At 37.0% G+C, this 68037-nt stretch overlaps 1 protein-coding gene and 1 pseudogene across 1 annotated transcript; one reads left to right on the forward strand and one right to left on the reverse strand.

The window, feature by feature from the left end:
- Window positions 1-4573: 4573 nt before the first annotated feature.
- LOC103265404 (protein arginine N-methyltransferase 3-like) lies at window positions 4574-50838 on the forward strand (the record flags this gene model as incomplete). The annotated part of the gene is made up of 5 exons (XM_008063072.1): window positions 4574-4761; window positions 7097-7183; window positions 35274-35324; window positions 35520-35607; window positions 49869-50838. Coding segments are annotated over 5 exons (524 nt in total), but the record flags the coding sequence as incomplete, so codon positions are not given.
- Window positions 50839-54419: 3581 nt separating this feature from the next.
- Window positions 54420-54751, reverse strand: LOC110596076 (annotated as a pseudogene).
- Between the last annotated feature and the right edge of the window lie 13286 nt (window positions 54752-68037).

Here is a 68037-nt window from a genome sequence, read left to right on the forward strand (position 1 = left end):
TCACCATGTGAGCAGTTCCAGTGACAAATGAATTCTGGGCAGTGAATCGAGAAGGACACAGATGTCAAAGCCATGAATTTATAAATGGTCTGTTAAGAGGGTGCTTTTGTCCAATCAGCGCTTTGTTAATTTCACCTACAGGAAGGAATAATTATTCAATTATAGCTTCTATCTAACAAAAATCAAATGAAAAATGTGTCAGAATGTGAAGGTGAAGGGTTAGTCAGGATTCTGGCAGGTGGTCCAAGATTTTAGCCAACTGTGAGGAGGTGGATATAGAACCAAATTGACCTATAACACTGATTACAAATCCTTATGAATATTCATAGGTCATACTAAACTGAAAGATATAATTTTATTTCAAAATTCTAACAATGCAAAACCATGATTTTCTATATTTTTGTGAAATATAATTAACTTGAAAAATATACCTCAACACTAGAAAAAGTATAATCATGTTTTTCTTTTGCTTGTTTCTTCTAATTACCAACGGTTTCAGAACTGTTTTATTACTTTGTTATAATTTTTCCTTATGAAAAAGTTGTCTTTATTTCTTAGTGGTATTACTAATACATAATATTACTTAATGTAGAACCAGAGATAAGCAAGTTTTTTCTATAAAGGGCAAGATAGCAAATATTTTCAGTTCAGTCCCAACTATTCAACTCTGCCTCTGTAGTTCAGTGTAGCCATAGACAATATGTAAACGAACAATCATGGCAGTGTTCCAATTAAACTTTATATACAGAAACCAGCAACAGGCTAGATTTGACCATGGACCATAATTTGTCAACCCTGAGATTGATGGCATTTAAAAACTCCAGTAAGATTTTTTTTTAATATTCTAAAATAATAGAACTTTATAACTTGTGTTAAGTAACTTGAATGTCTTCACTGCACAACTCTGGAGAATATTTTGTTCCCATAAACTACAGTGTGAATGACACTTCCTGAAGCAGTTCAGTTTGGTGGCCCTGATAATATTCCTCATCCATTTCTCCTAATTTATATCAAAAGTAGCTAACCTGCTGCCTGTTTTGTAGATAAAGTTTTATTAGAACACAGCCATGCTCATTTATTTACATATTGCCTGTGGCTGCTTTGTCTCTATCAACAGCATAAAGTGGTAGTTTCAACAAAAACCATATGGCCCACAAAACCTGAAATAGTAACTTCATAAAAAATGTTTGCTGACCCTTGACCATACCCCTTTTTGTTCTTCTTTAATGATTAAATTATAGGGCATAATGTAGGAAACCTTCTATGATTATCATTAAGCCCAACAAAGGATGTATCAAGAAGTTAGCCACATATCTAAAGGAGCTTCAGAATTCTTTTTTTTTTTTTTTTTTTTTCTTTCTTCATCTTAGGGATCTGGTTCAGGAAACTAAACATACTTCCTTATAGCTGACCTTCCTGCTGAGTTAGCATTTTCAATAACAAATCAGTTTCTTTGAGGAATTTGTTATCAATCAGGAATTTAAACTGAATTAAGAGGCTTTACTTGTTAGTGGAGGAAGGGGAGCATTTATACAACACTGGACTTCTGGTCCAGTGCAGCTAGCCTACCTTCCTCACATGCCTATCAGGGAAGACTTGAGAAACTTCTTATCAGTAACAACACTAGGTATTTTTTCTGGGTTTCTCACACATTAGGTTTGGAAGCAGTAGCTAGTAGATCTTATCATGTCCTGGGCCTTAGTTGAAGGATAATTTATTGCTGCTGTCTTTGAGTAATAAAATTTCCAAGGTCATAGATAGAAACGTCAGGGAGAAGAGAGGGTAATTTCTCTACTGTTTACATCTGAAGGTTAGTTAATAATCACGGGATTGTTTTTGACTGACGTTTTATGTTGTAAAATTCTTTACTTGTTATTAGTAGAGCATTTCTTCCTGATTCACTCTTTTTTTTTTTTTAAGTTGGAGTCACTCTGTTACCCAGGCTGGAGCATAGTGACATACTTGCGGCCACCACAGCTTCTACCTGCTGGGCTCAGACGATACTTGTGCCTCAGCCTTCCAAGTAACTGGAACCACAGGCACACACCACCATACCCAGCTAATTTTTTGGTTTATTGTAGAGTTGAGGTCTTGCCAAGTTGCCCAGGGTGGTCTCGAACCCCTGGACTCAGGCAGGCAATCCTCTGGGCTCAGGCTATCCTCTCGCCTCTGCCTCTCAAAGTCCTGGCACTACAGTTATTCTTAACTCATAAAACACCCTCTGGGTTCTCTTCTTACTTCTGTAGCCGCAGCTTCTCGGTCCCCATTTTTTTCTTCTACACGTCCCTTCACTTCTAGTACTCACGAGGAGCTATCCTCCCTGGGTCTTATGAACTCCTGTTCCTTTGTTTCCATTTGTGTGTTCTGGTGTCCAAATTTGTATGTTGAACCCAGATAATCTTTTTTGAATTTTAGACCTGTGTATTCAACTGCTTATTATATATTTTTATCTGTTTGTCCCATAAGCAGTAACCTCTCATTTTCCTTGTCTTTCTTTTCCTTCCTTCCTCCTTTTCCTTTTCTTTTCTTTTCTTTTTTTTTTTTTAATTTTGAATTGGTGGTCTCACTTTTTTTTTTCTCTCTAGAGACAAGGTCTCGCCAAGTTGCCCAGGCTGATCTCGAACCCCTGGGCTCAGGCAATCCTCTTGCCTCCACTTCCCAAAGTACTGGGATTACAGGCGTGAGCCACTGTGCCTGGCTAGTGGTCTCACTCTTTTGCCCAGACTGGAGTGCTACAGTAGCCAGTCAAAGCTCATTGGAGCCTCTACCTTCTGGACTCAGGCGCTATCCCTTTGCCTTATCCTTCCAAGTAGCTGGGACTACAGGTCCGTGCCATCAGACCCAGCTAATGTTTTTAAAAATTATTAGTATTATTATTGTAGAGGCAAGGTTTTGTTATGGTGCCTAGGCTGGTTTCAAACTCCTGGGCTCAATCAAGCAATCCTCCCTCCTTGGTCTCCCAAAGTGCTGGGATTACAGGTGTGAGCCACCATGCCTGGCCTCATATTCCTTTGGAATCTACCCACATCTATTCCCTATTATAATGGTTAGTAACAAAATCTGTGCAGTTACTAAAGCTAAACATTATTGACTTTCTTCTTTACCTCCACAGCCAATGAGTCTCAAAGTCCTGTGAGTTCTACCTCACATATCTCTTGAAAACCTCTCCTCCTGTCCTTCCTGCAGCCATCCCCCACTTCAGATCACCTGGATTATTGCAACTATCTCTTAGTTTTTATCTGATTTAGTCTTGCCACCTTCTCCCATTCATTCTCCACATTATATTTAGATGGTTTTTCTAAAACCAAAATCTATCCATGTTGCTACCCTCTGTAAAATTTTTCTCTGGATTATCATTATTCTTAGAATAAAGTCCATCTTACTAATTTGCTGTACTCAGCCACATGTTCTCTGGTTCCTACTCAACTTTCTAGGCTTTATCTCACTGTTTCCTTCTAGATTGTATGTGAGCCATCCCATCGTTTAATTGTGATCGTTTATGTGCACTGGTCCTAGAATACATTTTCCCTCCCCACTCCAAACTTACTTGAGTTTCAGTTCTTTCTTCTTTCGTTTATTTTTTTATTTTTGTTTTTGAGTCAGGGTTGCACTCTGTTACCCAGGCTGGAGTGCATGTGGCACAATCATGACTCTCCACAGCGTTGACCTGGGCTCAGACAATCCTACCACCTGAGCCTCGTGAGTAACTGGAACTACAGGCATATGTCCCCACACCTGGCTAATTTTTTTATTTTTCTGTAGAGGTGTTGACCTGGTGCTTAGGCCTGGTTTTAACACCTGGGCTGAAGCAATTCTCCTACCTTGGCTTCCCAGAGTGCTGGGATTACGGTGTGAGCCACTGTGCCCTGCCAGTTCTTAAATACCTATTGGCCTGCTCCCCTGCTCCAGCCAAGTCTGAATTAGCTGTTTTTGGTGTGAGCTCCCATAGCACCTTATGTGTTTGTTCCCTTTCTTAATATTTATCACTTCATAATAATTGTACATGTATTTGTTAAAGTTGTCTAACTGTAAGTTTCTTGAGGGTAGGGACATGTATCTACAGTCTCTAAATTAGACTGGCACACACTTGGTGCTCATAAATATTTCTTTTTTATATTAAATAAGAAAGAGTAATAGAAACTAGCCTTCTATACACTATAAAAATCTGTTCTGTGATGCTACTTATCCTTTTAACTGATTTCTTTTTGCATGTTTTTAGATGAATATATGAAGTAAAGATCCACTACTCTTTTAATAGTTGGCACACTTCATTGATACATTCATTTCAGGATCATTGAATTATATGATCCTGTTTTAATATGGACTTCATCATTGGAATCCTTACTTTAAACTTATCATCAGGACAATGGGTATCTTTTTTTTTTTTTTTAAAGAGGCTACAAGATGGATAGTCGTTTTCCCTGATATATACCTTCATTATTCTCTCATTACTGGTGATCCATTGCTTGTAACTCGTACTGGTGGATTTGGTATTTATACTTAGCGTTTAAAAAATTATATTGTGCTATAAAGGGAGATAATGGTTAATTGTTGGTATATTTATTGATTACAGTCTACCCTGACATTTGTACTATCAGCCTTGTAGCCGTGAGTGATGTCAATAAACATGCTGATAGAATTGCTTTTTGGGATGATGTCTATGGCTTCAAGATGTCCTGCATGAAGAAAGCTGTTATTCCAGAAGCTGTTGTGGAAGTTTTAGATCCAAACACTCTTATTTCAGAACCTTGTGGTATTAAGGTAGGTGCTTTACCAATTTTTCTTTATAACAGTACCATTGCCATTTTTCTTAGCTCAGGGTTTGAAAATATATATTGATTTTATATGTTGGCCTTCAGAACAGTAGTCTTCTGATTTTAATAAGTCTAAAACAATTTGAAGTCATAATATTTACCAGTTGACTGTATCATCCCTTTAGAATCACTTCTCTTTATATATTAAAACTCCTTTTACTCAGTTTTATAATCCTTCAGCTCTAACTCTGAAGTGATTGAATTGTTTACATTTACTTTGGCTTAATTAAAGTAAAAAGCCCTGCTGTAGTTTCATTTCTGCTTCATCACCTTCTCCTAACCTTCTTTTAGCTTCTTATTTACAGCCAAATTATTCATTCATGTTGTATAGTTCACACAATTTAACCTCTCCAATTCAAACTGTGTATTTGCCCATGAAGCCAAAGCCATACTGTGTTCAGATTTCTCAGTTAATTCATTTCATGTTTTATTATCTTATTTTTACCATATTAATCTCTGATCTCATTGTGAATTTTTCTGTATTGAATTTACATGGGTCAGCTAATAACTCTGCAGCAAAAAAAATCATTCTGCCTTTCTTAAAAACTCCTTAATTGGTCTGTTTCAGCTATATAATCTAATAAATATGCAGTTGTGTACAGTTCAGTGTTAGGTTCAGGTTATTGTCTTTTTTTTTTTAGTCACATTGTTACTTTCATATGGCATTAATAATTGATCTCAGCCAGGTACGGTGGCTATAATCCTAGCACTTTGGGAGGCTGAAGAGAGAGGATTACCTGAGCCCAGAGGTTCAAGACCAACCTGGGCAACTTGGTGAGACCTCGTCTCTACAAATAAATCAAAGAAAATTGACTGGGCATGGTGCGCACACCTGTGATTCCAGCTACTTGGAAGATTGAAGTGGAAGGATCACTTGAGCCCAGCAGGTCGAGGTTGTGGTGGCCGTGAGCATGTCACTGCACTTCAGACTGGGCAACAATGAGATCTGACTCAAAAAAAAATTTTTGATCTCTGTACAAAATAGATATTTAGTAAATGTTTATTAATTTTCTTAAGTGGATAAAATATTAAGAATTAGCATAGAATAATAAATGTGAAGTTTTTCAATAAGAGCAAGCTGATTAAAATTACATTCAGCTTTTAAGAAAAAAATACAGTCTTCTTGCTGATTATAAGGCTGTTCATTGCTCTGGTCCACTGATAGTAAGGAATTTAAGGTTCTGTGTCTCAGGGTAGGAGTATACAGTTAGAGCCAGCTCAGCCTTGATGCTGAACACAAAGAGGAAAGTTGGTGGGGGTGCTAATTTCTCTCTCTAGTGATCTGTTTGCTTAATGCCAAAAATTGCTCTGAATAAATAATTGAAATAGAAAATGTAGGACTGACAATGAAAGTTAGTCCTAAGTTTAGTCCTAGTTTGACATTAATTTTTTACCTAAGTAAATACAGTTTGTTCTGTGTTCCCTAAACTTCCTGTAAATAAAACTTAACCACATTGTACTTTAAAAATTTTTTCTCGAGCTGTTCAAACAGAGGAGTGCCTCAGGTGTGTAGTTATATGAATTGCACTCACTGGGTTATAACCTACTCATGACAGGTCATAACAGCTTTCCAGCTCACTTCTGGTCAGACTGCTGTAGTTGAAAGGTGATTCTGTCCCTTCTTCAGAGTGAAATGAAGAAGGATTTTTAACCAGGACAGACGGAATGAGAAAATAAAGATATTTCACTATTTTTTTCCCGGGGTAGGATCTTCATAGTTTTGCATTGTTACGGTTTTTTCCTAATAACTAACAAACCCATCTTTATATGCAATTACAGACATGAATTTTTAAAAAAACTTTCTCTTTTCATTAGACTGCATTTTCAAGTTGGCATTTCCAATAAATATATTGTTATCACGCATAATTCATAGCAAGTGGCAGGTATCTCCTAGGTGATTTGCAAAATTATGTTAAGTAGAACACAGAAAAACACTTTTTTTATTTGGAAGTGTTTTAGTATGATTCAGGAAAACTTTAGCACATTAGAGCTATGATTTGATATATACTATTGCTTACAAAGAGTCTAAGTTAAAAAAATTTTATTTAAAGAAAAATTAACCAAAGGACAGTACTAGTGCCCCCTTTAAACTTAGAAATAATCCTAAAAGTTGTGTGTAAATGATTAAAGTTTATGAAACATTGGTTTACAATAATCCTTTCTGCATTAAAAAAAAGAAAGAAAGAATGTTTATCTGGGGTTTGAGGGAGGTTTTTTTTGTTTTGTTTTGTTTTGTTACTATTTTTACTAAATGTTTTCTTCCATTCTTTTTGAATGGATAGCATATAGATTGCCATACAACATCTATCTCAGATTTGGAATTTTCTACAGATTTTGCTCTGAAAATCACAAAGACATCCATGTGCACGGTAAGCTGATTCATTCTTTCAGAAATTTCACTAGCAGTGCATCTGATTGGCAAGCTAATGAATTAATTACCAGACTTGTGATAAATGAAAACGACTATTGGCTCTGACAGTCTGTCATTGCCTCTGCTAGGCCGTTGAACAGATCTGGTTAATAGGTCAGTAGACTTCAAAAAAGTTAGTTTAGTTCAGTAGAAAAAGTATTAGGAAATCCTGTTTACATAATGGTTTTCCTTTATGGAGTCTTCATTACTCCCCATCACATAGTTAAGAGCACTCAGCTTTGTCTTCAAAGACAAAAGTTCATATCCTACTTTTCCCAATAATTCCTGACACACAGTTTAACTGGAAGTAATATATGTTTATTTGGCATAACATTTTATATCCAGATATGCAAAATAATTAAGACACTGATATTGTTACTTTTTTTTTCTTTTTTTTTTTTTTTTAAGTTGGAGTCTCATTTCACTCCATCACCCAGGCTGGAGTGCAATGGCACTCTCCCAGACACCACAGCCTCAGCCTGCTGGGCTCAGGCAATCCTTCACCTCAGCCTTCCAAGTAGCCAGAACTATAGGTGCATGCTACCAAGCCCAGTTAATTTTTTTATTTATTGTAGAGATGAGGTCTCACCATGTTGCCCAGACTGGTCTGGAACCATGGACTCAGGCAGTCCTCTCACCTTGGCCTCCCAAAGTGCTGGGATTATAGGCTTGAGTCACCTCACCCAGTTGATATTGTTACCTTTAAATAATCCACCTGGTATATTGGGAAAAGTGAATGTTAGAAAAGTTGGGCAGATTTGGTTTTATATTTGGTTCTTCCACTTGTTTCTTTGTTCATGTTACTTTGTTCAAGACTATTCAACTGCATTAAGAAAAACTGAGGTAATTCTTTCTATTTTTATGCCTAGTTACACAAATTAATGAGATAATATATGTGAAAACACCTATTAATAACCAGAAATGTTTATTAAAATGTATAAATTTTTTCTCAAATAGTTTCTAAATGATAATGTTTACATTTACCAGAAGACTCAGATTGTTAATAAAATATAGGCCTTTACTTAAAGTATGAACTTATAAAGGTGATATTAACATGAGTATGTATATTTTAAATATTTTATATTTATACTTTATATATTTACTTTTTAAATGAAATAATTATATTGTTTTTTAAATTTAATCATGTTCTTGAAAGTTAAAATTTTTATTAAAAATTATATTGTCAGAAACTGTAAAACAGATTATGGTCATATTAACATTGACTCTTCAGCCTGATTCTTTTAAACATTTTGTTCAAATTGACATACAAAAAACTTTATGACTTCTTTAAAATTGTTTCAGTTCATTTTGATTAAATAATTATTTTACATTCAGTGAGTTTAGCAGTTTGCTTTGATGTTTTAAGGGATTCTTTTTGCAGTTGGTTTTATAATTTTTAAAAGTGAAATATCTAGATTTCCTATTTGTGACTTTGGAGCACCCATTATATTCATTTATTCGATTAATGAAAATAGAAATTTTGTTCTCTTTATTTCCCATGAATTTTGTGATTCTACTTTTTAATAGTTGAAATGATTTTATCAACTGAAATTAGGGGCTGAAGGCCTTTTACTCCAAACTTCCTCTGTTTTGATACTAGTAATTATTGAGAGTTGAAAGAAGACCATCTTGGTAAATGAAAATTGACAAATCTATAGGAGACTTTTTAGATAGAAATCATTTGTCATGTCACCAGTATGATCAAATATTGTTTCAAGGGCCAGACATGGTAACTCACACCTGTAATCATTGCTTGAGGCCAGGAGTTCAAGATTACAGTAAGCTATGGTCACACCACTGTGTGACCATAAAAATATTTCAAATAAATTTCCAGTTACTGTCACGTAATTCAGAACAGAGCAGATGTAAAACTCTAGTGAAGATGTCAAAAAACTATCCTGTGCATATTTTTGAACTTTATATAGATGAGTTTATTTAACTTTCATTGAAATTTTCTTTATTTTCTGGTTTATTGGTCAGGGGTTTGAGTGTCAGACAACAGAATTTAGATCAGCTTATTTAAATGGAAAGGGACTTATTAAAGAGAATAAGATAATTTCTAGATACACTGGGAGAGCTAAAGAAGCAGGCTGTATTTTTGAACTTTTAGAAATGACTCCTGAGCCACACCTTAGAACTAGCCACAAAGCTGCCTGTATTGTAAAGAGAAAGATGGTTCTGCCACTGTAGGCTCTGTTAGCCCTAATAACCCTGGCCCACTCAGTAAGTGTTAGCCAACACTGACAACCCCCTGACTACCATCCTGGGCCCTGGCCATCTGCCAACTCATGCTGGACATTACCTCCTTCCAAATCTTCACTAGGCATAGCTGCTTGGCCAAACTTAGCTCATGTGGAACCCTAACTGTCGGTAAATTTTGGAAAGTAGTTTTAGCAATAATTTAACGCTACAGAAAGAGTTTCCTAACACATATAGAGAATTATTTTCTATTTCCTGTTATTTGGGACAGAGTACAAGAAGCTTTGTGTTAAAAGACCTTCAATGGTCCTTTATTCTGTATATGTAAAAGAATAAAATGAAAAGAAATAAAACAAGTAAAGTCTATTTAATCTAAAGATTTAATCAAAGTTTTGGTACTGAAGAATAATATAAGTACAAATAGGTACTTGCTGTATCTGTCCTTGTATAATCAAATAATTTCCTAAGAAAAATGAATTATACACTGGTATATTATCTTACATTTTTATTCTCAGCTTGCATGGATGGTTATTATGTTAAAGTTTGTCTCGAAATGAGGTGGGGCTGGTGTTTTGGAGGAAGGTGGCAAGAGGTTGGGGTGGACTAACATGTGTCTGGTTAGTGCTGAGTAACAGATTTCTTGAATTCACCTCAAGAGGAATGTATTGTGGCAAGTCATATTTATTGAAAGTACTGAAGATAAAGATATTAGTATTTAGCATTTACTATCAATTAAATCTGATATCTGACATTGTTCTGTCAAATAATTAGTTGATATAAATTGTCTTCCTGTGATGATATATTTTGTTTATTTTTGGCCAATAGTATAGCAGTTGTCAGGAAGGAAAGGGAAAGAGGATGTGTGTAATCAAAATGCACTCTTCCTTAGAGACTGACAGATTTCTGTGATGAGTCACATTTAGAAGATGATCACATCACTCATCCTCTTTGCAGCAGATAGAAAGTAGATCTTTGAAGTTTTCTTCATCCTCTCAGAGTAAGCTTGTAGTTGTTTGATGAGGAGTCTATTTTTCTTGCAAACCTCCTTTCCTTCCCAGCATACTTACTTGAACATGAACCTGACATGACTAAGATTTTATGGACTACTGCTTTTATTCAGTTTTCATTGTTTTTGAGTCCCAGCTATCTACCTGTATACACTCCAGCTCTTTTTGCTCTTTGGGGTGGTGCCAACTCCTTGCTCCTTACCCTCTCCCCTCATGACTCTAGAGCTGTTTATTATGCAGGCATAGTTTCTAAGGTTAATTTCAAATGGATAGATTAGTCTCCCTGCTAACGTGGAAATAATCCATAACAAAGGTATTAAAAAGGATGAGTGCCTAATTGAAACTTTGTTTCCCCTTTTTAATGTCACAGGAATTAGTGAAGATACTGGAAAAAAAAATTATTTAGAGCCTGGTAAGGAAATGGATAAAGTAACTTTGGGGAGTAATGGTAAGAGATTTGGCTTTTTTAGATAGGCAGGGGAAAGTATCTGGGTTTGTACTGCTAAGTATAAACCTTCAGATTCATTTACTGCTTCTTTTCTTTTTGAGTTGAAACTTGAATATATAGCTACAAATTAAGATGGAGGATTTCTCCATTCAGTTAAGCCCATTTTAAATATATGCATAACCATTTATTTCTTAATGAGATTCTACATTTGTGGCCTAATTAAGAAATTAAGGGAAATTGGATTTTTCAAAGTAACAAGCTGCTAAGAATGCCCCTTTTGCATTTAACATCAGTGGCATGTGTGCCATGCTGATAGTGCTTTTGGATCGTTCCTTAAGGTTGTTAGAACCTTTCATGGAAAACATCTTTCCTTCTGCAGTGTCCCCTCACCATACACATGCATACGCCCTCATATACCACAGAAGAAATTTGATAGCATTTTTAATTTAATATTTTGCATTAACAAACTTTATTTTATGTTAGAATTTAACTTGATATCATATTTATGTACAAATGTCTTGAGTCTTGGTTACCTGTGATGGCTGAAGGATAACTTTTCAGTCACTACCAGTAACACATATAGAGCAATTTTCTGAGCCTCTTTTGTACTTTATTGTAGGATACTATTGACAGTTTTAATAAAATTGTCTTTGCTTTTATGATGGAGTATGAAGGTTTAGTTAGTACCTGACATTTAATCTGTCATGTCAGCCTGCTTAACCTTGCCATAAATGAACAATAAAATATTCTTTTTATGGAAAGTTTATAGTTCAAAAGCAAAAGGGTTAAAGCTATAAAATTTAGAAGTATCATGTTTTGTCTTGTGAGTTCTAGTTTATTTTTAATGTCATTTGTATAACTGTAGTGTTCTTTGCTCTGTGTACCAGTGGCATCTATATTGGAACTGTCTCTAAGCTCCTGATAGGTATAGAAAAGCATCCCCTTTGGTCATCCTAGGTATACATTAAGTGACTTTTAATAGTACTGTTTATATAACTAATTAGTTGTTTACCTTAGAAATGAAAATATGTAAGATGGTCTTATATTATATGCTCATACGTAAATAATACACACTGAATATCTCTTACTCAAAATACTTAGGGCGGTAAGTGTTTCAGATTTTGAATTTTTTCAGATTTTGAATCATTTAAATTACTGGTTGAGCATCCCTATTCCAAAAATATGAAATCCCAAATACGCCAATTTGTATTTCCTTTGAGCATCGTGTTAGTACTCAGAAAGTTTTAGATTTTTAAACATTTTGGATTTTAGATTTTCAAATTACAGATACTCAGTTTATATCTTTGATATATAAAGATTTTCATTTGATATATTAACTTTTAAAGTAATCATTTTTATATCTTAATTTTGGCATATTTTTAAAAAAATTATCTGTTAGCATGTATTGGAATAATGATTGGTACAGCTATTTTCATTTTGCGCAGACTTTCCTTAGTATGTTTTTTAAATGTTATTTAACAGAGTTGTTTTTCCTAGGCATTTTCCTTTTACTACAGTTGTTAAAGTTGAACTTATGAATTAAATAACAACAGACTTTTTTTTATATAGTCATGCATTGCTTCACAAGGGGAATATGTTGGAAGAAATATGTCCTTCGGCAATTTTGTCGTTGTGTAAACATCATAGAGGGTGCTTATATAAGCTTAGATAGTGCAGCCTGCTACACACGTAGACTTTATGGTGGAGCCTAATGTTCCTAGGCTACAGACCTGCACAGCATGTAACTTCAGTGAATGCTGCAGGCAGTTGTAACACAGTGGTAAGTATATGTGTATCTAAACATAGAAAAGGGACCGTAATTTTGTCCTCCTTTATGGCTGTGTAATATTCTATCGTGTATGTGTACCACATATTATTATGAACTTCACAGCAACTTGGATGGACTTAGAGTCTGTAATACTTAGTGACCTATCAGAGAAACAAAGAACTGAGTATCACATGTTCTCACTCATAAGTGGACCTTGAACAATTTTCGTAATACTATAAGAAAAGGATTGACAGTAGTGGGAATCTGCTGGGAGAGGGTGAGGGCTCACCTTATCAACAAGGGTACCTGAATAATGAACACTTGTATACCTAACCCTGAATTGTACCCCACATCTTTAAAATTAAAAAACAAAACAAAACAATAACAAAAAAGAAACGGTACCATAAAAATTCAGTGATATAATCTTATGGAACCACTGTTGATGTGTCATTGACCAAAACATTGTCATGTGGTACAGGACTCTATTTTTACTTAAAACCTCTTTAAAAAGTTCTTTATTTTGGATTTTATCAAACATTATAAATTTGAGTAGCGTTATATTAGAAGTCTTACTAATAGTCTTTTAAATCATAATTTTAAAAACTTTGTATTAATAAAAATGGATATTAACAGATATTTTTGTTTATTAAACAAATATTGCTGAAACAAATATTGCTGACTGCGTGCCAAATACTTGTCTATAAAGCGAGCACATAAAAACAAATAAAACATATTCTCTGCCCTGAAAAGTCATTTAAATGAGAGGAAGCAGGACCTGAGAACACTTCAGTGTGAATATAAAGATTTAAGTACAGACATACACACAGAGTCAGCTAGGACTGGGAGCACAAAGAAAGGTATTTTCTGGAGGAAAAATTATAGTTAATAAGTATATTCTATAGCCAAGATTCCTCGAGGAAGAAAAAACTTTACCCCTCTCCAAAAAATAATATTTCCAAAGATGAAAAGATTGAAGGAAAAGACTGAAGTATGGTAGTGATTTAATAAACTCAATTTTGGATAATTTCTGCTTACCTACTTTTTAATTCATTGATCACTTCTGCATTCTTTCTGTTGTTCACTATTAGTCAATAAATACTTTTTTTTTATGAGTTGGAGTCTCACTCCGTCACCCAGACTGGAGTGCAGTGGCCTCTCCCGGCCACCGCTTGGCTCCGGCGATCCTTCCACTTCAGCCTTCCAAGGAGCTGGAACTACAGGCGCGTGCTACCACACCTGGCTAATTTTTTTATTTATTGTGGAGATGAGGTCTCGCCAAGTTGCCCAGGCAGGTCTCGAACCCATGGGCTCAGGCAATTCACTCATCTCAGCCTCCAAAGTGCGGGATTACAGGCTGAGCCACTGAACCCGGCTAAGTAGAGGTTATATTTTTTATTTCTAGAATTTCTGTTTTCATTTTTAGAGTTATTTTAATCTCTTTAACCAGTTTGATATATTTTTATCTAAATACCTTGATATATTTATAACCATTCTTTTAAGACCTATTTGCTAATTTCCCAAGCCATCTGTGATTCTGTATCTATTCCTTTCTTCTTTTGATTAAGGTTCACATTTTCCAGTTCTCATACTTTATGATTTTATATTTTATGCTTGAGGTTGTGTAGAAGAATAATGCAGGCTAAAGTAGGTAACATTTTCCCTAAGAAGAGTATCCCATAGATTTCTAGGGAGAGTGAATGATTTGATCCCTTTTATCTAATCTGAAGCTGAGCTGGGTACCACTTCAGTTAATTTCCAATGTCCTAAGCATAGGATTAGTCTTTCTCTCTTGCCAAGTTGTAAGACCATCAAAATAAAATTGAGTTTATTGGCATTACAGTAAGGAAGACCACTACCCTAACAGTCTTAATAGCATCTCAGAGGATGGAAAACAGACTCAGGATATTTGGGACATTTTCAACATGGAGCAAGGTTGGAGGGGAGAGGAAGGGTCCTAACTGGAATTTGACATAGTTTCATGGCCTAGTAGTTGAAAATTGGCTGACACATTGAGGGGTGGGTTTCAAAGTGAATCTTAAAGAGTAAACACTGTAGTTGAGTCATCTGTTCTGAGTGTTCGTTGATAAGTATTATTGTTCAAGTAATAAATAGATTTTCTTTCTTTCTCTCTCTCTCTCTCTCTCTCTCTCTCTCTCTCTCTCTCTCTCTCTCTCTTTCTCTTTCTTTCTTTCTCTCTCTCCCTCTCTCTCTCTCTCTCTTTCTTTCTTTCTTTCTCTTTCTTTCTTTCTGTCTTGTTTTGTTTTGTTTTTTGAGTTGGAGTGGAGTCTCACTCCTTTGCCCAGGCTAGAGTGCAGTGTCACACACGCTAATGGCCACCCCAGCGTCGACCTGCTGGGCTCCGGCGATCGTTCCGCCTCAGCCTTCCGAGTAGCTGGAACTACAGACACTTGCTACCACACCCGGCTATCTTTTTTTTTTTTAATTGTAGAGACAGGTCTCACCAAGTTGCCTAAACTGGTCTCTAACCCACAGGCTCAGGCAGTCCACTCATCTCGGCCTCCCAAAGTGCTGGGATTACAGGCTGAGCCACCGAGAGCCCGACCAGATTTTCTTGAGTTATGAAACATCCTCTTATTTCTAAGCAAGAGTTTCTGAAATAACCGGGAATTGAATAGTAAAGTCATATTAGTAGTAGCAGTGAACTGTGTGGCTACAGATGATTTTAGCTTGGGAGAAACTTCCCTCTCTTCCTGGTTTTCAGCACAATACCAGCTTCACCCCTGAGAAGTAACATGCGGGAAAATTGGTTTGCAGAAAGGACCAGCTTTGCCCTCCTGGCGTCTCCAAATTCCAGTGCCCCATCGCATGCACTAGGCCTGGCTGTTAAAAGTTGGCTGGTTTCTCCTTATCCCAGGAAAGTTCTTGTGCCTATAACATTTTTGCTAACTTGCCCACCGAGTGTCCCCAGCATTGGGCAAATGCTCTGAGATGCTATTAAGATTGTCAAGGTAGTGGTCTTCCTTACTGTAATGCCAATAGACTCAATTTTATTTTGATGGTCTTAGAACTTGGCAAGAGGGAAGGACCTTCAATCCTTCGACTAAGAAGGACTCCTCCCCCTCTGGAAACAGGTTAGTCTTCTTTGCATCCAAGGATCTCCTGTAGTTTTAATGAAAAAATGATTGTTTCATTTACCTAATGTTTTATTTTTGTTATGTCAAAGTGAGGTCTTTGTTTTATTTTGTCTTTTGTTTTCTTCAGCCCTCTACATCCTAACTAGGAGAGGTCCCTGAATCTGGAAGATAAATCCAAACCTACATACCAGAGGTGCCAAAAATAAATGAATACACATTTTAAGAGATGTTATCTATGTATTCCTTTTAGTTCTCCATAATCAGAAGTATCTGGGTGCTGATGGTAACCACTGTGAGCACCTCTTGTAATTGCAGAAGTCAAACGTGATTTATATTCATCTACAATTTTAATACAGTTTCCCTTTCTTAAATTGGGTATACATTTCTTTGGCACCCTCTGTTTTTAGGATTTTTTAAAATTAGAGAAAGTGAATCATAGAAATAAAAATAAATCGGTTACCTCTTAATTCTTAATTTAATTCTTTTTTCTTTAATAGTATACTTTGGTAAATGATAGATATTTTAAAGGCACCAATATTTAGCTTTAGATAGAGTCAAAACAAGTCTTTCAGTTACTCACAGTTTTCTAGGGCTAATGCAGTTGCTATTAAAAGAAACTTCAAAACGTTTACAATTCAAACTTCAATAATCTCTTAGTCATATTCTTTGTTTTCATTTACTTTTTAATTAAGCTTTAAATTTTTCTAATGACTTAAGAAAAAAACTTTTAAGATGAGCCCATTTCTTTTTAATTGTGGTCTTTAAATCTTTTAAGGCTTCTGGAAAATCTGTGACAGTAGAAACCTACTAACTCTAAGCTCATTTCTAGGTATTAAACCAGCTCTTAGTACTTTTTGGTGTAAATTGACCTAATTTTGACCTTGCAAAGCTAATCAGCTAAAGAAACTAATTATTAAAACGCATCTGTGCTGCTTAGAAATAGTAAGATTTGTCTTGAACTTGCATCATAGATTTTAGTGGGACATCTGGTATATATTTTAATAGGCCTCATTAAGTAAATTTTATGTCTTGAGGGAGAACATTTCTAATTATGTGATTCCACCTCTGCAGTCAGTTTTAGGTTTCTCCTTGTGCAAATGACCATATGATCTAGAGCATGGTCCTGAACTTTCTATTCTTCTCTGAAACACGAACCTTTGTAGTTGGCTTTGATGGTGGTGAGAACACTTAAATTTCTCTGTTTTTTCTCAGGAAATGCTCTTCCAATAGTATTTGTGCTAAGAACTGGGAGGCATTGGGAATACAGCAGCAAACCCAAACAGTTAGTTCCCCTATTCACGAGGCATTAATGGAAGAGACAGATAATAAAATTTATCCTACTTCAAGGCCACCCTTGAGTGAAAAAAAACAAAACAATTCATCATATGAATATTATATAATACCAAAGAATTACTGAAAATTAGCTTATGTGTGATAAGAGCATTGTAGTTATCTAAGAAAATGTCCATATTTTTTTAGAGATGCACACTGAAGTACGGAGGGAAGAAATGACATAATGTGGGGCATTTGCTTTGAAAGGGTTCAGCAGGAAAAGGGAGCAAAGGGAGAATAGAGGAAGCAAGTGTGCCAAATATTACATTATATTCAGTATGGCTGTTGAATACAAGTGATAGGGACTCAGGTTCTACAATTGTGTATGTGGTTGAAATTTTTCTTATCGGGCCTTTTTAAAAGAATCTCAGTAATGACAGTATTCTGAGACATTCACAAGAATGATGAGGCAAGAGTACTGCAGTGAGATAAAGCTACTTCTGTACAACTTAGTGACCAGCTGTTAGCTACCAAACCTGTGTCTTAAAAAAAAATTTTATATATATGAGCTTGACTCTACACTACAACATGGATGAACTTCATGAACAGAAAGTCAGATACAGAAAAGTTCCAATACTTAAATTTAAATTTCAAAAACAGGCTAAGTTTATATTGTCTATCAGAATAATGGTTACCATATATTGGGGGACTTTATGATAGAGTTTTCTGGAGTTCTGGGAGTGGTTCATTTCTTAATGTGGGTAATGGTTATACACTTTGAAAAAGCTCACTGAGCTCTATCCCAGTGATTTGCTCACTTTTGTGTGTGTGTGTGTGTGTGTGTGTGTGTGTGTGTGTGTGTGTATAATATTTGTACAGTTTAAAAAAGTGATTCTCACATTAGCTAAAAGAAATATATATTTTTTTCGTGTTCATAATACTTCAGTTAAAAAGTTCACCAAGAACAAAAATACCTACCTAGTAGTCACTAGTTTGATGGGTGGGTATTAGGAGTTGAAAGAAACCTTGCATGACTGGAGCATGTAGACCATGGTGCTTAAACAGGTGGAGAGCACCTTGTACTATTTGGTCTCTTCCTTAGAACAATGGCAAATAATTGTGATTTTTTAAAAGCAGAATGTGGTGATTAGAAGGGCTCTTTGGAAAGATCATGGCTGGAATGTGGAGAACAAATAAATAGGAGACCAGAATGGAGGTGGGAGGGCAATGGGTAGGCTGTTCTAGTAGTTTAGGCAAGAATTGGCTGTGACATACATGAAGACAGTTTTAGTGGAGATGGAGAAAAGTGGACATACTCAAGAGTTACCAAGAGGTAAAATTGACAGGACCTGAGGATGGATTAGATAGTGGGAAATGAGGGCAAGAAATAACATTGATGATTCCAAGGTTTCTTACTCATACAATTTGAAGAATTATGGTACTATCCTTTTAAGACAAGAAGATTGGAAGAATCATATGAAGATTAGAAACTCAGTTATTAATACACTGAATTTTAACTGCCTTTGAGATATGCAAGTAGTGATATGTAGTAGGGAATTGAAATACGGTTCTATGACCTGTCAAATCAGATGTCACATATTGGGTTCAAATATATGAAAGTAGAAGAAAATTATTTTGTGGGAAGATAGTTTGCTTTTTTTTTAACTTGTAAATTTTCTGTATATTTCCACAAATATGGAGGGATATTTTTAAAATATCCTCCAAAATATGCTGACACTATTTTTCTTTTTTTAGTCAAGGTCTCACTTTGTCACCCAGGATGGAGTGCAGTGGCACTGTCACAGCTCACTGCGGCCTCGACCTGCTGGGCGCAGGCTCTCCTTCTGCCTCAGCCTTCTGAGTGTCTGTACCACCAGTACTCGGCTAATTTTTTTATTTTTTGTAGAAATGAGGTCTCACTATGTTGTCTAAGCTGGTTTCAAACTCCTGGGCTCAAGCAATCCTCATTTCTCAGCCTCCCAAAGTGTCAGGATTACAGGTGTGAGCCACCAGGCCCAGCTTGATGACACTGTTTAACAGAGTGTTTTAGGCAGTTATAAAATTATATAAATTGCTCTTGAACTAGGATGTATTTTTTACCCTATGCTATTTCTTGAGGATACCAGATTCCGAAAGCTTGGTTTGTTTTTTGTTTCTTTTTTTTTTTTAAGGCAAATCCAATGGAGTAGCATCATATGCAAATATAATTTATGTGAATTAACTATAAGCATTAAGGTAAAAAAAAAAAAAGAAAGAGTCTAAGAGAGAAATAATGGTCTGAATAGTGCAGATGATTCTGCCCTCCATTTTCTTTTTGAACATGTACCCCAAAATGAGCATGAGGTGGGAAACACCATCTGCCATTTCTTTAGTAACTATTAGCTTCCAAGTATTTATCTAGTATGAGCATCTTGCTAGACTGCATGTGATTCTTGCTTTTAAAAGTATGTGTTTTTAATAAGTCATCCACTTCATCTGGAGTCCAACCAAAGAAACAATAAATTGTGCCGTTGCTTGAAAAACGAGTTGTATTGAACTTACTGAGGGATGTCAATTTCCAATACAACACTTATTAAGGGGTTTTCCAAGGTAAGTTTGTCTAAGATTTTCCCATATGTAACTTATCCTCTGCAGAATATATGAGCACTGTGAAAGATTGCTTTGTTTTACTACTTTATATTCCAAGGGGATTCTATCTAGTTCTGATGTTTTTTTAATATTTGGTTGAAGTTCAGGCACACCCCATTATTGCTTTCAAAAATTCACTTTCATTTGATCCCCCTTTATCCCATTTTTCCAACCCCAGAAAGTCTAGAGCTTTCTAAACTGGACCCCAGAGGATTTAGCCTTTTTAAAAATCTATATGTCTTTAACACATTCTTTGTGTTTAGTTGCTTTTCTGTCTACTTTTATATTTGCCTTTGGGAAATATTACCGTGGAAAAAACTTAATAGAACTGACAAGACATTCATGTACTTGATCTATTTTGAAATTCATGCTGTAAATAATGCCTCTGAATCTACATTATTCTAAAGTTTCTAATTGAATTATATTATAAAAGGATTTGAACATCAAATTGCTCTAAAATCCAATTTGAGTGGAATCTTGAAATTCTTAAGCTACATTATGATCATTTAATTCCAGATAGGTATAGGTTCATGCCTGAAATCAGCAATGTTGAGGGTCAGAATAAGTTCTGAGAAAAATAATCACACTCAAGCCAGACTAAAATAACTACCCAAGCACTGCAATGACCACAAAATGGTGTATTTATCAAATAATCAATAATAGTGGAATTTTGATTAGAGATGTCAGGGGAGTTCTCCCTAGACTTATCACAGAGACTGCCAATTAGCATTATTAGATTGCGGTAATAAATGAGTTTGACCAGATATTTTCCTCTTTGAGTCAGGCAGTTATCCCTGGAGTAATGACCTATAAGGAAACAATCTTCCCAAGTTCAGATTTCTTTTGACTTGGGGACTTAGCCCTGGCAGTCACCATCAAGAATATTGGCATATATGTCTTCTAAAAATCTTAAAGCACCTAATGTTTCCAGATATCTGATGTATATGTATGTATTAATAGGAAGGGATTGGTCCTCATGGAACATTGAGGCAAGTATTGGAAAAATAATTTTGTGTTACATATACCAGATGGCTCAGAATGTACTCTATATTTACCAAAATGAGTCTAACTTTCTCTTTTCTAGAAGACTAAATGAGAAGAGAACCAACCTTGAAATGGAAAGGAGTTTTGTTTTTTTTCCTAATTAGTTCTCTTTAAGACAGATGAAAATAAAATCAGAGGAAAGTTTACATAATATAGTACATAGTTACAAGCTTCACCTTTAAACTTAATGGACCTGAGTTTACAAATATAACTTTAGATGAGTTATTTAACTTCTCTGAACTTCAGTTTTTGTGTGTGTTTTTTTTAAATCTCAGAAGTGAGGATAGCACAGATACCTACCTTGTAGGTGTTATTTTGAGTGCTAAATGAGATAATTTTTGCAAAATTTACCACTATACCTAGCACATAGTAAATGTTCAGTAAAGGATCCAAATAATATTTCCATTCACTTTTCTGTCTTGCTGCATTCTTATAGAAAGGGTTGTTTCTGTTTTAACTTATTGATTTGCTTATGAGAATTTCGGACTGTGGTTTCACAGAAGGGATTTGCTTATTTCACCAGGATTGAGCAAATCTAACTGATTTGGCTTAAGTAACACATTAATGACCAGTTTCTTTACAGGCAAGGGTATGCAAAGACCTGTCTGTACACCTGAATATCTAATAGAGAAATTAGATCTTCTTTCGAAATACTGCATATTACCTGCTCCTCAAAGTAAAACCACATTCCTTCTGCCTACAGTTTTGCAAAGGGTCATGTTTTTAATTTTATATCACTAAGACAGTGATGTAACTATTAAAGAATGTCTTTTCCTTTAGCAAAGGATATATCCTGGGTATCCCCAAAGGCTGCATAGTAGTGTTCAGTCTGATTTCTTTTTTCTCTTCTTTTTATTTAACATCCAACCCCATGGATATGGGATTGGCCACACTGAATCCTGGGGCCCCAGAGATGGAAGTCATTGTCTCAGCCAGCAGTGTCCAGAGATGCAACCCCAAAAAACCAAACAAAAACACTTGAAATTATAAAGCCAGAATTTATGATAACTAGTATAATTACCTTCTTTGAAAAATAGCACTTTCTAAATGAAAAACATAAACTACCAAATTTTTATTCCCCTTCCCCCCCCGATATTGGATACATTATAGAAGGGCTTGGGTAGAAAGGTGGTAGCCATCTTTTTACCTCACTTTTCAAAATAGGAAAAAACTATTTGTTTCTAGAAAGTAGAGTATATCACATCTTCTCTCTCTCTCTCTCCTTTTAACTGTTAAATAGTTTCTTTCAGTTTTCCATCTCTTAATTTCCACTCTTTTATTTCATTTTATTTTTTGTAGAGACAGGGTCTTGCTATGTTGCCCAGGCTGGTCTCAAACTCCTGGCCTTGAGTAAATTTCCTCCTTCAGCCTCCCGAAGTGCTGGGATTATTGGCATAAGCCATCATGCCCAGCCAATTTCTGTTTTTAAAGGGTTGTAAAGACAAGTAGCATTTGGCGAGGGCTTGATCACCTAACTACAGAAATTAGTTGTAATAGTTTTCAGTTTTAAACTTCTTCAACAGTCACAAAACTAATTTATTTTTTGTTCTGCCTTGATTTTTAAATTAAGTATATCTGCTGTTTTGCTCAGTTGAATGTGTATATTCTTAAAGTTAAAATCATAATGTTTACTATAGTATTTTCTGCCATTTAAGGAACTAGGAATGGAACATAGAGACTTTGCATGGATAGTTTTTAGGGAAGATTGAAAAGCAGCTTGAAAAATGGAATATAAGGAAACGGTAATCATTGATATCAAGCAGTGAGAAACTGATGATGTGTGAGGGAGCAGGAGGAGAACAAAATCTAGAGAAGCAGTGGGCTGCAGACTTTTTTAATGGCAAATACATGCAAAAAATACTTTTCAACACCTCTTCTCATTCAAACAACATGTACTGAATACTAATAGTATGTATTAGCTTCTGTGCTGGGCACTATGAATACAACAGAGAATCAAAATGTAGTTTCTAGACCCAAAGATATTTGTTTAGAAGGAAAGGCAAACATATAACCAGATAATATAAGCTGGTGTTCTATGATAGATTTTAGTAGCAGAGGCATATAAAAGATACCCTTGGCCTGGCACACTTTTTTCCCCTAATAATGCTGCTCATCTTTAAAGATTTACCTTAGTCATGGCTTCTTCCAGAAAGCCTTCCTAATAACATATGAACTATATTAGTGGGAGGTGATTATTTGTTGTGTGCACAGGTATTAGGGCATATTTCTCTGAAGTAGTTGACATCCTGATAACAGTTTTGAATAAAATCTAGAAAGTTATAAGTAAACCATCCTTGTTTCCTTTTCCCAAAGGTTGGGATGGGTTGAGCACATTATATCACTTTATCATCTTTATACTAGTTACTAGTTTACTCAATTAACAAATTTTTATTTATTTCCCATAGTCCCTGATTACCCCAGACTTTTTTGTGCCTTTGTAACTGCACAGTCATTTTCACTGTTCAGACTGCATGCACTGTGCTCAGGCAGTGAGGATACAGAGGTGGACACTGAAGCATTAAGACTGCCCTCAAGGGCCATTGCTGTTTGCCATTAAACAAAAAGCAGTATGAGTATGGCGAGTGTTACTACAGGGAATACAGGGATGTCTAATGGATATATTATAATCTACTGTGGGATTAAGGAAGGCTGCTCCAAGGAAGTAACATACAAAGTGAGACATACAAGTGAGGTATACAAAAACTGGGGGAGAGTGTTACAGGTGGGAGGGCCTTAGGTAGGAATAAACAATGCAGTGAATAATCTTCCTTCTGCAGTGGTGGAGTGTGTGAAAGTGTCCTTTTGCTAAGAACCACTACAAAAGCTAAAAAAAATTAAAATGCTGTCAAATGTTTGAAGTTATCAGAGAGGTAAGGTAGTGAAGCACTACCAAGTCAAGACTCAGAAAAGAAGGTAATGAGATTGACATTTGTCGCTGCTTTTGCCCTATTGGCATTTACCAATTTAGAGGAAGCAGCCAAAAGACTTGTGTATCCCTTTTAATATAACCTCACATGAGTGAGAATACAAAAATGGAACCCTTGGAATTTTTCAGCACTTTGCATTGGGACCCCCTACAGTCAAAAATAGGATAAAACAGAAGTAATTGAACCCTTGCATAAACTGCAGCCCAGCTTCAAGTCATCTGGGTAGCCCAGGTAATCACAAACCCCAATATTGGATTAAGATGATCTTGGTTTGCTTGTGCCCCCTAGGTTCATTGCAGGCACAAATAAAAATTATTTCTAGAAGATTACTATGATAGGTCTCGAATTATTTCTAAAGGTTGTTTTTCAAATATTAATGGTCAGAACATAATCAAGGGCAATCAATCACACAAAGACACCAAACAACACAAATCGAGAGCCAGTTGAAACAGTAGGCAATAAAAATAGAACTCCAGGTGCTCCAGGAATTTGTTATAGGAGACAGTGATTTCAAAAATGACTATGCTTATTAAGTTCAAGCAGAAAAGACATTGCAAATTTTAACAACAGGAAACATTTTTTAAAATGTAGCAGATTTGAAAAAGAACCAGACAGACTGAACTAAATAGGAGTCTTCATACATTAGTGGAGAGAAGATTGGTGAATTGGATTTCAGTTTGGAAGAAAATATTGTGAAATGAGCACCGAGAGATGCAAAGAGGAGGCAGAGGGAAGAACAAGAGCTATAGTGGACACAACAGAAGGTCTAGTGTGTGTTTAAATGAGAATCCCAAAGGAAAGGAGGATGAGAATGTTGCAAACAATACTTAAGGAGATGATGGCCGAGAATTTTCCCAAAACAGATGAAAAGCAGTAAGCAACGATTTAAGACACACAATATAACCTGAATAGTATAATTTTAAAATTTCATTCAATTCTTGGTATGTATCCAAGAGAAATAAAAACATACGTCCACAGAAATTTCATAGCAACATTATTTATAATAGCTAAAAAGTGGAAACAGTACAAATGTCCATCACCTGAAGAATGGGTAAATAAAATTTGAATATCCATACAATTGAATATCTTTCAGTCATAAAAAAAAAAAATGAAACCTTGCACATGGATAAACCTTAAAAACATTATGCTAAGTGAAAGCAGCCAGTCACAAAAGACCATATATTGCATGGTTTTATTTATATGAAATATCCAAAACAGTTAAATAAATAGACATCAACTGAATAAGAGGATAATAGATACAGGACTTCTTTTGGGGGAGATGAAAATGTTCTAAAATTAGATTTTAGTGATGGTTGCACAACTCTGATTATACTGAAGCACATTGAATTGCACACTTTATTTGCATGGGTAAATTTTTATAGTATGTAAATTATATCTAAGTTTAAAAGAGGGAAAATAAATCTACTCTTAGACACAACCTAGTAAAACTACAGAAACCAAGGAGAAACCCTTAAAAGAAGTCTGCAGGACTATGGGTTGGAGCTCTGGAATTACCCTTCCAAGATAAGTAAGTAGGTTGGTAGATGATTTCTCAACAGGAACAATGGAATTGAAAAAACAGAAGAAACTTTAATGATCACCACTGTGTTGAAAGAAAATAACTACCAGCCCCGAATTCTACCCAACTAAAATATCTTTTAAGAATGAAGCTAGCCAGTCTCGATGGTTCAGCCTGTAATCCCACGCTTTGGGAGGCTGAGGTGAGTGGGTTGCCTGAGCCCGCGGGTTCGAGACCCGCCTGGGCAACTTGGTAAGACCTCATCTCTACAATAAATCAAAAAACTAGCCGGGTGTGGTAGCGCGCGCCTGTAGTTCCAGCTACTTGGAAGGCTGAGGTGGAAGGATCGCCAGAGACCATCAGGTCGAGGCTGCGGTGGCCGGGAGCGGCCACTGCACTCCAGTCTGGGCCACAGAGTGAGACTCCAACTCAAAAAAAAAAAAAAAGAATGAAGCTGAGGACTTCCTCTCCCACTCTTGGAGCTTTTCTGTCCTCTCAATAAATCCTGCTTTCCCACCAAAAAAAAAGAATGAAGCTGAAATAAACATATTTTCAGATGAACAATATAGAGACAATTTTTGCTCAGAGGACATATGCTAAAAGAAGTACTGAAGGGTTTTCAGGCAAAACAAAAAGAAATATAAAGGTTAACAAAAGTGGTAAATATGTATATACCAGTAGTTCTACTCCTAGTTATATACCCAACACCCATGAGTACACATGTTCACTGAAACTATGCAAATGTCAGCGGTAGACTAGGTAAAGTGTGTAGTCACATATATCTTATAGTTGTGAAAATGACCGATCTACAACAATGTAGGTGAGTTCACAAACACAGTATTGGGGAAAATTAGCCACACACAAAGGATTGCATGATGTGTGATTCAATTTATATTGAAGTATAATAATTGGAAAAACTAATCTTTGCTCTTAGAAATTAGAGCAGTGGTTATTGGGGACAGAGGTGCCTAATATTAGCTGGGTACACAAGGGGACCTACTAGGGTGCTAAGATATTCTGTTAATCTGAATGTAGGTTTCACAGCTGTATTCAGTTTGAAAATTCACCATAATGTACACTTGCATGTACATTTCTTCATGTACATTATACATTAAACAGCTTTTAAAGTTGAAAATATCAATACATTTTAATTAATACTCATTATATAAAGCAATTTTTTATTTATAGCTAAGAAGAAATGTGTAGCAGTGAATATATATATAGGTGAGTTATCAATTTGTGAAATGTCAAAATTAAAGTATTTGTGTCTTAGACTCTGAAGGAGATGATCTTTTTTGTCCCCTAAATCACTTTAATATGCAGTATTGGAATTACAAGGGAGCAATCTAAATAAATTTAAAAGGAGTTTCCATTATTATCTGTGAATATTCTAAATAGATCAAAAATGAAATACATTGAGATTTTCAATAAAAGTATCTTTTCAAATATTTTTAGGCCTATATTGTTTAGTCTATTTCTCCATACCAGTCAATCTGGCAATATCCCTTGAGAAGTATATGGTACTTAATGTGTATTGTTCCCTGGAGGAATCATGAAAGAAAGAAAAGATATAAATTTTCTCTTGGGATAAAATAGAAAATTAATTGAAAAAGGAAGAGTCCATCATTTAAGGTTTGGTTACTACTAGGAAAAAAATCACAATACATAATTCTCATATTTGTTGCTTATGTCTCAGTTTAAACGCCTTTATCCCTAGCAGAGTCCATGCTCTGAAGGCAGCAGCTTGCATGGCTCATGTTTGTATTTTCATCTGGTCACTGTCTAACCGATGATTTAAGCTGCGATAGTCATTTTTATGCCTTGTCTGCTTACTCTTTCTTTTCTTGCTTCAGACTCATCATCAGTTGGCTTTTGAATTCCATATTATGATTTTAAAAGAAATACTTCAACAAAAAATGAATTGTATTTTTGTTGCTGCATGGATTACAAGCACTCTGTCTCCATGCTTGGATAAACTCCATCAAAAGCACATTATCCTCCTCCTTCTGTGGCCAGCTGCCTAATTGTATCTGCTGTAACCACACGCTGTTGGAACATGATACCAATGAAGAACAGAAATGATAAATTACTCCCTGCAGGTGATAGTGATAATGATAATTTTTAATTTCCTTCTTCTGTATAAGGTCTAGCCTGATCTTAACTTCATTGGCTACCATCCTATTGCATACAGGCATGATGTGTCTGTCTTCTTTAAAGAAATACTCATCTCACTAAAATACGTGAGAAAGTAATTCACTTTTATCCCACATCTTTGTTCTTCAAATGAGCATGTATTAAATGAAGGGTAATGTATTCACCTTTATACATATGGAATAAACAAGAAAAATGTGGCTTAAAACAAATTTTTAAATGATTCCATTTACACCTGCCATTAGTTTTCTTCCTTTTTGTGAAATTCACAAAGGAGAGATGAGTAGCTCATTCTAAAGCTGTTTTAATGCTTAGCCATATTTAAATTGCACAGTAAAGCTACATGTGTTAATTTCCTGTATGCTTCAAAGTAATTGTGGAAGGTCATCACCACGTTTCAAGAGTGACCAAACTACCCAGAAATTCACTATATGCATGGGTGTGTGTTTTTTTCTAATTCTGTTTTCTTCTGTTATCATTGTTGTGGTTTATCATCATCATCATCATCATCATCATCACCACCATCACCATCACCACCCATTCTCTCTTCTCTCAGTCTAAGAGACTTTTACTGACTATAGTACAATTCAGTGAAAGTTTATTTAATTTCTGACTGTGGTATAAGTCAGTGAAATTTTACTTATTTTATTTTGACTTTGCCTTTGCAGATTAGCCCAGCTCCAACAAATACTTGATTTTAATGCTTTTTATTCCTTAGCAGTTCTCATTGCCCCTAACAAGATATATGTGTGGGACAAAGGAGAAATTTATTTTGTGGTCAGCCTTCTAACCTATCTGATCTTTTTCAAGCACATGTCAAGCTCCAGTTATTTATTGCCACTGCCTACTTGTCATTATTTTCAGTTTCCTGTGGTTGTTGTTTATTCTTACATTTGAATAACTTCCACAGAGAGAATGTATAGTCATTGAAGTTAACGTTTAAAAGACCTAAAGATTGCCTGCCAGAGTAATGGTATCAAGGTGGTGAAACTATAATTGAAAAATAGTGGTGTGTTATATTTTCCAGACAAAATAGTTTTGTTCCCTAATCAACTGACATATTTGGTTATATCATCATTCCTTTTTTTTCCCCCTGGTTCTTTATTTTTAAATAGCTTTGCAGAAATAAAAGCACTAATCATAGTTTACTTGTTTTATATGACTACATTTCAAGTTTAAAGTTTTTTTCTTTTCTTAATCTCTTTTAATTATTGAGAGTCAGGGGCCTTCGTGTATAGTCTCAGCTACTGAGAAGACTGAAGTGGGAGGATCCCTTGAGCCCAGGAGTTTGAGCTCAGCCTGGGCAACATATCAAGTCTCTGTCTCCAAAAATAAATAAACACAATTAAAAATAAAAAGAATTATTTATACAGGGGGAAAAAGGGCCCTGTCTCTTTAAGAGGCACTCTAAATCTTATTTGCGTTTGAGGGTAGATACCCATTTTAAAACCAGAAACTCCCTTCGTTTTTGTTTTTTGTTTGTTTTTTCAGATCAAAGGTCTTCTGCTTCTCAGATCAAGAGTCTCAGTTATTTGATTACTGTCTGATGAGTAGATTATCTGCATACAGTTTTTGATCCCAGGTGAATTTCTTCCTAACATCTCATGCTTCTGCTTCCTGCTTCCTGCTTCCTGCGTGCCATGGAACTGATCTAGTATTACATAGAGTAACTCTCTCGAGGAATCAAAGACACTGTGAAGCATTTCAGATAGATGCAGTTTCACATTTTTTCTTTGTCATAGATTCTTTCCAAATGCTTATAACCAAAATTAACTATATTTATTGTCTTGGAGCTTATTAACTGTTTTGTTTGTGTTTTTTTGTTTTGTTTTTTTGATATGCAAAACTACCCAGTATTTCTTTCACTGTATTCTTTAGGGAACTGGAGGAGAGTAAGTTTGTAAGTTTCTTCTTTGATTTTTAACTGAAACTCATAAATAGGTTTGGGAATTGGAAGACATTTGTAAAAATCTTTATATTCTCAAATTTGTATGTATTTTTAAATTTTGTTATAAACTCATGGATCAACCTCTCATCTTTGTTAAGTCCTGTATTCTATAATTATAACTCTATAATGGTTCTACGTACTTATTGACAGTCAGATTTATTTTAGATTCATGGGTAGTACATGTGCAGGTTTGTTACATGGGTGTAATATTGCGTGGTGATGAGGTTTGGGTTTTTATTAAGCCCGTCACCCAAATGGTGAGCATGGTATCAATGGGTAGTTTTTCAACCCTTCCTTCCCTTTTAACAGTCCCCAGTGTTTAGTTCCCACTTGTAAGTGAGAACATGTATTAGGTTTTCTGTTTCTGTGTTATTCATCTAGAGTAATCGCCTCCAGCTGCATCCATGTTGCTGCAAAAGACATGATTTCATCCTTCTTCATGGCTGCATAGTATTCCATGGTGTATATGTACCACATGTTCTTTATCTAGCCCATCATTGATGGGCACCTAAGTAGATTCTATGTTTTTGACATTGTGAATAGTGCTGTGATAAACATATGAGTGCAGGTATCTTTTTTTTTAGAAAGCAGGATTTATTGAGAAGATGAAAAAAAGTTCCTACAATGGGAGAGGACCCGAGGGGTTGCCCTGAGTGCAGGTGTCTTTTTGGTAGAATGATTTATGCCCCTTTGGATATATACCCAGTAGTGGGATTGCCAGGTCAAATGACTAATCAAATTTTAGTTCTTTGAGAAATCTCCAAACTGCTTTTCATAGGGACTCAACTAGCTTACATTCCTGCAAACAGTATATGAGCATTCCCTTTTCTCTGCAACTTCACCAACATCAATAAGTTTTTTGACTTATTATAATAGCCGTTCTGACCAGTCTGTTTCTTACCAAAGTTAAAAACTTTGATGTTTCTCTTTGTATGTTCAGGCTGAGGTCACATTTTTTTTTTTTTTATGATGCCAGAAGAGCTGCTTTTAAACCCAAATGTATCACAAAAGCTTTTAATAACTCGTTCAGATTTTTCCTTCTCTTTCTTTTTTGATGGCATAGAATATAAGGAGTATATAAAATTTGTGTAATTTAAAGAACAATTATAAAGTGAAGCACACACACTCCCCCATGAAACCCACTTACTAAAATCTTTAAAAATCTTTATAATGTTTTTCATATAGTTTGGCAGTTTCTTATTACTGTGGCTATTCCATTTAGGTTTTGCTTTTTTATATACGTTCTCTTGGTTCTGTTTTGCTGATCTCTTCATTGAAGGAGGTTGTTTTTGTAGAATTATTACTTGGGGAAACTTGTCATTTTTTTTTTTCAGATTCATATAAGTCCTACTATGTTAGATACTGCCCTTAGCCATTGTGGTTACGGGAATGAGTGATGGGGGGTGAGGGGGAGGTTCACTAAGGGAACTGAGAACAAAGTAATAGTTGAATGTCTCTCCATCTAATGTTATAGATACAAGTTCAACTTAAGTACATTTTTGTTGGGAATATAAACATAGATAAGCACAAATAATATGTATACTGTAAATCCATCACCTACTGTTAATAGCTTTGGGGAATATCTTTCCAGGTATATACATAAACATTCACAGTTGCAAAATAGTTAGCGTGTGCCCATAACATACATACCATTTGTCAAGCTGCTTTTCACCTAATAGCATATATGACTGTTTTCCCAAATCAGTATATATTTATCTAAGGCTTACTTTTCATGGCTAAATGGTATTTAAAGAAACTATTTCTCTACTCACAACACTTCTGACACCAAACTTTGGGCTCTCTATACTAACTGCCAGTTCTTGAATTCTTTGGGATACCAATTGGGTGCCCAAGATTTTAATTCAGTTCTGATACTACTCAGTTTAGCACAGATTCCACAGGTTAAGGGCTCAGTCCCACAAGACTGTTCCCTGCTTCAGTACCAATACCATGTAGCAGGCCAGGTTACCCACACTCTGTGATTTGGCTACATATCAAGGTTACCATGACCCTCTCCTCAGGTTTAAATAATTTGCTATAATAGCTCATAGAACTCAAAGAAACACTTTACTTTTACCACTTTATTGTAAAAGAAATTATAAGGGATACAAATGAACAACCAGATGAAGAGGTACACATGGGGTAAGGTCTGAAAGAGTTTCTAACACAAGAGCCTCTGTCCTTTTAGAGTGGGAATGTGCTACCCTCCTGGCACATGGATACATTCACCAACCTGAAAGCTCTCCAGACCTAGTCATTTAGGGTTTTTATGGTGGTTTTGTTACATTGGCATGATTGAGTAAATCATTGGCCATTCATGATTAACTCAGTCTCCAGGCCCTTTCTCCTCCCCAGAGGAAAATTGTATCTGGTTGTCTTACCTTTTTTTTTTTTTTTTTCCTAAATATGCTAAACTTTTTTTTTACTTGCTTATTAATCATTTGTTTTTCTTTTTAAAATTTTCTGCTTTGTCTTTTTGGCATATTAATTGTTTTTAATTTGTAGTAGCTTCATATACAAAGGACAGTGACCCTGTGTTAAATATATTGCAAATACTTATTGTTTTGTTGTCCTTTAATTGATAGTAAAATTTTAAATTTCTCTTATCATAAGTTTCTGCCTTGTGTGTCATGCTTAAAATGCATTCTCCACTAATAGATTTTATAAACACCTTTATATTAATGTATTGGTGGAATCTCGTGTTCTTCACTCCCTCCTCACCCCCCTGCATTGATCTTCGCCATGTGTATACATTGGCAACCCCATCAGATAACATTGTAATTTTTCCTTAAACAATCATAAATATTTTAAAAGATTCAGAGAGGGAAAAGATTGTATTTTATATTTACCCAACTGTTTATCATTTCTGTAGTTTTTCTATCTGTCTTGATGTTCCAGGTTACCTTCTATTATGATATCCCATCAACCTAAAGGATTTTTTTTTTAAATAACTTCTAAAGGAAGTCTGTTGGCAGTGAATTCCTTTAGTTTTCCTTCACTTGAAAATGTCTTATGTTTTGCCTTCATTCATAAAGGATGTTTTCACTGGATATAGAATTATGAAAGGTTTTTTTCCTTCTCTAATATCTTTCTCTTTTCTATCTGGACCTCCAGTTACATGTTAGATCCACAGGTCCCTGAGATTCTGTGCATTTTATTGCAATGTTTTTCCCTTGCATCTTCAAATTGGATAATTTCTGTTGCTCTGTCATCAGATAAACTAAAATAACCGATAAACTGATTTTTTCCTCTGTCATCTCCATTCTGCTATTCAGCCCAGAGATTTCTTTGTTTCCATTACTATATTTTTCAGTCCTAAACTTTTCATTTGGTTCCTTTTTTGTGGTTTCAATTTCTCTGCTGAGAATTTCTGTCCTTTGATTCATCTAATTGTGTTTTCTGTTATTTCAGGGAGCATAATCAAAATTGCTGCTTTGAAGTTTTTGTCTGATAAAAGCAGCAGCAACTGGGTCATCTCAGAGGTGACATCTGTTGATTGTCTTTTCTCTTGAGAGTTGTTAGAGTTTTCTGATTCATTATATGTTGGGAAATTTGAGATTGTATACTGACTGTTATGTATGTTACATTGTGTAGACTCTGTGTCTTCTTAAAATCTTATTAAGGATGTTGATGGTGGCTGGGCATGGTGGCTCACACCGATAATCCCAGCACTTTGGGAGGCTGAGGTGAGAGAATTGCCTAAGCCCACAGGTTTGAGACCAGCCTGAGCAGCTTGGCAAGACCTCATCTCTACAATCAGAAAATTAGCCAGGCGTGCTGGCATGTGCCTGTAGGTTCCAGCTACTTGGAAGACTGAGGCGGAAGGATTGCCTGAGCCCAGCAAGTGGAGGCTGTGGTGGCCATGATCGTGCCACTGCACTCCAGCCTAGGTAACAGAGTGAAAACTCCAATTCAAAAAAAAAAAAAAAAGAATGTTGGTGTTTGGTGTTAGCAGGCAGTCAGCCCAATTGAGATCAGACCATAAGTTCTATCTCACAGTGTCTGGGCAGACAATGAGTGGGTCAAATCTTAGTTACATTTTCTAAGCCTTTGCTGTACTGTTTTGGGCCTCTCCTGCACATATATGGTTTAGGAATTAGTCTGAGACATTTTCCAAACTTCAGGTCAGTTCTTTAATTCTTTACTTATTGGTTTTGGTTTTTTTCATGTGTGTTTTATTCAAGGATCAATCCTGAGACTTGTGCTAGTGATTCAAATTTTAGTTCAGTTCTCTAAGCCTTTGCTATGTTGATCTGGGTCTAGCCTGAGCATGCATAGCTCAGGGAATAGGCTGAGACTTGTGAGTTCCTACATAGAATTAGGAGATCCTCTTTAACTCTCTCCTCTTCATATTTTTCCCATACTCTCCATTTTTTTCAAAATTGAAAATTGTTAGTTCCATCCAAATTCAGTCAGTCAGTGACTTAATAGATTATACTGACTACATATTAATAATAAGGCTAGCTGTATTTAAGAGACTGAAAGCTAAAAAATTTAATTTGGCTAAAATTTATTTGAATGTAGTGGATAAAGGGCACAGAAATATGAGTTATACTCGGGCCCTGCTGCTCTTGAATAATTTATAGTTTAATAAGGTGAACTATAATATAGTATGGTAAATAATATAATAGAATTATGTATGAACAGTAAACCTATTCACTAAAGCAAATATTTATTATGTACTGTGAGCCAGGCACTGCTCTGGACACTAAGAATATAGTAGTGAACAAAACAGGCATACAGAAATAAATTTTAAAAATCAGTTGAATTAGTCTATGGAGGAGTAGCTTAAGTATTGGAAAATCAACGGGAAAAAGTTATGGTGTAGGAATATTCTGATTAACTACATAGTTTTTAACGATAATCTGTAACTGAATGCTTCATTGCTTTATAATTCTGTTTGGCAGAATTATTAACACTATTTCAATTCTCTCCAGGTATCTAAAATGAAATGAACCTCAAGGTTAAATACTGAATTTGGTTTGGACCCAATCCATATTTACCCTGCATGATCAATAAAACTTCACATCTTAACAAAAGCAGCAGAGTACACAAATTAACTTTACAGTGATTTTTCAATAATCAATGTCCTGTTGTTAACACTTTATAAGCTTAATTTAATACCAACTTTAAAAATAAATTAAGTCAAGCTAGTCCCATTAGTGGGAGAAAAAAAAGAATGGTATCATTTAAATTTTAAATTAAAAAATCAAAATTATATATTCCTCTGAATATGTTAATTTCTTTTGAAGACTTTTTTGTCCTATCACAGTAACCCTTAGGGATCACTTTGGAGTTTCTACTTTGGGCATTTGCTTGAACATAAGGTTGATTTGAATGCCATTATTTATTTTTATTATGTTTTCAGGAAAAAAGAATAGGTAACATTTTAAAATTCTTTCCATTGATTCATCACAGAAATATTCATAATACTTCTGTACATAGTACACCTTTAAAATTGGGTGTACTAAATCAGAAGACATGGAATGAACTGGTGGCTTCGTATAAAGTGTGTGTTTCAACTATTTTTTACTGTATAATAGCCCATCCCAGAATTCAGTGACTTGAAGCCACAATCATTTATATGTATTTGCTTATGATTCTGCAATCTGGACTGGAACTATCTGACCAGTGCTTCTGCTGGTCTCTCCTGGGTCTCTCATGCAGCTGCTGTTGTCTGGAGGCTTTACTGGAGCAGGAGGGGTCAAAGTGCTGATCTCGGCTGGCGAGTCAGGACCAGCTGGGGTTGCTGAGCACTCTCCATGAGCTCGTTCACATTTCAGTAGTCCAGCATGGTCATTGCTCTAGTAAATCACATTGTTTGTTTGATTAGCCTTGTTACCTGTATTATGTTGTTTCTGTGGGGGGAGGTCAAATTATTTTTACTTAGAACATCTTTTCCAGGAAAAATAGTTTAAGAGTTATCTAGTCTTTGAAACTGTTTCTCATTTATCATGTCTTAAAAGACAATAATTAATTATTACATTATGTAATTCATTTAATAAGTATTTATATTCCCCTTTTTTTCCAAAAAAAAAAATAGGCAATTGCTGGCTACTTTGACATATACTTTGAGAAGAATTGCCACAACAGGGTAAGTATCATGTGTTGTCTCATAAGAAGTAATTATGCAGAAGCACATATATTTTATTTTTGTGCCCCCAAGGTGTTTAATCGTAAGCATTTGCTGTTGTAAGCAATTGGGGATTGTATTTGATGTAGTAGATTAATGTACCATGATATTAAAAATATTGTCCTTCATCATACATTTTTGAATTTTACCATGCAGGTCGTGTTCTCTACGGGCCCCCAGAGTCCCAAAACACACTGGAAACAAACAATATTTCTATTGGAAAAGCCATTTTCTGTTAAAGCAGGTGAGAAGGAATAGTAGAGGGTGAAGTATCTTGTTCATTCTAAAGTCAACATCATTCATTCATTTTACAACTACTTTTTATGTGCACGCTTTATTTGAAGCAGTATAACGTGCTAAGAAAAGATGTTCTTAGAGCTTACTATCTACATAAATTTTAGATGGCATATCATTTAATTAAAGACATTTAAGAAAATTTTTCACTTCAGTCTAATTTCTGCCAATTAAAATAAATAGGGAATATTATGTAGCTCTTAAAGTACCCCAAAATAATTGAGAAAACTTTTCCTTATGCAATAATTAGTATTTAACTAATTGCAACTATTACTAAAAGAAAATATATTCATTCCCCAAGTGACTAAAGAGAAATATCACCAATAGAAGTAAAATGTAAATTAATAAAAATGTCATTTATGTTATTGTATTCAAAATATATTTGTCCTGAATTCTCTCCACTGTCTCACCTAACTATTCAGTCTTACATAATGTCCAAGAGCTGGTCAGATTCTACATTTCTTTGTTTTAACCTCATTGATTGTTCACTTATATTAGCACCTCTAGTTCTTACATACCTATACATTTAGCTCCAAATGTTAGAATTTGACTATGAATTTTTTGTTTAAACTGTTATATCACATATAAGTCTTTTTGTTCCATCTTCACTGAAATCCTCCAGAGGGCAGGAAAGCTGAATGTATTATAATAAGCTTCCATGAAAACCATCATCACTAATAAATCAGGGAAAGGCCAACTGAAACCATGAGAGGCTGTTTCTCATCCATCAAGTTGAGGAAAAAACTCATGAAGTTTAATAATGCCAAGTGCTGGCAATGATGTAATCAGATGGAATGGTCATACTATTTTTCTAGTTGTTTTAATTAGTAAAACTTTAGAGAACTGTTTGATACCACCAAGTTCAGTATAGCTGAGGCATCCCTTCAACCAAGCAGTTTTTTTTTCCTTAGGCATGTGTTCTGAACAAGCTCTCCTGCAACATGCATACAAAAATCTCCACAATGGTATAGTTTGTAGAAGTGAAGAATTAGAAACAACCTTAATATTCATCAGCAGAAGATGGGTAAATAAATATGGTAGTTGCACAGAATAAAATCTCTAGAGTAAATAAGTTAGTATGTGTATGCCTATCAAAAGCACATTGAAGCTTTGTAGTGGGAGCTCCTGGGGAGGCTGAGGCAGGAGGATCCGTTGAGCCCAGGAGTTCAAGGCAGCAGTGAGCTATGATCAAGCCACTGTACTCCAGCCTGGGCAATAGGAGTGAGACCTCATCTCTAAAAATAGGGTGAGATTGACCAAAAAGAAAGCTGCAGGATGAGTCGTACAATACTACCACTACAATGAAGTTTAAAAACACGTAAAACAACCATACACACATGTATAATAAAAATATGAAGCAACATTTTAAGAATAATCATTAGATTCAGTAGTGGTTACCTCTGGGGAAGGATAGATAAAGGATTGGGGCTGATTCAGTGTCATATAAAAGAAAAGACATGTCAAAAAAAGAACTATTTATTTTAAAAATTGAAGGAACTGTGGCAGAATATTAAGATTTGCCAAAGGTGAGGGGTAGGCTCCAGGTGGTCATTGTATTAATCTCTGTATGTTTTAAATATTTCATAAGATTCTATTATGATTTTGATTTCAGTGTCAATGCATGATTTAAATTTAGCAGATGCAAATATACACCATAAGAGTGATGCAACAACTTGTTGTCAATTTCTCCCTTTGAAGTCACACACACTATGGAAATAAAACCTTGATAGTGTCATTTTCGGTATCTCCAGAAAACTTGAGCACAGCAAAACTGAAATGAGGCAAACAGAAATGAAGTCCTTTTGAACGCTCTTTTTGTTTGTTTGCTTTTGTGTTGCTCTGGTATTTGTATTGATGTTTGGAGACCTCGAAAATGCTGCTTTTTTTTTTCATTGTAAACATTTTGTTATCTTAATACTAGAATTTTTAAAGACAGACTAGTTCATATTTTAATTGTGATGGCGATTTAATATAGCATTTGATGATTCTCAAAATTTTTTCCTACCTAATTATAGTGAAATATTGATGACAAGTGAAATTTTGAATTCTGACTATTCTTAACCCAGTAATCCTTGGAGTGATTGGTTTGTGCCTTGCTCTTAGGCTTTTTTTAGAACATTGTAAAGGAGGTGTGTGACCAGAGTGTTGTCCTCTAGCACTGCCTATATTTACTGCCATGGTGCAAGCACTTGTATTTACATAGTAAGACTAATACATCACAAAATATTAGAATCTCCTAAAAGAGCACAACCTGAAGAAAAATGTAAAAAGGAAATTTCAAAATAAGAAAATTATGGTTATTTTTCAGCTTGTGGGAATATAAAGATTCATATAAGTAAATATAACCCTTTTTATAATCCTGCTAGGCCTTTGATGGTAATGTTAATAAGAGGTGCTAAAAGTTGCAGGGTAGAGTACTGAAGAGGACAAGCTAATCAGAAAAAGAGATCAAGAACTCTACATAGGAAGTCTCTTGAGTTTTACATGAGTACTAATGTGTATATGGAAGAAACAGATGAAAAGGCACAAGTTCGGGCAACGTAACTGAGGCATCTGTGTACTGAAAAATTCTCAGAGCTCACATGGGCTGCGAGGTATTCGTGTTTCAACCAGCTAGAGCACTGAGGTCTTTTAGACTATTTGGTCATGATTCCAGGAGGATCACGCCTTTGTAGTAAGAACAGACTATCCTTAGATTAAGACTTTCTAGATGTTCCTTAACAAAACTTAAAAACAAGCCTGGAAAGGAAAAAAACTGTATGTAACTTACTGGCAACAAAGGAAAACAATAAAACTCAGATATTCAACAGCATAAAATTCAATCAGACATTAAGTGCAGGAAAATATCAGTTGGTAGAAACAGATCCAGAAATGACAGAATTAGTAGACAAGCATGTTGAAACAAATATAAATGATAACTATATTTATACCAACATAGTGAGGAGAATATGAGAAGATATTTAAAATGCAAATGAAACGTCTAGAGATGGAAATTACAGCATCTGAAGTGAAAATGTCATTTGATAGAATTAACAGCAAAAGAAAAGATCAGTGAACTTGAAGATAGAGCGATAAAATATATCCAAAATGAAACAGAGAGAGAAAAAAAGATTTTTTTTAAAATGAGCACATTCACAGTAACCTGTGGGAAAATCTCAAGCACTCTATCTTAAACGTAATAGCAAGAACCCAGTTGACCTGAAATCCAAAAGAAGGCAGCAACACAGAGGAGTCCTCCCATTCTAGCCAGGTAGGTTGGGGGTGGATGTCCTAACGTTCAGAGAGTGGAGGAAATCCCCATTTACCTTTTCTGGTTTTTTTCTCTGTTCTCTCATGCCCCAGCTTTCAGATAATCCCATAGTGATGATGGCAATAATTGGTAGCAGAAGGGACCCACAGACACCAAAACTGAGGGACAGTAGGTAAATGAATGGATGTGGCTCTGTTTACAAAAACAGACAACCATCCTCTTAAAAACTTTCTGAAAAATAAATCTCAACATGCAGATTTCTTCACTGGCATTCTCCCAACCACTTAAAGAAGCAATAACATCAGTTCTACAGTCTCTTCCAAAAAATAGGAGAGATGGAAACTAATTTTATGAGGCCAATATTACCTTGATACCAAAACTCTAGAACAAGAAAATTAAACTATAGACCATTATCTCTCATGTATATAGATGCAAAAATTCTCAATATTAGCAAACTGTATCTAGCAATATACAAAAAATAATAGTATACCATGACCAAGTGGCATTATGTTTCAGAAACGTAAATCTGATTTAATATTTTAAAATTATACTATAATACAGTCCACCACATTAACAGCTTAAAGAAAGAAAACTGCATGATTATATCAGTGGACACAGGAAAAGCATCAAGAAAAATTAAAGTCTTTTTTAATAAATTTTTTTGTTTTGAAGATGTGGGGGTTAGGTATACAAATTCAGGGTTAGGTATACAAAATGTTCATTATGCAGGTACCCTTGTTGATGAGGTGTGCCTCCCCCCTTCCCTGGCAGTTTCCTACTCCTACCAATGAAAAATTAAAATCTTAGGAAAAAATTTTACAAAATGTATGCAAAGCCTGTATACGCAAAACTACAGAACTTTGCTGAGAAAAATTAAAGAAAACCGAAATAAATGGAAAGATATACTTTGTCTGTTGGAACAATACTGGTAAGGTGTTACTTCCTCCAAATTTATTTATTAATTCAGTGCAGTATCAATCAAACTCTCAGTTTTCTAGAAATTGATGGACTGACTCTAAAATTTATGGTAATCAAAAGCCTAGAATAGCCAAACAATTCTGAGAAAGAACCATATTGGAATCCTTACACTATGTTACTTCTAAGCTTACTAAAAGTTATATTAATCTAGACAGTGTAGTTTAGTGTATACTATAGGGAAGACATATAGATCAATATAACAGAAAATTCTGGCCCAGCGCAGTGGCTCATGCCTGTAATCCCAGCACTTTGGGAGGCCAAGGCCAGAGGATTGCCTGGGCCCAGGGGTTCGAGATCAGCCTGGGCAACTTGGCGAGACCTTGTCTCTACAGTAAATCAAGAAAAATTAGCCAGGCCTGGTAGCACATGCCTGTAGTTCCAGCTACTCAGAGGCTGAGACAGAAGGATCACCTTAGCCCAGGACATCGAGGCTGCAGTGGCCAAGACCGTTCCACTGCACTTCAACCTAAGCGACAGAATGAGACTCCAACTCAAAAAAAAAAAAAAAAAAACCAAATAGGGAATCCAGAAGTAGACCCACTCTTGTATACTTAACCAAATTTTTCCAAAGAGACAGTGTAATTCAATGGGGAAAGGATAGTCTTCAACAAATGGTGCTAGAACAAGTAAATATTCATTTGGGGGGAAAATGACTATCAATTCTTCTCACCATATGCAAAAACGAACATACATAAAAACTACGTGGATCATAGCAATGACCAGTGGGGTATGGTACAAAAACCCATAGATTTTTTTGGCTTGTTTTTTAAACGAATTTTAGAGTGACCAGAAAAGTTTGTAAACAAAGTTTATTAGAGAAAGAAGGGAGAAAAGAATGGGAGACATGCCAGAGCTGGCATGGGCGAAAGAAACTGCCCCTTTGCTCTTTACAGTTGACCTGATGTACCTTTACACTGATTGATTATGCTAAAGAGGGAGGAGCCAGGTAACTGCTATTCTGGAGATTGACATCTCTGGGCTCCTAATGGGAGGAGAGACGGGGAGGGGTAGGACCACATTGTCTTTTGCAGGAGACCTGCCACATGTTTCTAATTCACAAGTACCTGAGCTAAAAGGTGGTCTTATAATTCTTGTTTTTTTGTTGGTTTTTTTTTTTTTGAGTTGGAGTCTCACTCTGTCGCCCACACTGGAGTGCAGTGGCTGCTCCCGGCCACCGCAGCCTCGACCTACTGGGCTCCAGCGATCCTTCCGCCTCAGCCTTCCATATAGCCGGAACTACAGGTGTACGCTACCACGCCTGGCTAATTTTTGATTTATTGTAGAGATGAGGTCTCGCCAAGTTGCCCAGGCGGGTCTCGAACCCGGAGGCTCAGGCAATCCACTCATCTCAGCCTCCCAAAGGTGCGGGATTACAGGCTGAGCCACGGAGCCCGGCGGTCTTATAATTCTTATGGCTTTGGTCAGTTAAGGGGTTGTAGTCAGTCTTCTTTCAACAGGGAACCTGAACGTTTCTTTGTGATTATTATGCTAAACCATGAATTGAAATATTGGGCTGTTCTGCTCTTACATCTGATAGAGTTTTCTTTTTATTTGCCAAGGGAATGGAGTAGGCTGCAGCTTGGCCTGCAGTAAAATGTAATTTTTAAAATGTCTGAGTGCTTCCTAAAACTTGCCCACAGAGAAATTTATCTCTATCTAACCTGCGCTCGCTGCCCTGCCTCAATAGAACTAAATACAAAAGCTTAAACTATAAAATTTCCGGAAGATAACATAAGCGATGATCTTTAAGACTTTGGGGTGGTGAATTTATGAAAGTGAGATATTGGCAAGACTCGTTGAACTGTATGTGCATATTTTATTTTATGTAATGCCTTAGTAAAGATATTTTTAAACCCTCGCTGGGTAGTCAATCTTCAGGATAAATTACAAACTCCTTTCTCTGGCCCTTTACAATCCCACCTTTGATTTAATCCTTTCAACTCCACCATTTTACAGCCCCAGGATAGCCCATAGACTTCAGCTATACAAGTTGTTCATTTAAACTAACTTTTCTTTTTTTCTCCCTGCTTTTGTCCAAGTACTCTTCTACCAGAAAGCTGTTTTGACCTTTTTCACTTCATAAAGTCCACTTCACCCTTTATGATCCAGCTCATTTCTGTAAATTTTATAAATTGCCTCCAAAAAGTTCATTGCCTCCCTCCCTTGCTCTGCCAGATAAATTCTTGCATTTGTGTTAGTATGCTGTGATAAAGAGTTCAATAGAACATGAGTTATTTGTCTCTCTCACTTCTTTTTGATTTGATGTACTATTTGGCATATTGTAAATATTCTGCTGAATAAATGAATAAGTACAGGAAAACGCATTGTCATTGAAATCTAATTTTCTCTCATTACCTTGGGTGACACTATGCCAAGGGCACTTAGCTAGTAGCTGTATTTGATTCACTCATATTGCCAATTCTGATTTTCCCAGAAATCTCATCATACTATTCCTTTTATATGAGCAGGTTGGTGTTCAAATTTATCTTGGCTTTGCTGAAAAGATTTATCTATAGTTGTGTTAAGCTAAAAGTGGTTTGGATCAACATACTATAACATTTTTAGATAAAATTAAATAAAGCTGAATTTATTTGTGAAAATGTACTATATATATAAAGCTTATTTTAGTGTCCATAAAGTAATAAGACAAGATTTTTAAGTAAATAAAATATTGTAAACATACCTATATTTTTGCCTAGTCTGGGTGTGTGTGTGTGTGTGTGTGTGTGTATGTGTGTGTGTGTGTGTGTTAATATCTTCAGTAATGGTAAATCTTTTTTTTTTTTAATGGTAATAAATCTATCCTTGGGAGTAGACTTGATATTTAGAAAGCAGGTAGAAATAGTATGAATAGAGAATTTCTCAGACTAAGAATTTGCCAAAAATAATAAGAATTCATTTATACTGCACTTGGCTAAAAGCAAATTGGAGTAATAAAATCATGAGTCTAGTTTTTTTGTTTGTTTGGTTTGTTGTTTTTATGTGTAACCTAGTTCTAAAAATAGTTGCAGAAGAACTTTAAACATTTGAACACTTTCAGTATTGTGGGAATAAGGGATCTACTTCCCAGAATGAATATTTTTAAAGGTGCTAGAGAACACTTTAAAGTTTAAATTCAGGGTGTTTTTTCCCTTTAAAAATCACATGTTTTCACTCATATAATGGACCTTGAACATCCAATGCAATACTATGAGAAAATGACGGATGGTACTGGGAACCTACGGGGGGGAGGGGGATGGGATTAACAGTAGCAAATATCTGTCGGGGGATGGGAAAACACTTTTTATTTACAGGGTGCCTGAATGAAACGTCATTGTACACCTACCCTTAACTGTACCCCCCAAAACCATAATAAAAACTACTGATTAATGAAAAAAAAAAAAAAAAAAAAAAATAATGTACAGTTTGATTATACAAACTTATATGGCAGTTTTTACTTCAAAAATTTAAATCTTTTTTATGTGATTTGACTTTGAAAATATAAGATCGGGGTACTTATATCTCTTTCTTTATAGGTATAGCATATAGTAAGCTTTTATATGATGAAGAATCCTTTGGCTTTGTTTTGTTTTTTCATTGTTTTAAACTCTAAGCTCCAATAGTGATAATACAATAATGATTTGTTGTGTTTTTCTTTTTCCCTTCTGAAGAAATGAAATTTTATTGCTCTGGAAGAAATTAATTCTAAAAATCACACTATAACAGAATTCAAATGAAATCAATTTTTTTCTTGATTGAACTGCAGCACTGCTTTGTGGTATACTAATAGCCATCTGCTGATGATAAAAAACAAGTTAGTACAGTTTAGCTCCACAGAGCATTCTCACAGCTCTCGCCACAGTACACACAGTTAGCAGCATCAGTCATTTTATATCTGTTTGACACTGATTAATTGCTCTGATCTAGTCTAATGTTATAGCCACTGCCTTGGCACTTTAGTTAGGCCTGAACAATTGAAGGGAGTTCAGCAGTGTGAATTATGTATGTGACCCTTTGTGCTACTTAATTAACTTAAGTGAGTGTGTGTGCAGCTAATCTCTGAAATTAAGATTATTATGGAAAAGATATTTACTTGTATTTCATTTTAAGACGTGAAAATAGCATGACTATTACCAGCTTATAAGGCAATTATGTTATTTTAATTTTTCACATGGTTTATTTAGAATTTTTAATTAAAATTAAATTTTTGTGAAAATTTAATAGAAATATCCATGACTAATTCATTTTGACTGGGGTTTTCTTTCTAATTTGAGGACAACAAAGACCTCTTATAGACAATCTTTGAACCTGAAGAATTTGATAACCAGATTTATTTTAAGCATCATGGAATATTTCTATTTTAACTGTTACACTAAGGATTAAATAGAACTTTTACAAACAAGCCAACTTGTATATTTTTGGTGCTGTAAAGGTAAGTTAAATGAAAGAGCAGCAACCATTAGAGCAAATGCACTAAAAGAAAATCTACATCAAGCCGGGCTCAGTGGCTCAGCCTGTAATCCCACGCTTTGGGAGGCTGAGGTGAGTGGATTACCTGAGCCCGTGGGTTCAAGACCCACCTGGGCAACTTGACGAGACCTCATCTTTACAATAAATCAAAAAAATTAACCGGGCGTGGTAGCGCACGCCTGTAGTTCCAGCCACTTGGAAGGCTGAGACAGAAGGATCGCCAGAGCCCAGCAGACGGGAGTGGCCACTGCACTCCAGTCTGGGCGACAGAGTGAGACTCCAACTCAAAAAAAAAAAAAAGAAGAAAATATGCATCAATGAGAAAAGCACTAAGGTAAATGCACCCAATTTTTTTAGATAGTAGTTAAATATTTGAAGTATAATACTCATCACCTCTGATACTCACTGAAATCAAAGCAGAGCAATCCAATTCTGGTTTTTGTTTATCTAGGTAACAAGGTGTTTTTGTTGTTTTCTTTCATTGTTTTTATTTTCATGTTTGGTTTCTAATAACATATAATGTTAACAGTAGGAATGTAAAACTGGAGTATATTGCATGCCTTTTATGAAGGAATTCCATTTCTGATATCCATCTTAGGAAATCAGTTCAAAATTCAGACTTTTAAAAAGTCTTTGCTACTCTAAAAAGTGAACATTAACACTGCTTTAATGTGCTTCTCTTTCTTTAAACTATCTTGCCAGATAGAAGTATTTTTCATCTTGTATAGTCAAACTTGTTAACCTTTTCCTTTTGGTTTCTGACTTTGGTTTCATACTTTAAAAGATCGTATTTATTAAATCCTTTCCCTGGTGATTTAAAATGCCCTCCTTACTATGTATGTACTGACTCTCTATAATGATCTTCTGTTTTCTCTATGGCATTTCATTTATCTGTTTATTCCAAAGGCACCACATTTTTAAACAACTTTATTATGCAGTAATTTATATATAATGGCAACTCACACATTTTAATATCACAGTTCAATGAATTTTGAAAAATGTATACACCACCATAGAAATATAGAATATTTCCATCACTCCTGAAAGTTTCATTCTCATCCCCTGAGCGATCAGTCCCCAACTCCAATTTTTAGACTAAGAAAGTTAGTTATGCACTGTTACTATATATTAATATTTTTTTTTAGAATTATCAGTGAAATTGTACAGAATGTACTCTAGCTTTTTTCCTTGCCATATTTTGAGATTCAGCTGTGTGTGTATCATTAGTGTGTTCCTTTTCATTGTCAAATACCAGAATATTCCTTTGTATGGACATACCACAGTTTACTTAGGCGTTCATTCATCTGCTGCTAGACTTTAGGATTATTTTCAGTTAGGGCCCATTATGAGTAAAGTTGCTCCAAACATTCATGTAAAAGTCTTGGTGCAGATATATGTTTTCATTTTTCTTGGGTAAAAACCTAGAAATAGAATGTCTAGGTCTTATGATAAGTGTATATTTAACTTTATAAGAAACTGGCAAACCCTAAATGACTGCACCATTTAACATTCCTAGCACCATTTGAATTTAGTTGTTTTACATCCTTGTTAACACTTAAAAGTCTTGTTAATTTAAGCCATTTTACTGGGTCTGAAGTTGTATTTGTGATTTTAATTTGCATCTGCCTGATGATAAATGATGATCATGTTTTCATGATGACTAGCTGTATATTTTTTGGTGAGGTTTCTGCTAAAATATTTTGCTCAATTTTTAATTGGGTTGTTTGTCATCTCATTGAGTTGTAAGGATTTTTTTACAAATGGATATAAGTTCTTTGTCAGATATATGTGTAGCTACATACACATATTATAGCTGTGTGTAACTATAAATCTTTGTTCCAGCTCCTTGCTTGTCTTTTCATTGTCTTAATGTCTTTTTAAGAATAGAAATCATTAATGAACTTGATTAAATCAAATTTAGAATTTGTGCTTTTGTGTTCTAATTAAGGAAGTTTTGCCTAACCCTAATATCGTAAAGATTTTCTTACATGTTTCTTATATATATGTGTGTGTGTATATATATATGTATATATATAGTTTTACCTTCTACATTTAGGTCTATAACCTATTTTATTTTAAATTTAAGAGTTAATAATAGTTCATTTTTTTCCCAAATGTGTATTCACTTGTTCCATCATTCCTTTTTTTTTTTTTTTTGAGTTGGAGTCTCACTCTGTCGCTCAGACTGGAGTGCAGTGGCCGCTCCTGGTCACCACAGACTCAACCTGCTGGGCTCCGGAGATCCTTCCACCTCAGCCTTCCGAGTAGCCGGAATTACAGGCATGTGCTACCACGCCTGGCTGATTTTTTTATTTATTGTAGAGATGAAGTCTCGCCAAGTTGCCCAGGCGGGTCTTGAACCTGCCGACTCAGGCAATCCACTCACCTCAGCCTCCCAAAGTGCTGGGATTACAGGCTGAGCCACCGGGTCCGGCTTGTTCCATCATTTCTTAAAAAGACTATTATTTTCCCATTTAATTGCCTGAATTCCTTTGCCAAAAACTAATTGGCCATATGTGTGAACTCTCTGGTATCCCCATTGATCTGTATGTCTGTTCTTTTGCCCGTAAGACTCTATCATTATAAGATTGTATAAGTCTTCCTGTTTTGTTATTTTTCAAAAATGTTTTGGCTATTCTAAATCCTTTTTACTGACATATTAATTTTAAAATTGGCTTTCTAATTTCTACTCACAAAAAGAAGCCTGCCAAGATTTTGGTTTAGATTTTGTTAAATCTATAGATTAGTTTAGGGAGAATTGACATCTTAACTGTATTGAATCTTTCACCTATGAGTAAAATGTTTGGGTCATCGTTAGAGTTATTTTGTAGTTTTATGTGAATAAATCATAGATGTATGCCTTTACATTTATCTCAAGTATTATATGCTTTTTTGAAGCTATTGTATATGCTAATATATAAATTCCTTATTGCTGGTATATAGAAATAGAATTTTTGTATTTTGGCCTTAGTCATAAAACCTTGCCTGAGATCTTATAGTTCTAGTGGTTTTTGCATGTTGCTTTAGGATTTCCTACTTAGAAGACCATGTGATCTACAAGTGAAGACCGCTTAATTTTTTTTCCAATTTGTATTTTCTTTTAACCCCCACACATGAATCCCCTGACTAGGATGCCTAATAGAATACTTACTCTCTGTTGGGAGCCATTTTATTATTTTTGAATCTCAAGTATACATCATCTCTTTTCATATATGAACTACTTTTATTGCAGCACTTAAATTAATGACTTTAAAATAAGACACATTGCTTATAAGTAAAAAAGAACTATCTAGCCACTAAGTTGTAAAAATCAACAGTTTGTTAATTCAGTGTTGACTTCAGTGTTGGTGATTTGGTAAGTTAAAAACCTAGTAACCGTGTTGGCAGTTGCTGTTCTCTGTCATGTACTTATAAAAACAGTCAGTTTATCATAAATCGACTATTTGATCGTTTTAGTATCAGTAAATGATAACTTAAATAGAAGTTTTAAAATGTTGGTTAAAAATAGAAGCAATAAAATATTGCCAGCATAATCAAAGTTGAAAAAGTCTCTTAGATGTGTTTAAAACACTCATGATCTTTTATTTCTTCTCTAGGTTAATGCGTTAGATAAGACATGTATTGTGTTTATTAAAGCCATCGTAGAATAACTACATATTATATAACATACAATAATAGTAATTGAATGTTTTTATAAACAAGTAGCTAAATATTTTTACCAAAAAGGTCACAGGGCAGTAACATTTAGGCCATCTCCTGTCCATTATAGTATATTTAAAGCTATAATATTTGAGTTTAGATGGCAATTCGGACTATGGAGTGTAGTGGAAGAACATGGGCTCTGGATTCAAATTGCCTTGCTTAATTAAAATCTGGGATCTTTCACTAACTTGCAGTATAACTTTGAGCAAACTACTTACCCTTTCTGAACCTCATCTATAAAGTAAGGAAAATACATTTACCTTTACCTTATAGTGATATTTTGTGATCACTTAGTGAGATGAATCATAAAAGACCCTTGGAATAGGGCACAGAATAAGCAAATAAGTATAAGCATAAATTATTATTATTTAAGGATTAACCTGACCTCCGTAAAGTCTGTAGAACTATCTGACCGGCCATCTTTGTCATGTCCACTATTGCTGAGCATGGCATATGAGGTAGTTTTATCTCATTTTCTTAATAGTAGAGAGGAATAGGTCAGCTATAAAAGCTAAAGCCACAGATACACACTAGCATATACACTTCTGCATAAAATCATTGTGATATTTTGGTGAATGGAGTGCATTTTGGGTCACATTATTTTGGCCATTACTCTAATTACTTAATTTTGTATTAAACCATGAGTCTCACCTTTTTTGCAAAGATGTTTAGAAGGTATCAGTAATGGAATCATTACATTCTGAAAATAAACATAACTATTAAGTGGTATGTTATGTTTTACTTGTTATTTCACTACCATATTGAAAAGCACTTGGATCATTTTCCATAAATGTAGGGGATTTGCATTTTTTTTTAACAGTATATTGATTCATTACTTGGATAGTTTACATAGATTCCACAATCATTATTTTATATGGCATCTCATCATGTCCATCCAGATTGTAAAGCTATTCCTGATGCTATTTGGTGTGATCTTAGTATTAGTAAAGCAACAAAGAGATGATCTGTTACAACTTAGCAGTTTCTCACTTATTTTTAAATGACTCTTTAAAATAAATGAAAAAAATGAACTTTATAGTCAGAAAAGCACATAGATAATTACACATTGGAATAAGATAAAATCTGGAGCATACAGGATACATTTTAAGAAAATTAGCCTTTGCCTTTAAGTAATATTTTTGTGTTCTTTGTTTCACTTGTGTTCTGTATCCTGCTTGTAGAGCCAGTACATGAAAAACAAACGGATTTGTCATGTGACTCTTAAGTTTTCCCAACTAATTTTCAGTTCCTCAAAATGCCATTCCCAAAGGCTCTCTGCACATGTTTTTTCTTCCTTAAATGCCATTATATGTATACTCCTTAAGACTCCTTAACCATGACTTTGGTCTTGGCCTTGGATAATTCATTAATTTTTATGAAACTTTGGCTTTTGCTGCCTTCCAAACAGCCCCAATACCACCTCCAGCACACTTTAGGCACATGCCTATTGTGTAATTTTTGGTATACCTTTTTCTCTTCACCCTTGACCATGAAGTCTTAGGGCAGAGACCATGTCTTGTTCGTTTTCTAGATGCCCAGAGTCCATCATAGGACCTCATATTCAGGAGTTCAGTGAAACCACGTCTCCTGACCCTGCATGACCGCTGTAGTTTTGCTCCCTCTTTCACAGGGATTTCACATTTGTGGTGTACAGCTAGTTCTTGCTTTGTTCAAAAGCTAATGAAACATAAAACTCTAAAAAATAGATATTCACTTTGAAAAGCAGTGAAATATATCACAGCAAAAATGAGATGTGCTGGGTACACATTATTTACTTTTTCACAAGACTATTATTCCTTGAATTCTGAAACATTTTTGCCTTTCTTTTACAGGTGAAACCTTGAATGGAAAGATCACTGTTCACAAGAACAAAAAAGACCCACGTTCTCTTATTGTGACCCTCACATTGAATAATTCAACTCAAACGTACGGTCTCCAGTAAAAAAAAAAAATGCCATAAAAGCTTGTAGTTTATAATGTGGGGTAGAGTGGGTCAGTAGGAGGGAGTAGATTTTTAAGCAAGCAGATGGATGCTGGATCCTTTCCAAATGAGTCTTCTCAATAAGAAAGAAGCATAGTAGAAATCGGATGTTCATCTGAGAAAGGGAACCAGCTGATCCCAGTGGTCATTTCCTTAGAAGTCTGCTCTACGAGTTTTAACCAAATGCAACCCCCATATTTAGCTTTGCTGTATTGAAAATCACTTAAATTGGCCTATATTTGGAACAGAAATACTCTTTTGTTGTTTTTAATAAGTTTCTTACTATAAATTTTAAACAATAGTAATTGATTCATTATTTGGATGTTTTATGAATCTAGTAACAATCACATTTTATTGCAGAATTCTCTCTGCAGAGTTTTTAATTGTATATTTTCTAGAATATCAGGATATAATTAAAAAGTGTGAGAGACTAAAAGATGGAAAAGAACATCAGCCTTATCATACAAATCTGTGCGAAGACAGCTGAATTGAGCGTCCTGTCTGGCAGACCCATCATTCTCATTTTGTAGTTTCTTCCCTCTTTGTGAATATTCTTTAGCCACATAGATTACTAGTGTTGTCCAGGAAATCTGATTTCAATATCTTTATCCTAGGTTTCATAAAAGTTTTTAAAAATTGGGATAAATATGTACTTATTTACTAATATAGTATCTTTTTTCAAACTAGATTTGTGTGCAAAGGTTAAACATGTAACTTAATGTATTTGTCACTATAAAGTTGTGTAATTTACAATTATTGATTCAATTTGAAATGCAGAATAAAAAGCATTCAATAAAATGTATAAGGCAACTACAAATTGATATTTCAATATGTTAAGGCTTTTTGTAAAACAAGTCTTGCTTAACAAATGAATTGTTTTTAAGGAAAGGACAATTTTAAGGAGAGGGGGACCGCACATCTCTTTTAAGTTCCACAACTGGTTCGTTGTCAAAACAAGACATATCTAGCAGGCAGCTTAGCAGTGTTGAGAAGTATAAGGTATGGGGTCAGTGCCTCAGTTCCAACCCTAGCTCCAACTCTTACTCACTGTATGATCTTGATAGTCCCTTTCTTTAACTTCTCTCTCCCTCCATAAATGTGCCTATATATAATTTAATGCGTTTCAAGCATTTAGATCTATTCCTGGCACATAGAAAACAATAAATGTTAGATGATATCTTCATCATCATACATTCAAGGACTCCTTCCAGATATATGTGACATCTACATTAATTAGATCAGTTTAAGAATTGTCGTCCTCATCAGATAGTAATTATATGAATGGTGGGAAGATTATGATGGAAATTAATATTTAAAATGGCAAAATCTGTATCAACAAGAAATTGTCTTTTGGTCTTTATTAGAAAACTAGACTTCTAGCAATGGGGAAAGAAGACTCTTCAGATGATGGCATTAAGACCCTAATCTTTAGTCTTTCTTGATAAGCATGATTTCTGTTTTCACTGGATTAAACCAGCCAACTCATTTTCACCATGGATTTGAATTCAGTCCATTAGAAGAAATGCATGACTCTGATAACACAGCTTAACCACTTTAAATTTTGTCTTTTTTTTTTTTTTTTGAGTTGGAGTCTTACTCTGTCACCCAGGCTGGAGTGCAGTAGCACACTCACGGTCATGCCAGCATTGACCTGCTGGGTTCCGACGATCCTTTTGCCTCAGCCTTCCAAGTGACCAGAAGTACACATGCGTGCTACCACGCCCAGCTAATTTTTTATTTATGGTAGAGACGAGGTCTTGCCAAGTTTCACGGGCTGGTCTCAAACCCGCGGGCTCAGGCAGTCCACTTGCCTCGGCCTCCTATAATGCTGGGATTACAGGCTGAGCCACTGAACCCGGCCTAAATTTTGCCTTGAATGGCTTCCTACAGTAAGCTGAGTAGTTTAGGGTGATAAATAAGGAGACCCAGGAGAAGAATTGATTGGATTTTTTAAGTGACTAAAAGCCATCAAATTTTTTGTTTTGTTTTTCTTTTTTGTAGCTGAGCAACAGATACTTCCTACTCTTTGAAAAGGTATTTCTTAAAAGTTATTTCTCCTCAAAACTCTTATTTGGCTTTCATAGGTTTCCAGTCAGTGACTGTCGATTCCCTGCTGGTTATGACTAGCCCAGTTATGGTTGGTAGTTCTTTTCAGTTAGCTTTCCCAGGCCAAGACATTCTGAGTTGTGTACCTGAGAATTTTATGAGAACATGAGTGTCCAAATGTTAGCTCTTCAATTAGAATTCCTGCCTTTAAACTGCTGTGAAAAATAAGTACTTCATAACCCTTGACAATAATACAATGTCCTTTCATGCTGTGGCAGATGGGTACTTATAGAAATCAATTAACTCTGCCCAGGGGTTTTATTTCTATTGAGAAAATACATTTTTCTCTGATTTTCTTCGTAAAAGCTAAAATACTCTGCTGTGATGTGTGGGATTCATCCAAATATATGATAGTCATAGAGTGAAACAGTGTTCTAAAGAAAGCACTTTGGACGGAGTAGCCCAAGATCTCTTGAGGGTGTACACATTGCACAAAATGGTCCAATAAGTAACTGCAGCAGAACTATAGAGCATACGTTAATCTAAATCAGGCAGCTATAGTTTATCTCTGAAGTAATCCCCATTTAGGCTAGGGAGCACTGAGAATTCTGGTCCTGCAGAGTTTGCTTTGTTTTTTTTTTTTTGGTTGTTTTTTTTTTTGAGTTGGAGTCTCACTCTGTCGCCCAGACTGGAGTGCATTGGCCGTTCCCGGCCACCCCAGCCTTGACCTGCTGGGCTCCGGCGATCCTTCCGCCTCAGCCTTCCAAGTAGCTGGAACTACAGGTGTGCACTACCACACCCGCTGATTTTTTATTTTTATTGTAAAGATGAGGTCTCACCAAGTTGCCCGGGTGGGTCTCGAACCCGCGGGCTCAGGCAATCCACTCACCTCAGCCTCCCAAGGCACGGGATTACAGGCTGAGCCAGAGTTTGCTTTGTTATCACTTAAAACTGTAGATGAGTCAATGTAGGCCCCTGTGTCCTTCAACATCCTACCTGTCACCTCTTAGGGCAGACTGTCTAAATGTATTGTGTGAAGGATCAGTCCACAAGAGTCTCACCAAACATGCCTTCAAACTTTGAACAGGAGAAATAAAATACTATGATATGCTACTTAGCTCTTTTTTTTTTTTTTAAGTTGGCGTCTCACTCAGTCATCCAGGCTGGAGTGCAGTGGCACACTCATGGCCACTGCAGCCTCAACCTGCTGAGCTCAGGTGATCCTACCGCCTGAACCTTCAAAGTAGCTAGAACTACAGGCACATATTACCACTCCTGGCTAATTTTTTGATTTATTGTAGAGATGAGGTCTCACCAGGTTGCCCAGGCTGGTCTCGAACCCATGGGCTCAGGCAGTTCTCTCACCTTGGCCTCCCAAAGTACTGAGATTATAGGCGTGGGCCACTGCGCCTGTGAGCCACTTAGCTCTTAAGCTGCTGGGCTGTGGCATATACCCAAGATGTCCAGGTATTCAGACTTTTCTGTGTAGCAGAGTAACAGAACCATGTGTTAAGTTGGCAGCACCGTCATAGAATTTCAGCCCCACTTGAAATCATTTGAAAAAACAAAATAGTAGTTTACAAATTTATCTATACTTTCTATTTCACTCCTTCAAGAGAGACTAATTTTTTTTAAGCTCAAAATTTTATTTTAGCACATCAAGACATTTAAAATCTGGAGCCTTATTTATAACATGTTAAAATACATCATCATGAATTTTATTACATTAAATCATGAAGGCAAGAAAAGCTGCTAGCTGAGCATGCACTGTTCCCCTCATATACCACGGAACTTTTTCTGAGGTAGAATAACATGGCTTAACATTGATATTCTCAGTATACATACTGCTTCCAGTCAAGTGTAAGATACTGGAATGTCTGTCCAGTCATAAATCCTAAGGATGTCTCATCACAGCCTATTTGAATGAGCTGCCAAAGCCCATCAATGTAATCTCCAAATTCCTCCCAATTCCCACTTTTACTTCTAAGTATCCCAACCAATCCATGTTGAACAAGTGCATAATATTACAAGGTATTTTAAAAGGTAGCTTTAAACTTCTTTCACTTATTCTCAATCTAATGAAGGCAGTCACCTTTTCACTTTCCCCAATGCTTCTCCCCCATTAAGGCCTTGCATTAAGATACTCATATTAAAACCTATTGTCTTCAAAATCTCTATACTTGCCCTGGAACTGCTTTTACAACATATACAGGTCTCTGAATTCCTTGTATCCTGAAATGATGGATAACCATCACCATTTTAATAGCAACTCAATTCAGGGCAATCAGGTTTTTAAATCCACTTAACAAAAATACAAGAACACAAAAACACTTTTATTTACTTACTTTCCATTAGTTTAAATTCTTGAGGGATACAGCATTACACAGATTCTGTGTCCAGTGGCCTTAGCAGGAAGGTTGCTTCGAAATGTGGCACGAACCATGCCACTGTTTCCATGGGCCTAAGTTACCTTCCCCAGATTACTCTGGTTTTGTTTGGTTTGCTGCCAGGAGTCACTGTGTTGTTCTTTGTTTTATATACATAAGCACATCTCTTGCCCAAATAGAATTCAGTTTCATCTCGGGCATAAACTCCTTCAATTTTGAAAAGAGTTTTATGCTCCCTTTGGTTCTGGAGACCTCGCTTATAGCCAACAAAAATGACTTTGGACCAGAGCCTTCCAAACATATTTGCCTCTAGAAGTCCTGTTCCTAGCAGGCCTCCACGGGCTCCAAGATGAAAAGAAAAGAGAGACTAATTTGTGGTGGAAGACAAGGTTGGTGAGCTACCTGAGGGTAGGCATTGTCTAATGCAGGTTTAGCAAACTACAGCCCTGGGGCCAAATGCCCCCTGTTGCTTGTTTTGATAAACAAAATTATGTTGAAACACAGCCAACATAATTTGTATTTTATCATTGCATCAGAAAGCGTATGGCCCACGAAGTTGAAGATATTTACTAGCTGGCCCTTTACAGAAAATCTTCTAGCTCCTGGCCTGTTACCCAACTTGCAGCTGGTCCCATAACACTTGTAAGGATAGCACACTAATCAGTCCTAGCGTTTAGAATATATGCTTACTATCACAGTGGGGAGTGAGGCCATGATAGGGAGTCTGCTTCTGAGTGAAATAAATTTAGATAAGATGTGTATTCTTTACAGAAAACCTACTCAGGAGAAATAATGTATTTTTAGTTGCAGCCAGAAAACTCACAGCTCCTTGTGAAGCAGAGATAGCCAATACCATAGATAAACTATTTCCTCATCCGACTCGTTCATGGTCACGGCAGAGATGATGGGCACAACAGAACACACAGGTGACAAGAGCTAGGTCAGAGTTCTTTAACGTGGAGGAAAGCAACTGGTAGTACTACATTTGTGACTACAGAGTATTGACTAAAACCTAACCTAAATTTCTAAAAAAGATATAATAGTTAACACACACGAAACCAATGACTGGAATAACATTTAGTGCCCTGTTTAAAGGGAATTAGTCACTAAGACTTTGTAGCTAAGACCATGAATGTGCAAACACTTTTTTTTTTTTTTGAGTTGAAGTCTCACCCTGTCACCCAGACTGGAGTGCAGTGGCTGCTCCTGGCCACTGCAGCCTTGACCTGCTGGGCTCCGGCGATCCTTCACGCCCGGCTGATTTTTTGATTTATTGTAGAGATGAGGTCTCGCTGCCCAGGCGGGTCTCGAACCTGTGGGCTGAGGAAATCCACTCACCTCAGCCTCCCAAAGGCGCGGGATTACAGGCTGAGCCACCAAGCCCGGCCAGCAAACAACTTTTTAAAGCTAGGGATCATTGAACTCTGCCCATGAGTTAAAAAAGAACTCAGCTAATGAATGACTTCTATCAAGTAAGGATTTGCAGTGGCCTCATTAACCTCTGGGTCTTCAAGACGCCTCTGAGCCCAAAACTAACTGCCAACATTAGTAAAGACAGTTGTGGAACTTAGCAGCAGTTTTTAACTTGTCTTGGTACTTCTTAATGCCTTCCCTGCTTGGATGTCACCCTAGAACGTGGCACTCCTGCTATACTGATACACTGGAGGGCTGTGGCAAAATGTGGAACAGAGGCCTTGCAGGCTCATCTGGTTTTTGTTTAAGTTTCTTCATGATTTTAAATGTTTCCTTTCTGAGTTTGGGTACACTTTTCCAAAAAGAATGATAAGTCAAGCACTTTTAAGATACCATAGTGATTCATTTGGCCTTTCCAATATGGTTTTTATATATTGTCTCAACATCTTGGCTAATGTGGAGCAGTTCCCATTCACTTAATTCAGTGTGGCTAAACATACACAAAAACGCTCTTTCACTGAGTTAGTTGTAATTAGTTAAAAGTGAAGATAATCTACAAGAGTTGAATAATTAAAGGAGGCAATTCATTAAAGCATATTCACTTCACGAAATATGCATTCAGTAAAAACCAGTATCAAGTCTTACAGCACCATGGGAAAGCTCAGGATAAAAATGTTACAATAAGCAAGATAACTCACATTTATATGAATCAAAAGAAAAATCCTGCATATGCTAAAATACCAAAAGAAAAAAAGTCAGTGATTGGATCATAAGTGGTTTTTTCCTCTATTGGCTAAACTTTCCATAGTGTTATGTAAATTTTTTTAATGTATTATTAAACATTACTGAGTAGCTGAGATAGTGTTGATGCAAGGGGTGAACCCACAGGCCGCCCCATCAAGCCTAGATGGAATGTGGAAACCCAAGACCTCTGCGTACTCCTGGCAAGATCCCACCCTCCCTCTCTGTCAATGATTCCAGCCCTTAAGCTACTGTTTGGGAATCAGGACTCATTTCAGGATGCCTATTAGTCCTCTTCATGCCAAAAGGCCCAGGTCTCCCAGCTCATTCTTCATCCCCCATCGCTGATTTTCAAGTCGCTCCAGACATCGCCCTTTTCACCCAGAATCCCTGGCTCCCTGAGGTCATGGCTTTCCCTACATGCCTTTTGAATGGTGGCTGTCCTCTCCCACACCATCACCTCCCTAGACTTGGATGGGAGGTAGGTGACTTCCCTGCTCCTGATTGCCACACATAGACCATTCTCCCTTCTCACGGTCTTTATAGCTTCAGTCTCTTTGTTAAGACTATAACACCAAACACCTTACCTGGTCACTGTCATCCTCTCACCTCCAGGTCACTCATCATCATTGCGTAAAAACGTGAGCTCCTAACTTACTTCTCCTGCTTAATCAGTGAGTCAGTATCTCACATGGATGAACCTTGACACCATAAACTTTTGGTTCACTGGCCTCAACCATCAGTCTTGCCTCCACCTTACCTCAGCCACTCACTCCTTTCATCATCTTCTAGAATCAGCCACAACCCAGGACTCCAATTCCTGCTTAATCCCCATTTATTTATTCTAATTCCCTACTGTGGAGAAATAGGGTCCAACTAGGCCAGGAAAAAAATTGAATAAATTATACTGAGAAAGAAAGTCCCAGGGTGAGATTTCACAGATATTACTAAACACTTACTAACCACAGCAAGAGTTGCAAAAGTTTGTTAGACAGCTGTAAATCATTTTTGTAAACTAGCCTCTAGCTGACCTGTAAAGAGAAAAGCAGTTAACTAACCCTGTCTTAAAGAGACTGAATACCATAATCAGTCAGCCATCTTGCGAAATCTACCATACATAAGTTATTTCCCTCTTGCAAACTTCTAGTATATCACTAATTTCCAGACATAGCACAAAGACACTGTCCAACACAACCCAATGGAACTCACCTCCAGCCTCTGTCTCTTTGTAGACAACAGACAGTTCCCTTTGCTGCTGCTGCCTGCTGCTCTCTTGCTGTATATCTTTATGCTTCCCTTTAGTAAATCTACCTTTCCTAATTCACAACTGTCTTGGTAAATTCTTTTGACCAACCCACAACTCTATTTAGTAGGACACATGACACTTTTGGGCTCACTCTCCTTAGTATCCAATTCCAGCAGTCCTTCCACTCCATCCGGAACCCAGATCCATTGAGTCTTCCAGCATTTTCACTGCTCCTCATCTCATCATGTTTGCATTTCCCTCCTTGCCCAGCTGAAAACCCCTCATTGTAAACACTCCCTTTCATGGAGTCTCAGCTCCGCTTTCACTTTCTGTCCTCTCAGCTCACCCTCAATCCTGCTTTAATCCAAACCCGTGATGTACCTGTGAGTTACCTGTGAGTTCAGTGAGGGTGGCGGAGATCGCTCAGCTGCTCCAACTGGTTTGGTCTCAAAGTCGCGATCCCTAATTTCGAGAGGCTCCAGAAGTCACTCCTTATTTTCCTGGTCCATTTAGTCTCCCACTCGTCTCAGTGATTATTTTATCCCCTCCAACCTCCACCACCTCCCTCAGCTCACTTGCAGCTGAAGTCTCTGTTTCCTATTTCACAGAAACAAAACCCATCAAAGGAGAACTTGCTCGGGTTCCACCATGCCCCCCAACAGCGTTGTCATCCTCACACTGCCTTCCCACCTGGGCCTGGGTGAACATCCAGCACTTCTGGCCAAGGCCAGCCCCTCTTCCAATGGGTACACCCAGTTACTCTAAGAGGCTGCATCAACATGTCTTCCCTTTTCCCCTGCTCCCTAGTTAGCATACAAATGGGCTATTTCATCCTATCTTAAACATTCTCTCCACCCCTTCCTCCTGCCTCTGCCAAGTTTCTAGTTTTCCCTTCACACTGAATCTCCTCAAAGAGAGTCAACTGTGTTCACTGTTTTCTCTCTTCCCATTATCTTAGCTATAATTTATATCCAGCAAACTTACATACATTTTAAGTCTATAGTGTGACTTTTGACAGCTGTATACACCCATGAAACCATCACCCCTGTTAAGATTTAGAACACTTTCTTTACACCACAGTCCTCCTGCCACCTTGCAGTCAGCATTTATCCCCACTCCCCAGGCGGAACTCCACATAAATGGTGTCTTAGTCCCTTTGTGCTGCTATAGCAAAACCACAGACGGTGATTTCACAAAGCACAGAAATTGTTCTTACAGTCCTGGAGGCTGGGAAGTCCAAGATCAAGGCTGGCAGGTCCGGCGATCTGGTGAGCGCTGCTTTTTCTTTCAAGATGGTGCCTTGTTGCCGTATCCTCTGGTGGCAGGAAACACCAAACCCTGTGTCCTCTCATGGCTGAAGGGCAGAAAAGCAAGAGCACCTGAGAATTTGTGAAGCCGCTTTCATGAGACCCTTAATCCCATTCAAAAGGAAGCAGCCCTCGTGGCCTAATACCTCTCAAAGGTCCACCTCTTCCTACCATCGCATTGGCCTTTAAGTTTCAACACTTGAACTTTGGAGGGGCCACCTGTAGGGGCCACTACAGCAAATGGAACCAGCGTATGCCATTGTTTCTGGCTTCTCTCAGCACAAGGTTTTTTTGAAATCTGCCATGTTGTATGTCAGTAGTCCACTCCCTTGTATTACTAAGTATCATTCCATGTTATAAAAGGCATCCCCATTTGTTTATCCATTCACCTGGTAGTGAAGCTTTGGGCTCTTTCCAGGTTGTGGTTGTTATGAATAAAGCTGTTGTGGGCATTTGTGGAAGGATCTTTCCTGAGCCCCCTCCAGGCCTTTGACTCCCTCACTCCATTCAGACTACTCTTTCAAGATCACCAATGACTACGTGTTGCTAATACCAGTGACTGGTTCTCAGGGCTCATACTTGACTTACCAGCAGTATCTGATGCTGGTAATCACAGTTCTTCTTGAAACACTTTCCTTGGTGTAACGGATTGAATGTTTGCATCCCTCCAAATTCATACAGGGGTCCCTTGGAGATATTAGTGGTTTCATTCTAAATCACCACAATAAAGCAAGTCACACAATATTTTTAGTTTCCCAGTGCACATAAAAGTTATGTTTGCACTATACTGTAGCCTATTAAGCGTGGAATAGCATTATGTCAAAAAAAAATGTACTTACCCTAATTAAAAAATACTTTATTGCTTAAAAAAAATATGCTGACACATACAAAGTGAGCATATGCTATTGGAAAAATGGTGCCAATAGACTTGCTCAGCTCAGGATTGTCACAAGCCTATGATTTGTTGATTTTTTTTTAAAAAAAGAAAGAATCTTTGAAGGCCAATGAAGTAAAGCACAATAAAATGAGGCATGCCTGTATGTTGAAATTCTAGCTCTCCGTGTGATGGTATGAGGCAGGAAGTCTAAGGGTAGAGCTCTCATGAATGGGATTAGTGTCCTTAGCTCTCTTGCTTTCTTTCCACCAAGTGAGGATACAAGAAGTTAGTGGTCTATAACCTAAAAGAGGGGCCTCATCGGTACCCAACCGTGCCCGCACCCCAGTCTTGAACTTGACCCTCCAGACTGTGAGACATACACTTCTGTTGTTTATAAGCCTCCCAGCCTGGGGTCCTTTGTAATAGCAGCCTGAACTAAGAACTTGGCTTTCTCCCATGCTTCTCCTTTCTCCTTGACAACTCTTCAGTTTCCCTTGTTCCTTCTAATCTTACATGGCATGATCCCTCCTCATGGGATCTCTTTCCTGTCCCTGCCTTGTTGATTTCATCCAGTTTGATGGCTTTAAATACCTAGACCCTGATGACTTCTGAAGGTATTTCTCCAGCCATCTATCTTCCACTGCAGTCTCCTACATCTAACTGCCTACACAACATCTCCTTAGGTGTCTAGTGAGCATCTCAAACTTCACATATTCAGCTGAATTTCTGGTCTTCCCCTGAACCCTGTTCCTGTTGACTTCCTGCATCTCACTTAGTGGACTCTTAGTAGCTTAGACAAGAAAACTTGAAGTCGCCCTTGACTTCTTTCTTTCTCTCACTCCACATCCAAGCTGGTTAGCAAATTCTTATAGGATCTACCTTCAAAATTCATCCAGAACCAAAATATTTCTCATTACCTCTACTGCTGCCCCTGATCTGGTGTCTAGATCACTAGTTTTAAAAATGTGACTGTGCATCAGTAAAGATACTTAAAAACATTAAAAAAAAAAAACCCAAAAAACAGTGTGATTGACCAGGTTTGGTGGCTCAGCGTGTAATCCCAGCACTTTGGAAGGTTGAGGCAAGTGGAATGCCTGAGCCCATGGATTCAAGACCAGCCCAGGCAACTTGGCAAGACCTTGTCTCTACAATAAAATAAAAAATAGCCGGGCATGGCAGCGTGTGTCTGTAGTTCCGGCTACTTGGAAGGGTGAGGCGAAAGGATTGTCGAAGCCCAGCAGGTCTACACAGTGGAGTGAGACTCCAATTCAAAAAAAAAAAATATGATCAACAGATTTCTTGTGGTTCCCCCAAAACACTTGTAGGCAGCCCAGAAGAGAAAACCTATTTTTGCCATAGGGCTACCATGACATTTGCCTTTTTTACTCTATCAATATTTGTACTGATGGTGCAACAGCAATGATGGATAAACTTGCTGGGCCCCTGGCACAAATCAAGGTACCACACTATGCCAGTGATCACTGTATTCGTCACTCATACATACTCTCTAAAATATCCTTGAAGAGCTAGGTATAGTAGCACACACCTGTAGTCCTATCCACTTGGGAGGCTGAGTCAGGAGGATTCCTTGAGCCCAGCAGTTCAAAAACAGCCTGGGCACCATAGCAAGACCCCATCTCAAAAACAAAAGAAGTCCTTGATGAAGCTGTAAAAAAAATCATAATTTTATTAAATCCTGACCACCTTTAAGTATATGTCTTTTCAATATTCTATATGATACTAACAAGGCACTTTTGCTACATGGCAAAATACATTATTTGTCTCCAGGAAAAGCACTTGTATAATTGAACTGTGAGCTGAACAATATACTTTTTCATCAAATATCCTTTTTACTAGGAAGAATGGCTGACAGACAAACCATGGCAGACACTTTCATGCCAAGGAAAAAGTGAGCTTATCACTTCGAGTAAAGCTTGGCTTATATTATTAGTAACAATATAATCCAAGCTTTCAAGCTAAAATTTGAATTTTAGAAAACATGCATCCACTACTTTGAGCATGAGGTATCCTCATTCTTTCTTTCTTTCTTTTTTTTTTTTGAATAAGTGTCTCACTTTGTCACCCAGGCTGGAACACAGTGGCATGCTCACGGCCACCCCAGCATCAACCTGCTGGGCTCCGGCAATCCTTCTGCCTCAGCCTTCCAGGTAGCCGGAACTACAGGCATGCACTACCATGCCTGGCTAATTTTTTGATTCATTGCAGAGACGAGGTCACGCCAAGTTGCCGGGGCTTGTCTCGAACCCCCAGGCTCAGACAATCCACTCACCTCTGCCTCCCAAATTGCAGGGATTACAGGCTGAGCCACTGTGCACGGCCTGGTGTCTTCATTCTTAAAGACTTAGAGATTAGTGGTAATAATAAAAAATGTGATTTTTGGCCAGTTGGGTTAGCTCAAGCCTGCAACCCCAGCACTTTGGGAGGCTGAGGTGGATCACTAGAACCCAGGAGTTCAAGACCAGCCTGGGCAACATAGTGGGACCCCATCACTACAAAAAATAAAAATTAAAAAAAATTAACTGGGTGTAGTGGCATGCACCTATGGTCCCAGCTACTCGAGAGGCTGCCACAGGAGGATCACTTGAGCCTAGGAGTTGGAGGCTGCAGTGAGCTGTGATTGTGCCACTGTACTTCAGTGTGGGCAAAAGAGTGAGACCCTGACTCAAAAAAAAAATATGATTTTTGATATTGATATTGTTGACACATATAAGACCTGCATAACAGTAAACTAGCATTTTCCTCCCAAATGGATAATTTTACGGTTATCCATTCAAGGGGCAAGGTAAACCACTGGATTTTAATGTAACTATACAAAAGCTTACTGCTGTGATTTAAGATTCCACATTGCATCAGATCTTTAGAAACTACTGAATGCAAAAACAGCTGAATGCAAAACTGAATGCAAAAACTGAATGCAAAAACAGCTGCAAGAAACCAGCTGTGGTCTACTAACCAAGACATTAAAGAGATTTGTAAAATGCTAAACACCATACTCTTCTCACTACATTTTTTTGTTTTGAAAAAAGTTATTTCCATAAAAATATGTTATTTCTGTTAATATGTATGAATGTATCAGTTTTTAATAAATTAATACATTAGCATAAAATGTGCTCAATTTAAATTTCTAATATGGTAAATATTAATAGATATGACCCACATAAAGAAAGTTTTTTTGGTGTGTTTAATTTGTAAGAAGGTAAAGGGGTTCAAAATGAAACAAGTTTGAGAGTCACTGACCTGGATTATTATAAGATCCTCCTATTTCTTTCTGCTTCTGACCTGCCCCCATCTAGTCTCAAGCAGCCCAAGGAATCCTCTTAAAATAGAAATCAGATTGTTATTCCTTTACTCACACACTCCTGGGGTGTCTCATCTCAGAAGGAAGCATAGGCCCTAACGCTTGCCTATGAGCCCCGCCCCCATCTCACGTGGCCCAACACACTTGCCTGAAAGATGTCCCATAACTCTGCCCTTCGCTGATTCTCCTTCTGCCACCGGCCACATGAGACAGGCACTTTTCTGACTGAGACTGTTTCTGCTTGAAAAGTTCCCTCCTCCCGCCCCCATCCTGGATAGCCAAACAACTCACTCCTCACCTCTTTTAGGTCTGGGTTCAAAAATCACTTTCTCAGTGAGGTTTCTCTGATCAGCCAGTTTAAGGCTGGAAAACCCACACTCACATTCCCACACACTCTTGCTCCTCATTTTTCTCCTAGCCCGTATTGCCATCTAATATACTCTATATTTTACCAATTTAGCTTTATTTAATGTTCTTTCTCCCTCCACTAGAATAGACGCTCCAGGAAGACAGTCACGTTTGTCTGTTTTATTAACTACTGTATTGTGCACTGGGACAACGTAGGAGCTCAGTAAATAAGAGTTGAGTGAGGCCAGGAGTGGTGGCTCACACCTGTAATCCCAGCATTTGGGAGAATGAGTTGAGAGGGTTGCTTGAGTTCAAAAGATTGAGACCAGCTTGGGCAACACACAGCGAGATCTTGTCTCTACAAAAAAAATAAAATAAATTGGGTGTGGTGGCTGCGGTGAGCAGTGATCTTGCCATTGCACTCTAGCCCAGGTGACAGAGTGAGAACTCCCCTCCACCAAAAAAAACTGTTGAGTGAATAAAGGAAAGCAGCATCTATTGGCCTACAATCTCAATAGATGGTTTATCATAATTAACCAAGATACTCTGGCCATTCTCTTATTTTATTGTTGAAAGGGTAAACAGAGACAAGGCGGGTCAGTACCATGGGAATAATGCAAGATTGCAACAGAGAAGGAAGCAGAGAGAAGTAAAGTTTATTATTCACCTTTCACAGATGGAAAGGGGGCCAGTACTCAGGTGAGTGTGGCTCAGAAGAGCTGAGGACTGGGCATGTTTAAGGCCCTTGGGACAAGGAGGGTTTGGGCGGAAAAGAGTGTCCAGGGCTGCCAGGCATAAGCATCTCAAGACAGGTTTTGGGCTGGAGGCTGTCAAGGTTGGGTAATGTACAGATACCTTTGGGATACCTTTGGGTGGCGGACTGGAGGTCATCAGGGATGGCTGATAACAATGTATTGCTACGAATGCCTGGAAAAAAGATTGTTAGGAGGACTGGACATGCTGAAGGGGGGTTGAGTGATCCCTGGTTTCTAAGGCCTGGTCCTGGGAAACTGGTTCTGGGAACAAGTTTCGGGAAAGGTGATTCTCTAGTTAGGGACAGCTGCTTAGCAAAGCCTGTCTGGCAGAGATTAAGCAAAATGGCTGTGCTAAAGCTAAGTCTATTCTAAGTTTCCTGGGGCCCCTCCTTTCAATTATCTGTGAATTACTTTTGTTTGCCTTTCTCAATTAAGAAACCTCTTGCCTATCAGTAGTATATGTTTAAATATTTATTTTTTTCTCAAACACTGTGATGTCTTAAAACTGCAAAGCCTGGTTGGGCACGGTGGCTCAAGCCTGTAATCCCAGCACTTTGGGAGTCCAAGGTGAGATTGCCTGAGCCCAGGGGCTTGAGACCAGCCTGGGCAACTTGGTGAGACCTTGTCTCTACAATAAATCAAAAAACTAGCCGGGTGTGGTAGCTCGTGCCTATAGTTCCAGCTAATTGGAAGGCTAAGGTGGAAGGATCACCTGAGCCCAGCAGGTCGAGGCTGCGGTGGCCATGAGCATGCCATTGCCCTCCAGCCTGGGTGACAGAGTGAGACTCCAACTCAAAAAAAAAGAAAGAAGGAAAGAAAGAAAGAAGGAAGGAAGGAAGGAAGGAAGGAAGGAAGGAAGGAAGGAAGGAAGGAAGGAAGGAAGGAAGAAAGAAAGAAAGAAACTCTGCAAAGCCTTAGACTATGGAATAGCCTGAACTCACAGAAAAACCCTGGGTTTGGGTCTAAGTCAACATATACACATTTAAATAGCTTTGAGTTGACTTGCACTGATCCTTTTCAAAATGTAAATAATCAGTATATCTTAGAATTGACCAAGAATAATTCTGCTGTCTTGATAAGTGCGTGAAAACTGCTCACACGGATATAACTAAAATTTCCTTTAAAAGGTCAATATCAATGTTAAAAACATTTTAACATTGTTTTGCTTACTTATGAATTAGTAAGGAAACAAGGGGGACATTATGAGTGATGCCAAAAATCTCTTCAACATATAGCTACATAAACACGAAGATTCATAATTAGAAATACTTTAGTTAATGAGAAATCTTGATCAGATAGCTTTTTTAAACCTTAGAGTTTTATAACAATAAGGATTTTTTTTTAAGTGGTGTTTTGCTCCCCACCGCTATTCTAAAGGTTTTTGAAAGCACAGGCGCTTGAGTGTGATCTGAGTGTCTCCAGAATGTTTTCTGAGAGAAACAGCGCGGTTTCCTCCCTCTGGAGGTGGGGCCGAAGCCACATTAACATGACTGGAGCTCCAGGCCTTTCTTTCATTAGTGTGTGTGTCTCCAATGGGCCTCCTGCTGGGAGCCCTGATAGGATCTCTCCCCTCACACCTTTGTTGGCCCTAGCTCCTCAGGCTGTTCCACGTTGTTTGATTTAATGACACAATTCCTGTGATGCAGCAAAAAAAAAAAAAAAAAAAGGATCTTATCTTTCCCTGAAGTAGACAGAGGTGTAGGGAATTCACAACTCTACTCTGTTTCCTGCCCTTTTATGTTGTCAGCATTTGATGACAGTTCTGAAAACACCAAGCCAGGACTATTCCAGTAGCCATGAAATCCCAGAAGCTCAGCCTTGGCTGGGCAGCTGGCAACTCGCGGAAGTCCACTTAGCCTTAATAATGTGGAAGGACAGAAGACACAGTCTGGAGTGGGGAGGGTGGATGAGGAAAACCAGAGGAGACAGTGAGAATGCTAGCATTTCTCTTATGATATGAGAACTTGAAACACAACCTAGTGGTGGAGGAATAAGCCAAGTTCACATATGGAATATGGAGAGTTACTATTTATAGACTCAGGCATAGTAACGTGTGCAAGGAAGATCAGGGCAGTATAAGTAAACTTAAATCTTTGTGTATCATAGAGAAAGGTAACAATAGGTAATGTCTAAAATGGATGCATCAAAAATGGAGATGCAAACATACTATTTAACGATACAAAAGAGAGCACAATAAAATTTTTTTTTTTTGAATTGGAGTCTTACACTGTCGCCCAGGCTGAAGGGCAGTGGCACACTCACAGACACCCCAGCGTTGAACTGCTGGGCTCCAGAGGTCCTTCTGCCTCAACCTTTCAAGTAACCGGAACTACAGGCACGTACTACTATACCTGACTAATTTTTTTGATTTATTATAGAGATGAGGTCTTGCCAAGTTGCCTGGACTGGTCTCGAAACCCGCAGGTTCAGGCAATGCATACATCTCAATTGCCCGGAAGTGCTGGGATTACAGGCTGAGTCACTGAGTGGGGCCAATAAAAATTTAAAACAAATTATTTAACACATTAAAAGAGGTTGGTTCTGGGCAGAAGAAGTGGAATTGAAGAGGATTGAGGCAAGGGACTTTTTTTTTGAGACAGGGTCTGCTATGTTGTTCAGGCTGGTCTTGAACTCTGGGGCTCAAGCAATCCTCTTGCCTCAGCTTCCCAAAGTGCTAGGGTTACAGGTGTGAGTCACCACATCCCGCCAGGAATCTTTATTGTGACGATGATCTCTTGTATTCTTTGACTTTTTTCTTCTTTTTTTCTCCCACTGTCAAATTTCAGTATAATGTTCTTTGATTTTATAACCAAGCATATATATTGCCTAGGTAATAAAACATTTTAAATTGTGATAGTCGGCCCTATTTGATGGTCAAGTTGGGGCTGGATAGAGAGGGGACGAGGTCCGGCATGTCACACTCAACTGTTGATCAGTTTTTGCTGTTGGCCTTGTTCAGACATGAATGATAAACACAGATGAGAGCAGTCACTGGTGGTCCTGGTGTGCTGGCCTTGCTGTGAAGATTAGGATACAAGATAAGTAAGAGCTCAGGCTAGTAAGGAGCATTACAAGTGAGTTTTCATAGTGGAGTTATTTCCATGTCCATTGGATGGCCTAGATCAAGGGTCCTATCCTGGTTGACTTAGCTTAGAGCATTATAGATGCAAAGTAGCTCGGGGGGCACAGGAAGACCTTTCTCTGCCTCAGCCCTGTAACAAACATGTCACAGCAAGAGAAATCTTGCTTTTGTGCTTATGCTGGAGCTAGAAGAGAAATATTACTCTCCCTTGCTTAGTTCAGAAATCTCTTTTCTCGTCTCTATTGGTGGCTTTCACCACTTGTTCCCAGGTGCACGTCTGCTGGGCATCTGCAACAGTGTATCCTGGGAAGCTTTGTTTATTTTTTATTTTTTTATTTTTTGAGTTGGAGTCTCACTCTGTCACCCAGACTGGAGTGCAGTGGCCGCTCTTGGCCACCGCAGCCTTGACCTGCTGGGCTCCAGCGATCCTTCCGCCTCAGCCTTCCAAGTAGCCGGAATTACAGGCATGCGCTACCACGCCCGGCTGATTTTTTGATTT

The sequence above is a fragment of the Carlito syrichta genome, unplaced genomic scaffold (assembly GCF_000164805.1).
Source record: "Carlito syrichta isolate Samal-C Ts95f unplaced genomic scaffold, Tarsius_syrichta-2.0.1 Scaffold306533, whole genome shotgun sequence".
Taxonomy (NCBI): Eukaryota; Metazoa; Chordata; class Mammalia; order Primates; family Tarsiidae; genus Carlito; species Carlito syrichta.